The following is a 72,089-nucleotide window of genomic DNA, read 5'->3' on the forward strand; positions in this document are numbered from 1 at the left end:
GTAAAAAGCATTTAATATGCTTTGTTTGTTTCAATATACTAGAGAAATGGCTGAGACACTGTATTTGACTTCTTACCAACCTAATGCATAAGCTCTGAATAATACATAGAGCCCATAAAATACAATAATTAACTTCTTTACACATGACAGTTTTATAAAATGCTTATTTATATTATAAAAATTGTATAACCAGTCTAGCAGGGACTGTCATAAATGTGCTCACCAAAACGTAAAATAGGCAATCCAAGAGAAAGGCAGTAAAGAATGAACCTACTGAGACAGGAGAAGATGGATTTGACAGTCAAAAGATGCATAGTTACATGAAGTGAGTGACATACCGTTGCCATTTTTGATAGCAGACATCATAATTAAATCATATGCCCCAGGAAGAAAAATGAAAAAAGTTAAAAGCAAGATATTAGCAAGAAAAGAGGTGGTGTAAGATTACCAATTCATTAGACAGATATTAAACGCAGGGAAAAAGTTTGAAAACCTACAAAATAAATACAAGATTTCTGAAAAACATAACTCAGGCATGTGAAAAATTAAGGAGACAAAAAACTGAAAAAATGGAATCTCTGAGTATAGAAAGAGCAGCTATGATAGTGAGGGGAAATGAAGTCACCAAATTAATGAAGCAAATGATGCAGCCTAAAAAGTTAATATTAAAAGTAACAGAAACATCAAAACCTTCATAGATGGCAAAGCAAATTATCATTGTCATCAAAAGGAATAGGACAATTATGTTTACACTAGTGATTAATGCATAAAATGGGTATTTTTTTCAAGAGATTCTGAAAAGATCAGGATAATCTTCCCATTGCTTCCCAAATCTGTTTATCTGCAAAGAATGATGTGTTACAAGGGGAACTGAAAATTCTACTTAGAAGTTGAATTAACCTCCTATCAATAATTACAACAAACTTTTAAAGATGACAAAAATATGACTGTCTACACCATTTCTGAAACAATGTTTGAAAGGAAGAGAAAGTGGGAATTACAGTGGTTTAAAATGTCTAACTGCTGAAGCAAAATACTTGCCAAACTGCAACTGATGTCACAGCAGAGCTTTGCTGACAGGTTGTCTACACTGGAAGAACCCAAAGATAAGAAATAAAAATTAAAAGTAGGAAGTTTCAAAAGAGGAAGATTATGTATTTTGAATCATATAGAAAGCTTGGGATTAAATTGCTAGTCATCATTAACTGTACTTATTTTGATGCTTTGGTGCTGCTCACCAGAACATTTTATGGCAGGATAATGGGCAACGAGAGAAGACAGTACAGATTTTTTTTATTAATATAAACAAAAGCTGAGTGCTCACATGTTTTATTTGTTATTCCATGAATGGCATACAAGGGTTTTCCAAATAAATTGTACCCTGGCTTGAAACAGCAATAGAAGATGAGTAGTAATGACAAGTGCACTCTTGCTGCTGAGACCAGTGTTAGACTGACTCACAGAAGCAGAGAATCTATGGGATTTGGAGTGACAATAAAAGGCCAAAGATTTGTGGACAATGTATCTCCTCCCTTAGTTGCTATGTGCATTATATACCCAAAATCCTAAAAAGAAAGAAGCCTGGCTGTCTCCAATGACCAAGCATGAAAGGTTTCAAATTAAAAACAAAAATAAACAAACAGACAAAACCCAAATAGGCCTATTAGAAAAGCTAAACCAAAACAGATGCTGAAGCTAAGTTTGCAGGAAGAAGTATCAGATGGTATGAATGACAGTTACTGATAAACCTGAAATAAAGTTAACAAGCTATTTGCAAATAAATCTTCGTTCAGGTCAGTTTAATTGTATAGATTATCTCTACCTGGAGAAAAGGACTCTCGGGGGAGACCTTATCACTGTCTTCTACTACCCAGTTGAAGGTTGTTTGAAGTGAAGGAGGTTGTAGTGAGGTTATGTGTAGTGATTCTCCCACATAACAAGTGACAGGGTGAGAGGAAATGGCTTCAAGTTGCACTGGGGGAGGTTTCAATTAAATATTAGGAAATATTTCTTCACCACATGGGTGACCAAGCACTGGAACAGCCTGCCCAGAGAAGTGGTTGAGTCTTGGTCCCTGGAAGTGTTCAAAAAATGTGTTGATTTGGCACTTAGGAACACAGTTAAATGGTGAACATGGTGATAGATGCTGGGTTGACAGTTGGACTTGATGACCTTAAAGGTGTTTTCCAACCTTAGCAGTTCTATGGCTCTGTGTGGCGCCTGGGGTCATGGTTTAGTGGTAGATGTGGCAGTGATAGGTAAACTGTTGAACTCACTCATCTTACAGGCCTTTGCCAAACAAAATTATTCTATGATGTCTTTATTTCATAAAATTAACAAGTTTATTTTGATGTCATCTATGGATTTTTTATATTTGTCTTTCATTAACAAAGCCAAACCCAGCTGTAATTAAGACCCAATGTATACTAGGCATTCAGACATATTTCAGTGGAAGCTGAATCAAGCTCTCTATTGAATTTCCTGTGATATCAGTCCAGCCCTTCAGACTGAATTTGTATGGATCTAAAGGAGATGTCTTCTTTGGAGTGTTTCAACTCTCATAACTCAAGTGTTAAGCTTATAAGAGGAATCTTTTCAATCTCCGTGTGCTTTAACAAATAAATTTGTGCTTGCAATATATATTCATGACAAGTCAGGAGCCATGTGGAACTCTTGATTCTGTTTCTATGTACATTTGTGACAAGGAACAGTCAAAGACATTATTCACTTCCTTTCTGAATTTTAAGGACTGTTATGGGAGTGATGACTGTATAAAATGGATAACCAACATTTTCCCTCCCTCCCATCAGCCAACATGCTCTTTTCCAGAATGAGTTTTACCAGCCATTGAATATATTTTCTCAAATGGAGCAATTTGTCTATTTCTTGCATGCTGATTAAAGAAAATTAGAAACATTTTACAAGCAACACTAATAATCCCCTTCAGATTTGTTTCAGATGTATTTGAGTAATTTAGTCTTAGTTTAATAACTATGCAATCATTAGTATACTGCAAAGGTCACCAATGTGTCATTCATGCACTGAGTGATTTAAACAATTTCTCTCTCTTTTACATTATGGCATAGATGTAAACTTTTTGACTTGAGAAACTGCTTCTGAATACAGCAGTTGCTCATTCATAATTTTTTTCATTTTCATTCTACCATGCTTTGTGTTGCAAGAGGGAAAAATAGCTAAAAAGGATTACAGGCTAAACTCAGGCTATATAAATAATTGATCTATGTAGAATTTAAACTAGTTTCATTTGGAAAAATGTTCTTTTTTTATCCTTTGTATAAAACCACAGGCATACTTCCAAGATATGCAAAGAAATCTATGTAGTTCATTAGAAGTTTTTTTTCCTTAGCTAGCAAGAGAATTTAAATTATTAAAGTTATTTGGTTTTAATCCTTCAGTTCTAGATATTTAAATACTATACAGAATATTTTTCACGAAAGGATGGTGAGGCATATTGGAATTAATCAATTTTACAAGTATAACAAAAGAACATATAGTTTATAGCTGGAAATATACTGTCAAAAACTCAATAGGGAATAATGTTGCGCTGCTCTGGGGAGGCAACATGATGTTTAATGGCTTTTTCAGTGTTTCATTTCTTGGATATAAGAATAGTAAAACAAACTGAGCTATTTAATTTTTCTATCTACAAAACAAAACTGTGGGCAGATATATTTAAGAAGATATATTTAAGCTGTGCAATAGTGACTACTGCAAAACCTCACTAATTCACAGAAACTCTAAGGGGAGAGTCATCTAAGAACAGAGACACTTTCCAGCACTGAAAATAGGGAATGATTTCAATGGGATTCAAGAGGTTTAGCAGCTTCAGTACTAGGATTTAGGCACCTTCTCTAATGTTGCAAGAGGAAACAGGGATCCATTTTCTTTCAGAAGCATGAGATGGGGATTTCAGTCCCAGTAGACTCAAGACAGGAATGAAGCAGGACCTTTGACATTCTTTTAATCACTGAGTATATTAAACAATATACATCACCGTCATTCCAGTCGTGTGTAGATACTCTTAGGTCTGGAAGCTCTAAGAACCTTTCTTCACTGAGTCTCTCAGCAGATTTGGGCAGAAAATACACCAATGTTTGGAATTTTGAAGAGGTAGGCATGAAGCTGATGCACACCATCAAGAGAAAAGTGTTTACATAACTTCTATGTAATATTCTGGTAACTGGAGACCTTCTGGTGCCTCTGGAACTGAATGGTAGCTGGAAATTATTTGTGAATCTAAATTATGGATACAGGGACATCAAATGGCAGCTGAAAAATTCAAGAAAACATTATGAATCTAGTTTCCCAAAGACTAATTTGATGGTGACCCCTAACTATATTGAATTCCATTATTTTTATACATTTCAAGATACCAAAACCAAATGGATGCAGTCTGACCAGAAGACTTTCTATTAAGTCCTGTCAGAAGAACTAACTGCACTAAACTAAATTTAGATATTTCAATTTTGAACTGAATTCTGCCATTAACGTCTGACACTGAACTTAAGTTACTATTCATTTATCACCTTGGAGATGAAATATTTTCTTTTTAAGAACAGTGTTGCTATAACCCTTTGAGTTTTTTTCCCTAGGCCTCTGAAGACTGTACTTATCCAGTGGAAGCCACAGCAGATGTATCAGACATAAATATTAAGCATGAAATTCAGAAGATACATCTATGAAAAGAAGAAAATCACATTTAAAAGGCCTGTGTTCATTTATATCTGATGTAAGAATAAAAAGGAATACTGAATGATGATTCAGCTAAATTTAGTTAATATTTTTTACACCAGCATAAATTCTAAAAAGCGTTCATTGACCTAAATGCATGTGAGCATATCAATTATTTACTGGAGATTGCACTGAAGTCTTTTTTCTCTCTCAATCCTGAAGCACTGCATAAATTAAAAAAAGAAGTGCTGAAGGATTTTTGAATTAAGACTCTCTTAAAAACAAGTTGATTGATTTTCCAGACTTGCAAGATAAAATAAGACTGCCTTTCCATCGTAACCAAAGTTTTCTGTTATTGCATAATTAGTGTGTAAGGAAAAGAGAGCTTCAAGAGGATGTACAGCAGTCATGAGAAGACTGTTTTGATATATGGCAGTCATTTGTGCTGCTATCTTCTGCTTGACTGTCTAAATTCATACATTATTCCACCCTTTCATGTTAAAATTATGCAGTCACAGTCTTGCATTTTTATTGTACTTCATCAGACTAACGAAAAATTTTAGAAGGAGCATGAAAAATTTTATTTTTTTAAGTTTTTGAAGCAATTAATTTTTATTCTATCATTCTATCTGTCTCGATACAAAGGAGATACAAAAATTTTACAGACAGATGCATTTAATGTTCATTTTAATTATAAAAGAAGTTATTCATATAAGAGATTGTATTGATAAATGAAAGTAACAAGAATTGAAATTGAAAATGCATTTTTAAAATTGTTATTTCTGAAGATTTTGAAGAAACCACGAATGAAAGTAGTGATTATCAGAATACCTTTCTACACTGACAAACACTTTCATAAGGACAAGATTCTCAAAATGTCTTCAACATTGAAAGAGATAGAGTTCTTGGAAAATTATACATGAAAAGTAAAAAGAATGCTCCTCATGTGAATAACAGCTTGTTTTTCCCTCTGATACAACATATATATTTTACACTTAAATGTATTTGTGTGATGACAGATGAGACCACCTGCACTTATTAGGTTATGTTTAAAAAGATAAACACAGTGGAAACAAAGACTCAGCAAGCATCCCAGGAACTATGGAAGACCAAGGCACCCAGCAAGTAACCTGATCAGTGAATAAAGAGCACACCAAACCAGATGTTTTAAGATTATCAAAGAAGAACAATTAGACCATTATCCCTTGTCCCACCTGCCAAGACAACTCAAGGAAAGTTTGAAGTTTTCTTCCTGGAATACCATACAAACCAAGGGGGATGATTTTCCAAAGGGGTACAGTACTTATTTTGAGATGCAGGCAGAAGAGGATTTTGAGGGGGAGCAGAGAGAATTTGAAAATGCTGTAAAACTATGGGGTGTCTTCAAGGGGAAGAACACGTGAAACATTTAGAGGAAGGAACAAAAGTAGGGGAAGAGAGTGATCAAGCTGGGTCAGCAAGAAAAAAGTGGAATAAAAAGGAAAAGTAGGAAAAAGCCTGGCAAATCAGATTATTTAGTACCACAGCCTCTCATAACTTCTTATTAAATACATTCTAATTATTTTCTGTTTGGGTCACTCCCTAAGCCTCTGAGTGAAAATTGCTCATGAACTTCAGATTAGACCAGTGTTAGGTAGGAAGAGATCCATATAGAGAAATACCCAAGGTCACAGTCTATGTGTGGGAATGGGCCAAGGATGGATTTAAAAAGTGTTTTAGGATTCAAGAAACACCCAGATGTGTTTTTGTGAATCCAGAGTGAGGGTGTGTATGTACCCTGACTTCAATCCCAGCCATCTGGAAGGAGGAACAGGACAAGGCCATCTTTGACCTTCATGTCAGTGTGAGTGCTGTGGGTGTTTATGTGGGTGCTGAAGCCTCTCTCTGTGCTGCTTTGTGTGTTTGGCCATGTGTGCCAAACACTCACTGTGTGTGAGTGTGTGCAGATGTATCAGATGGGAATGCATGCTCAGCCGCACTGTGGCAGAGAGAACACAGATCCACAGCAGCTTCCTTTCTCTCTCACTGGGATGAGAGGGATCATGGAAGCATTCATAGAACCATATAATTACAAAGTATGACTAAATTCCATGTATTGCTAGTCTGCTTCCCCAAGGTGCTGTGCAGATGCAGCTCCACAAGCTCATTCTTAAGTACAGCATTTAAATCCTCCTAGTAAGGAAACGGAGGCATTAACTGAAAGCTTGCTTGCTTAAAAATGAAGGCATTATTCCTTTCCATTTTTGAGAAAAGTATGATAAAAAACTTGGTGAATTGGTACATTTCATTGTCAAAAGTGTTGACAATGAGCAGGAATTGAAGCAATGAAAAGTTGCTCATGTGGGTGTCATAATCATCCAGGGTGCCACTGTGTTGGTTACTAAGATGAGTAGCACAATCAGCTGCAGAGCAAAGGACTTGAGAGGCAGCTTGTGTAAGAGAATGTGTTCCCCTGCAAATATTTCTAGTGATGGCTCTCCATTTTATTTTTTAAATCATGGTCCTTTTTCATGCTGCAAAGAGGTTGGGGATTAAAATAATGAGGGTGTTTCCATCATTGTATCTCTGAAACAAGATTGCAGAGGGATATTTTATGCACAGATTGACCAGGCAGAATAAACTCTGCTATTTCATTGCACATCTGTTACTGCCTCCAAAAAAAGAATATTTAAGCAGCTCACACCACTGAGTTGAAGGCTCTAAATTCTTTATAAAAAGTCTGTCATTAAAGCACTGTCTTATACCATCCCTGCTTAACTGGGGGGACCAGATGGGATGATGACATGTTTCAGATATTCCCAGCACGTGCAGTGCTGCCAGAATTGACAAGTGTGTGTCATTCCTGCAGTTACACTGTTGACAGAACACTGACACTCTTGCTAGTGACATAGCAGAAAGTGCTCTTGGAATTAACTTATTGACAGAAATCTATCAATTAAAAACAGTAACAGCAATATGTCAGAAAATGATGTGATGCTAACAGTCTACTAGTTGAGCTTTAATTGAGAGAAGAACTCCATAAAGCTCTGTAGTGTACACACTTAGCATGTTAGAAGGAGCCATAGAAAGCAATCCTATTCCTTTGATCTATTTATCTATTTGTGTGCCTTTCTGTTGTCTGGGAGGAGCTGCTGAGTTTAGTGTGAATTTCTTCTACTTCATCCCTCAAAAGTAAAGACCACATTTTATTTATTTTCTCTCCTCAGAATTCATCTTCTCTACCTGACTTTTAATATAGCTCCTGCAAACCTGGAAATAAACTGTTGGTCATTCTGAGTAAATAGGTTTTAGGATCGGCTATTAAACATCTACCGGGGTTTTTTTCCTCTCAGACTTCAACAGTCCATCAGATTCTTTTATCTATATTTCCCACTTCGTGAAATTATGATTTTGAAACTCTTCAAAATTATGTTATCAGGCCTCTAATAATCCACCCTGATTTGTCCATTTATCTGCTTGCTTTCCTAATTTGTCTTGATTTTCAGGTTTCTTCTCTGGTTTCAATACCAGTGCAGCTATTGCTGTAGCAAAATTATGGAGGCTAATTCTAAGGACACAGTTATATATTCTCTAGGATCACATTAGCATCAAGAAAACTTCAGTAGTTCACATGGTCCTTAGGGTAATGCTTTAGGACAGGACTGAGCAAGGTGGGAGGAAAATCATACGTGTGTTATAGATAATCAGGGATTTTGTTCACATGCAGAAAATACCAGTGGTAGACTACACCTTTGTTTTCTGAGTACAGTCACAGAATAAAAAGGCCATAAAAACTGAGGGAGTAAGTAGGGGCACAGTTCCTTCAGGATCCTAATCCCTGTTCATGGAGCACAAAACAGCTGCAAGGCTGTGCTGGAAATATAAAGCAGGTCCATCACTATACTAAGAACTGAGACAGGGTTTCTTTTTCTTTCATTCCCATGCATGCCTTGGCTATTTGGGTCACCAAGACAAATATCTATGAGCCCAGTTTCAGATATCCATGAAGTCCTATGAAATGCAGTTGCTGAACAAAACCTTCTGTAAGCAAGACAGAAGTCGCTATTGAGAATGCCACACAGCACCAGAGCAGAAGAATGAAGGATAGAAAGGAAAAATTCCAAAGAATGCTCACTTACATTCAAGACACTTGGAAATAAATTAATATTAAAAGCTGCGCAGTAATTCACCATGCACAGATGAAAGATTTACATTTAAAAAGAAAGTTGGTAATGCTCTCTGCAATAACTCTGTGCCTCAGCATTTAATCTTGGAAACATACCCACTCTCCCAGATAGCAGCAACGTAAATAATATCCTACTGTTGGTAGCAGCAAAGTGACTCTTTATTCTCTCAGGTCAGTGGGAGTCTCAATACTTTTGCATAAACCTAAATCAGAATCTTGAAAGTTCTAGAATAAATTTGGTGCCTCAGCAAAATCAGGGACCATTTATTAGTTTTTATAAAGAAAAAGCTTTGAATAAAATAAAAGAAATTAAGTTAACCAAAAATAACTATTTCTGTTGCTAAAAACATGAATCCTGGTAGAATTTTGCATCATCATGAATAGCAAATTGCCAGGTTTAGGTGAAAAGCCCTATTCACCTGGAGTTTAAAATGTAGAATATTAGACTTAATGTAACTGAAAAAACATATGCTCTTAATTCTTTACTAATACAAAAACCTTTCAAGTGTCTGATTTTGAAGATAGACATAGAATATCACTCCATCAAATATCCTTTATCTTCCCCATGACTCCCACATGCAAATGAGTAATATCAGGGTAACATTTATCTATCATTAATACATGCATGAGAAACTTAAATTTAGAATCTGAGATACACTGTGGATACACTAGATGTTGAAAACCTACATCACGTTCTATAAAAATATTCTGTGTATTCCACTACCCAAGTTTTACTGGCATGATAGTGAGCTTGACTAATCTAGAACAGATCGAACTTATCGAACTGGGCATGTATATGTCAAATTAGATTTTGATCAAGAAGGTGGATGGGGAACAATCAAGTATCAATAGCTCTTAAAAGACTCCACCCACAAAACAAGTAGTCAAGGAGTTTGGTGAATCATTGTGTTGATATGCAAGAGTCTTGGTGACCAAATCATGACTTGCACAGTCCTTCTCATCTCCCACATAGATCTGGGTTTTCAAGCAATTTTCATTACAAGAAGAGACAGTCAGAGAAAAAGTAAAAAAAGTCAGAGAAAAGTAAGTCAGATCTCTCTAGAGGGAAGAAAACTGAAACAGATCAAGAAAAATGTAACATTTTTCCCCTGAGCTCACTCTGAGGATATGGAAGACAGCTAAAACCTTTATCAACCTGCATTGACATTGCCAACTCCACAGTAGGATTTATAGCAGGTAATAATTCTGAAAGCCACAATGTGCATCCAAATTAAGCACCCAGCACAGGGAAAAATGTCATCCTCCTCTGATGAAAAGTTCAATTTTCTAGAATAAGGCACACTTTCATACACATTTCCTTGGTCTAGAGAGCATAAAAGAGAAAAATAGATGGCAAACAGTTGTTAGGCTTCTTAAAGAACGACTGGCAGGAATTTAGATGCTGGTAGTGAGAGTAGAACTAGAGGCAATACAGACATGCCAAAAAAACTAATCCTCATTACATGGCCTATCCGTGACAGGAAAGGGGAAAAAGGGTACTGTGAAAATTAATTTCATGATTAATGGGATTCAGTATCCATTTTGCTTTTGTTCTGTGTTGATTAATGCTACCGAATCTTTCTCTTCAAACACCGTGCCTGGATTCTCCCTGTGCACAGTTCAATCACAGAAGGGCCCATGCTCACTTTAGCTCTGTATCTTGCAGCGTGGTACAAACAATAGTGAAAATGGTGCTATAGGTTGCTCCATTGGTCTTTTAATTGCACTAGTATACTTCTACTGTCATAAAATTTTAGATACAATTTAAATTCAGTGGAGCCGTGAGACATAAACTAGATAAAGGGGGAGATTTATTAGTAAATTCAGCGCTGAACTGGAGGATTAATGAAAAATGAAGCATTCTGGTTGCAACATTAGTCTCTGGAATGGCATTAATAATGTTATAGAGGAAAAAAATGTATTTTATATTATAATCAAAATTTCATTAGCATTTCAATAAACTGAAAGTCAGTGCTTAGAACGCCAGCAAAACTAATCATTTTTAAAGTCCACAGTAGGTCTGCAGGCAGCTTGGTTCATTTATTCTAAATGTGCATTTTAATGGTCCATTTTGCCTTTGGAAAAACAAAAACTTTGACAATTTCAAGATTAATCTTTGCAATTGAGGGTGCTGTAAATATGGAAGGAAATAAAACAGCATAAAATGTCCATCTCCCTCTTCTTCTCCCTCCTTAATCCCCCTGCCAGGAACTACACTTGAAAACAGGACCCCATTTTATTTCTAAGGTAAAGTGCCTGTACATATTTGAGAAAAAGGAGTAAAAGAGAGAGTCCTGATTGATAAATCACTCAAACAAGTGGTCCAGCATTATTGGGTTACTTTTATTGTGTGTGATGGACTAACCCTGGTTGGATGGCAGCTGCCCACCAAAGCTGCCCTGTCACTGCCCTTGTCAGCTGGACAGGGGAGAGAAAATATAACCAAAAGCTCATAGTTCGAGATAAGGACAGGGAGAAATTACTCTGTCATGGGCAAAACAGACTTGACTTTACAATGTTTAAAAACCAAATGACATGTTTAACTCTGCTTTAGTTATACTTTTCATTCTTCAAATCACCAGCCAACACATAAATCAATCAAGGTCTTAGCAACAAAAAAACATCGGCTATTGAATATCGAAGTCCAAACAGATTTACCTTTAAATTCAGTAGAGAGAAACAGACATTTCTGTTGATGATTCATCTAGTCTAACAGATGTCTCAAATGAGAACCACATTCCTAGACTCATACCATGTAATTTAAGACACCACAGTATTGATGACCACATGGCGAAAGTCCTGTTTAAAAGGTGGTTCCTGACTCTGAGATAATCAGCTTTCCTCTCTCACCTGGCTGAAGACATCCACACTAAGAGCATTCATTAGATATTTGCCCTCCCCCATGACTCCCTGCAAATCCTCTTGCATAAATATCCCTGTGAGTTCCTATGTGCTTCCCTTCCATCCCTTGTTAATGCAGGGGATCCTTAAGCAGACATGAGAGATTTCCAACAGCTGAACAGCCCAAAGGAATGTACTGATGGGAAAAAAGGGGGGAAAATTGTGGGAAAAAGGCTGCATGCCATGAGAAAGAAATAAGCTCACCAAGACTCATTCAGGTAATATCCCCAATCAGGAAACTGTTGAAGGATGTGATTTGAGTCAGAGGCCTGATTACATACTGAAGTTCATCAAATTAAGGCCAGCATGTTTCAGATTGGTTTTTTCCTAGATTAAGCATTCTTTATAGAAAATATGAAAGCGGTGTGGATGGGGAAATTATTTACAGAACAAAATGCATTTAGGATACGTCTGGTCTCCAGCATGATCAGAGTGAGAGGATTACACTGAAAGACACCTCTATCAATCAGCTGTGTAAGGAATCCTCCTCTCCCCACTGCTTTCTTCCAAATTTTTCTTGTCACTACTATATCTCATAACACATATTACTAAATTAAAAATAAAATGAAGGGCATTTATTCTATCTGTTTTTTTCATGCTTCTCCCTTTTCCTATAGTACATAAAGTCTGTTAATCTATGTTTCTCCTCTTTTTCCTATGTTTTAATCATTTGTAGTTTCCTCCAAGCCAGAAAAGCCAGAAGGTGGTAGGGATTAAATGAGTCCTGGTTTATTTATGTGCAAGAAATAAAAAATGCACTTCCATAACTGCAATTTTTCTCTTTCAGCTCTATGAACCCCTGAAGAGTCACATCACTCAAGTTACTAGTTTTCAGTAAACAAGCAGCTGGATTTTGTTGTACTTATTCCTTCCTGATAATTCAGTCTCATCTACTGTAATGATGTAGAAGAAAAATAAAATCTTGAGTAGTATATTTTTAACAGAAAATCTCATGTAAGAGACCTCTGAGACCATGCTTAGTGTCAACCTTTTAGTATTTTCCAGGATTTAGTTATGGAAACATCCACATTATCTATAGAGAATGATCCTGGCTTACAAAAGCAGAGCTGCTGGGTGTTGATTGTTTTCACACAGGTAATTTGCAATGAACAAATATTTTTTTCTGGAAATTTCTAGGACAAAACCAAGCTATTTCTTAACTTTCTTACCCCTGTTAAAAAAAGAAAAAAGAAAAAAAAAAAAGGACAGAGGAAAATAAAAGCTGTCTTGTACTTGCATGTCTGAACCTTGCTTCAGAGAGGAGACTTCAGCCTTTGCGGTGTGAGGCCAAGTGATTGCCTTCTAGGGGAAGATCCCAGTTAGTCCCAGCAGCTTGACAAGTTACTGCCTTCACCCAGACCCTGTGGAAATCACCTCCCTCTCCTATGAATTGTTCCTCCATTGCTGCAGCCAAAATAAGCTGAGCTAGCAAAGACCTGTTTATTTTTCCAACCTCTTCAAATGGCAGCACTTGCTCAGGTCAGCAGAGGTGGCAACAGAAGGCACTGAGGGCACTGAGGAGGAGCAGAGGGCAACAGCAATTAGCAAGGGAAGCCTACAGGTTGCAGCTCTGATGGTGACATATTTGCAACCCGAGGAGTTTTCTCTTTAGAGGAGTAGCCACCTCTAAACCCCTGCTCCCTGTATAATCAATAGTCTTGCACTATGCAGTTTCCTGCAGCTGAGTAAAGCTGTGTGAATTAACCAGTTACCGTCTATTTTCTGCTCAAGAGGCATATAAAGCTAGATTCTCTTCTCATTAAATTAAAGCCCAAAACTATGTCCTCTGCCTCTAGATGTATAAAATTCCTTTCTTCCCTCCAAACTAAATGTGGCAACTAAAAACACCTTTAATTATCTCTCCCACTGACCTCTAATTGCTATCTCCATGAATTTATGATCAAGAAAACATTTAATTTAATTTAATGGAGAGGTGCACGCTTACTTCAGAAATCTGAATATATTATAGATTACCAGATGATAAATTTGATAATGCAGCTGCTGTGTTCTGCTCAAACGAGAGAAGAAAACCACCATGAGGGTTTTCACTCACTGATTTCTCCTGGTATCAGATAGCTTTGTGGAAACAATTTTCATTTCAGTCACACAAAGAGTTTATTTGATCTGGCTTATTATTAAAAATTGAAAGTCTTGTTTTTTTCTGAGTTCAGTCAGGCTTCATTTCGCTCTATTGGCAGATTTAAATTTTCCCTAATCTTTGTTTTCTAATGGTCCATGGTATTCCTAAAACTTTTAACCTACTGCGCTTTTCAGATTTTTCTGTTTTACACTTGGAAGGTATCTGAAGGGATCTGTTTTATCTTAAAATTGGGTATAGGTTCACAAAGAAGCAACACAGCCTGCGGGATGACACTTCAAGTTGTTAAGAGGCTTTTTCTAAAACTGCATCTTATTTTTAGAAGGGATTGGCTTTCAGCTACTTTCTCCACATTTTACACCAACCCCTAACTCTTGTAAACCTTTGTAAGGCCTTTTCACAGCTCTCCACAGGAGCTTACCACTCCAGGTGACAAGACATGGGATTTCAGTATTTCTCACTCTTTGGAACAGGCTGTTCTGATTTCTGTGTGCAGACCCGGCTGGGACAGGGTGATGTGATCACACTCAGGAGCTCAGTCGGTGTTGAAAAAAGAGCAGCATGCCAAGAGCAGATTGAACGTATGTCAACAAGGCAGCACCAGTGCCACGCGCGTTGCAGCAATCACTCAGAGGGTGACAGGAAGCAGAAACAGGGGAGGGATAGAAAAGCGTTTGTTTGCTACTGCAACACTTCAGTAAAGCCACCACATCCCTGTGGCTACGCTGTGCGTGGTAGGGATCACACAAAGTCAGAGCCATCAGTGCAGCCTGGGGCCGGGAGCCAGGGCCCAGCCCAGCCCGGGGGGAGACACAACCCCTGCATGAGCTGGTATTTTTCCAGTTTTGAGTTAAAAATTCTGAAAATTCTTTGGTTTTGGGTAGGTTTGCATTGCTTTAATTAGAGAAAAACAGAACTTAATGGTCAGGGAGTGCAGATTGTATTGAAGTCACTACGGAATTGCTTATTATGAAATTATGAAATTATTTTGGGGTAATTTAGGATAAATTGTACTTTGTTCAGAGACTGTAGAACTACTTCTGATCAATTTTCTTTCTCTTTTTTTTCTTGACTAGAGCTCTAACTTTCTTGGATGTTTAAAATACATTTCTCTTTTTAGCAATAGTTTCTGCAAGGGTTGCCTCTTGAAGACAATTGCTCAAATGCTAATGGAAAAGTCTGTTTGGAAAGACTGTGACACGAAATTTATAGCTTCTAAACTAAATACATGGTTATAATTTTTTTCCTAAGTTTTGTGTAAATATCCCAGTTTTTGAGAACTCAGCCTAAGCAGTCTGAGAACCCTTTATCGTTTCAGTACATTTATTCTAAGTCAAAATAATACATGGGACAGAAAGACTTCTTTGGAAACTCTGAATACAGATAAAGCTGGTGTGTTGTCTTTAATTGCACCTTGAGCTCAAAATACTTCCTCCAGGAATCACAGGTAACTGTTCTCAAACCCTCAGCTCTTAATTTGGTATTAAGTTCAATTTTTCTTACTTCTACTGCAGAATTGCTTAGTATGGAAATACTTAATTGCACTAAGATATTAAGATATTAAGATATTAATTGCAGTAAGATACTGTAAGAGATAGTCTGAAGATCCCTCATCTGCCTCACGATCATCGCCAAGGACAGAGACTGAACACAGGAGTCCTGGCCTGGCTGAGGTGGGATGTCTGCCCACTGTTGCCTGCAGGTGAGCCCGCTGGGAACTGGTACCCAGTTCCTGAGGAAATTAGTGCGGGTCACGGTGGACTGCGCCGTTCTTGCTGCCCAGGCAGGAAGGACTGTGCTGAAGCGGAAAGGAATGACCTGTCCTGTACACCTGTCCTGTACCTGTTTCCCAAAGCAACGGGCCTCATAACACTGGCTGTAGATTTCCCCACCTCTTGTACAGTTGCCCCTCGCTTCTGAAAAGGACTATAAAGGGACTTTCTAAATTAACCAAGATGAGATCTCCCCACAGAAAGAAGACTAATCTATTGGCAGAAGACCACGAGGACTTCGACTCATCTGTTGGCAGCTATTACCCCCCTTTTCTTCCTCTCTACTCTTTTACTTTGTTTTCTTTATGTCTCTCACTCTCTCTCCTCTATCACATTGCTGTGTTGTGGGCACTTAATAAAGGTGCACTCTTTTGATTAAGACTGAAATCCCTTGTGTCCTTTTGCACTCTGAGATCTATAAATGAACCATCACGACCTTCGCTTGTATTAGCAGATCGTGACAGATACTAAGAAATACTAAATACTTAACTAATACTTAATTAATATTTAGTACTTCCCATAAGTAATACTTATGGAAACTCCAGTTCCATAGGAAACAACTGAGGCTTTTATTCCCTGAAAGGCCTCAGTAATATTTAGTGATATTATGTAAAATGTTACTGATACCCATTAGATGGATGAGGACTCTGATATCAAGGATTTTGGTACTTGGAAAAGAAAGATACTTTATCAAAGCACTGAATCGAAAAACTGAGAAAACCCCACAATCTTTATTGTGAACCCCTAGTTTTTTGGCTATGACAATTACTTTTTCTAGTGCCTCCTCCTGAATACATGATTCTGGAGTTTCTTCCTACAGTCCTTTAAGCTGAGACAATGCTAGTTCTGGCCAAACACACTCAGAACATAGAAAATCAAAATTTTGACAAATTTTTAAAACTTTCTTCTTTTAATCTTTCTTCTTTCTACTTTTCTTTCTCATCTACTGCAAATTAACGTACATAGTTAAATGATTATTACTGTTACTGTTCTAGTCAGCACAGCAGTCCCCAAAATGAGGACAGACTGGTGTCCTGAGGAAAGTTACTGGATTGCATAACTCTCTGTTCCTCTGAACAATTTCTCTGCCTGATCCAGGTGTTCTCACATCACAAGTGGGAGGGAGAAGGGGATTACTGGAGAGATGGCACACACTGAAGCTATTACAGAATCATAGGGTTTCAGGCTTGTAAGGTTTGTCCTGAAGTACAGTTATGTAACTGTAAAAATAATTGGCAATCATGAAGAAAGTTGAAAGGATATGTAGCAACACTGTGCAGTGTCATGTTCTGATTATTTGTTGTTTAGCAGCATTAAAGATGAAAATATTTTCCGTAGAAACTATTCACATCTAAGCAACATTAAAACATTATTGTTCGCACTTAGGAGAAAATCTCAGGGGTTAAAAAACTGGCCCTGCTTTCTCCTGGGCTACAGAACTTATTCAAATGTTCATCTAGAGACACCTCTAGGGACCTGGCTAAACAATATGACTCTGCAAGGGCTTTGACCTTGATGAGACATACCTCTAGATGAAAAATAATAATAAAAGCTGTAAATTGCTAGTAATTGGAGAAGAGCTGGCTTTGCGGAACTCTAATGAATGCAAACATAATTAAACCTCTTAAGATAGCATCACTGGCTGCAAATTTCTAATAAGTATAAACATAATAAAGTCTCTTTAGATGGTGTCATTCCTAAGTGCTAGGCACTGGCTCATGTGAATAGCATGGATATGAGGAACATTTGTGCAGACGAGATGGCTCTCGTAGCCTCTTAAAAAGTCTGCTGGGATCCCGAAACATGGTTGGGGTAATGGTCTATTTATCAAAACTGAACAGGGACTTGAAGCTTATTAAATGAGAACTCATGTGTGATTTAAAGCTGGAAATCACAAACTCTGAATTCTGTTAGGCAGCCCGACAATAAGTCCTCCATATATTATTTTATTAATATTGGGGGGGGGGGGGTAATACTAATGTATCTTATGCATCCTATAGCACTACAAAATTAGAATGTGTGGATCAGTGTTAATTGAATTTCTTAAAAACCTTAATGGAAGAAACTGAGGTCACTATAGCGACAATGCTCAAGGTTATTTTTGCTTTATGAGTAGGAACTTACATACATTCTTAGAGGAGAACAGCAAGTTAGGATGCAGGTTCACAAAAAAATTTATTTTTGTATTATATTCTCACATGAAAAGTTAGAATGAAGACAACCTCTGTTTATTAGAATTTTGAAACATAATTCAATAAAGTTCAGAGAGAGGGGAATATTATCACTGTATTTGTTGCTGTGCATCTGCACTGTGAAAGAAGTGTTCCTGTTAACCATAAGCTTTGAGCTGGCAACTCTCCCTTTATTTTATTTTTCTAAAATGAAATAATGCATCCCTCCTGATCTTTAAGAGATACAAAATAGAAAAGATTAAGAAAAATCCCCTTCCTATAAACTTTCAATTCTTAATGAGACATAGGGAATTATTTTTACTTTATGATTGAATGAAGATGGACAGTTTATACCACTAGAATTTAACTAGATCTGAGCATTTAAATGAGCTAGATGCTGGCATCTAAATGATCATTCATTTGGTGCAGTATTTCTTTACCAAAGTAGAGTCCTGCCAGATTTCAAATGGGAATGTGTTTTAATGGAAATGTTTATTTCAGCATTTGACAAGAAAAGTAAAAAATTTCCATCTCTTGTTTATCTTTGAAACTCATTTGTGAGGGGGTTTTAGATGAAAAATTATACATTTTTAAATTATGTATATATAGCAGTAATGTAAATTTTTATTCAAAATTATAAAGTCAAAATACGTCATCCAAATTAAACATTTCAGATCAGTGGGAGCAGAATTCCTTTTCTAATGGAGATCTTAGTCTTCCTTTACTGTGTGATCCACCTCATCTGTTGGGTTTGCCAAGTGCAGGACACGGTTGCCCACTCCATTTGTAGCACAGGAATATGTAGCCAGGCATTCTAGCATCTCTGTGTGAAAGCACTTGGAGGCTGGCAGAATAGCTACAAATTGTGCTCTGGCTATTCTAGAGCTTCAAAGACTGTCAATCATATGTAGTTTGTCTAGGAGATAAAATGCATATCGTGTTTTTCACATCAAAGCAAGTCTTAATTGTTTCCCTTACTTTCCAAACTAAGTATTTGTTTATACACATATTTGCATATTGCATATTTTTCATTAAAAATAAACCATTTTCATCAAGTTAGTCTCAGTTTTGACCTCTGTGAAGTCAAAAATCATATATATTCCTTAGAATGTATTTGTGTGCATATTTTATGAAAGCATTGTGTCCTTATGGAATTGATAAATTGAGTATACACAAACTGCTTTGAAATATATTTAGTAAGGAACTATCTGTTTATTACTGCATAGATTACTTGCTGACAGTAAACAATTTTTTAGATAAAAGAACTTCCAGTGAGGGTTAAAACTAATTGATTTTTGTTTGTTTGTTTTTTCATTGTAAAGCCTTAGGAAGCTTGAAAAGATTGCTTTAGTCAATTTGCTGAAGCAGGCTTTCATTAGAGATATACTGAGAAGTGCTTTAATCAGTACATAAATCCACCAGTTTCAGATAATTGGTGCTAATCATAATTTCTCAACATAAAAGGACCTGAGCAAGGACTTTTGTCAACAGCAAAGTTGAATGATACACAAAGGCACAAGGCCTTTCAGTCACCTTTCAAGATCATCCTCACTCATAGAACAGAGCTGTTCACTGTGCTGAACTTGTGCTAGACATACCAAAGGCCACAGACTAACAAAAATTACATTCCTGGAATTATGAATCTTGGCCATCTTGCAAGAAATCAGCTGTCCAGTGTAGACACCCACCTGCATTTCCATAACAGGAAAACAGGACAGGTGGCAAGTCTATCCATCTAAGGCACTGAGTGGCTTGTGTTCAGGCAACTGTACTTACTCCCTCCTTACCAAAGCAGAGTAATTGCATCCAGTCTACTTTCTTTTGGATGCTCCTGGGTCCCTCCTCACCCCTCAGCAGTGACCAAACATTGTTTGGGAAGCACATGAGTTTAGACTGCCTACAGTTTTGCCATGAAGTCCGGCAGCAATTCAGCGCCATGTTTTGTGTTCTATTACAGATGTGGTTCATTTTTGCAAAGGTTGAGGTGCCTGACAAATACTGTTCAAGATACTCCAGCCATTCAAAAAAAACATGGGAACTGGGAAAAAACTGGAATCTGTTCTCTTCTATCAGGTAGTAATGGAGCATAAGGATGAGAAAATCCTTGCTTTTTTTAAGAAGTGTTGGCTATCATGTTTGAATATATACTAATTATTTCTTAGATCATTTGCTTGAAAAGAAAATTGGTGAGTCCAATATCTTTTTTTAGCCCTGAAAAACTCAAAGGCCCAACTCTCTGTCTATTAAAGACTAGACTTCCCTCAGGTCATTCTGGAATGAAAAAAAAACAGAGAGGATTATCTTGCCTTGCTCTCACTAAAAATGGTCAGTTGTACAGCAAAAAGAATTACTCATATGTGACAGAGAAGAAAAAATTGTGTTACTTCACAGTGGGACATCAGATTGCAATAGGACAGCTGTGAAGTAACCAACTGTTCTGGAATGCAGCCTCGCCGCCCACTTACATTGAGAGCCAGAACAGGAAGCTCCAAGCACACCTTGTACCTTGTTGCAGACCTTGATCATAAGATTTGGGCTATAATTGTCTAAATGGTTCTCCTGACCCAAACAATAGGCTTTTGGTTAGGATTGTTACCAGCCATGGAAGTGTTCTAGGTTTGAATCCTTTCAAGGTCAAAAAGGGAATTCAACTGGTCTCTTTTCTTCAGGATAAGTGCTTTAAATCATAGTTTATGATATAAAAGTTGGGAACAGTATATCTATGTTGTTTTAAAGGTAGAACCCTGCAGTGAATTTTTCAGCCAACTAAATCAAATGTGAGTTTTCTAGGACAGGTAGAAGAGGTCTCAGCAGACTTGGGTAAATGAATGCCGTGTTACTAGACACATCTAGTCCATGAAGTTGGGTTGTTGAATCAGGTTTTTGAAAACAAGTATTGTTGGGGAGGATGAAAGTTTGGTAAGAAAGTTTCACAGGTATGTAGGCTTGGCAGAAAGATCTCTGAATGTAGAAACTGGGGATGAGATAGAAATGAAAGCAAGTTTTGATATAGAGTAAAAGATGTTTTGCTGAAACACTGATCGATGAGTAACTGAGAAGGCAAAGGTTGGAGATGAGTTGGAAGGAGATTTTTAGGAGTAGGACAAAGGTATGTGACTACAAACAAAGACATGTTTTTTCACCAAGTAAATAAGTCTCAAGAGCATAAGTAAATAGAAAACATGTCTTTACCAAATAGAGAGATATGGCAGGCAAACAAGAAATGTCGAAGTAGGAAGAAAAAGAGAAATCTGAGCATTTTCCATTGTAAGCTTAAATTGTAACTTACTTACTCTTGTGATTGGATAATAATGACTATAATATGGTGATGGTAGTAGCTATGATAGGCTATAGGCAAATGTAAAGGTATTGTGTATGGTGCTTATTGGTTGTTATGTATTAAGATACTCTGCAAAGAAAAGTATAAAATGCTTTGTAACTTGAACAGAAAACGGCTTCAGGTATGCCTACAGCTGGAGCTGGCAGCTGTAGGGCTGGCTCTGGATCCCCACTCCCTGAAATGCTGTAACTTCACCCATGCAAGAAACAGCTTTCAAGAGAGCCGCCTGAAGTCCAGACATCCTTCGTGAAACTTTCTCCTATAAAGTATGTTAGATTTAAAAATACAAGTAATTTTTTACACATTTGAGATTTAAATTATTTAAATCTGGCTTTATACCTCTCAGATGGCTTCCATGAGAAACAGATGGCATAAGTCTAACAATAATGTACAGGACATGGTCTCCCTTGTAAAGTAATTTTAAAAATTTCAGTCACAGATTTCAAAGATTGGCAAATGTTGCACCAACATGTTTCTAGAAATTGTTCCACAGGACAGGAAGCATTCTTCATCCAAATGTCTGATTTTAACGCATTTTTTAATGTTAAGAACATAAGAACCACCTTCTTGGAACAGAGCCATATTCCATGCTGTCTGCCAGGGACCAGTGTTAGAGGCATAGTGTCATAATGTTGCATCTGACAAATCAATGCATAATCGTTACCAATGCAAAATCTTGCTGATTTTGGCTATACAGTAATCTGTTTAAAATCATATTCCTCTTATGTATCATCTTATACAGGCTTCATTTTTAATTATCCACTTTGTAAAATATAAATCAAGTTTTTGAACAAAATACCATCTTCCCCAGAATCAGCTATTCTTCTGCAAGATGAAGTAATCATCTCTCCACTGCAAATATGTCTGAAATGCTGTGGTCAGGAAAAAGATAGGTCAGAATAGATGGCCATTGTGGTGTTTTCTGGTGTAAAATCTTTGCTACATAATACTGTAATCATGCATTGTATGATCTTAAACTACCTGAAATCCATGTGAGCTTAGCTAAATTAATGCACTGGCTTTACAGCCCATGTTGTCTTCCATGTTGCAAAGTTCAGCTGGCAAACTATAACAGGATGAATTTAGGGCTTTGTTAGGCGTTTCTGAATGGAGAGAACATAATGTTTTCAAAGTAGAAGGTAGAGCTTTAGCCACCTGTCTCCAGTTAGACTCAGAGTGACTGCAAGATTAAAATGCCATCTAGCTCACTGTGAAAATACGTCCCATAGCATCTCCTTTTAGCTCAGGAGCATTAATGCTAACAGACCAACAGAGAATCAATTTTATTTTTATACTCTCAGTGATTAAATATTTTATACAGAGCTCTGGCAGCACTTTCAAAAACTCTCAAACACAAAATTGGAGTTGAAAACATGTACTGGCACTGAGAAAAACTGCATGTGAAACAGTTTTTGCTAATTGAATGACTAGCACAAATGGTAGCCAAGAGAAGTACATTCACCAGAAATATTCATATGAAGCAGAATATGAAATCAAAAAGGCTGTGAAATAACTATGCTGACAAGTAATGATTTCAAGTTAAATTATCAGACTGGAATGATATTATTATTGTTATTATTATTTTGAGTGCATGGCTACTTTGCCCTTTAAAAAGTCTATGCAAAACTGGCCAGCACTTTGGTTACTACTATGCACAAAATTCAGTAACTGGTATTGATGCCAAATTTACTTTCTAGACTTACTCTATTCTTATTCTGAGTTCCAAGGCTCCAAGGCTGTAACACCCTTAAGAAATCAAGTGCAAGTCATAACCCGTAATGCACAGTCTTTCCACTTGATAGTTAAATATTATTTCTGCCAAACTCACACCTTGAAGGTAAAAAGATTAGCAAATCTGGGCCATCCGGATAGAAATGTTAACTATGGAGATACTGCTGAAGGTATCATTATTATATTTAGAGTCTTCAAATGTGAATTTCCTTTTTAAATTTTGGGTGTTTCATTTCAATGTACAAACAGGTCCATTTACATTAATGATAGCCAAGATTTTCTGTGTTGATTAACAAGTGCTCCTGTTTAAATTCCTTTCTAGAAAAACAGGCTGAAATAGACTGAAAGAGAGTAGCCATTGAATCAGACCCAGAGATTTCTACCTCACATTTTTCATGCAAGATTCTGAGCCTAAACAGAACAGTTAGGACTGTCTTTACTACCTCATACAGTAATATACTTTAGAGATGCTAATTCCAGAGAAAGTTAACAAGCCAAGTACTAGACTTTTTCACAGCAAGGGTCTTTGAATTATCTTTACATCAATGCACATTTTTTTCAGATAACAATAATTCATAATCATTATATGGGAGAAAATCTAACAGTCTGCATTTGGTATACAAAACACTAGAGATGCTAATTTTATAGAAGCATTTATATTAGAAAAAAAAGTTGTTTCCCTTTCTGCTCCTTAGTGCTGAAGCATTTAATCTCTTACTGCCTTTGGAAAAGTAACACCTCCCATTTTCAAATGGAGCAGATCAGACATGCAGAACTGAATCCCTGAGTGTCTATAAAGTACAAATTCAGCTTCAGATCTTGTGATGCCCTGCTCCAGCTCTGGAAACAGCAAAGACTATAAATTACATTACCATGTTGAGAATTATAATATGTAACCTCCCCAGGTGGTGCAGAAACACTGTGGCAGAGATGGACACAGACCTCACATCTTTTCTATACGTTTACATCGTATTTGATCCTTCAGCACTGTACTCTACATAAAAGAATAAATTTCAAAAGGAAAGGACATAAATGGTCTATTTGTATTACCATTATTTTGAACAACATAACTCCAATGCTATTCCCTGTTAAAAAGAAAGTCTATCATATAAGCCAGGACAGTATTTGAACAAATGGATCCAAATGACCAAGTGCATGAAATATAATTCAGTGTTGCACAATTTAAGTCATTGAAAACACCAAAGAATAGAGGACCCTGTACAGATGACTAGCACAACTGTGTTTCGGCCCTGATGAATAAAGGAGCTTTCCATATCTTCTAAATGCCAGTGGGGCTGTAGAATTGCTCTTAATGAACTCCTTGGCATTTCCTTTCAATATGCCTTTGTGTTTGTTGGATTTCTTGTCATGCCAGCCCACTGCCATCTCCTCTGCTCACTCAGGCAGCTTTACTCTTATCACTCATCACCTGAATTTTGTGCAGAATCATCAGTACTGGAGAGTTTCTGATACTGCTAGAGGCACAGCAAAGGAACTTTTTATTCTTGTGCACCTGCTGCACATTTATTTGCCTTTCTTTACAGAAGATTTATACTAACTCTGGAGAATACCAACACACTCCAATTAAACTGCATAGGGTCATAAAATATCCTGAGCTGGAAAGGACACAGAAGCATCATTGAAGTTTGACCCACTAGGATCATGAAGTTCAAACTATGGTCCTGCACAGGACACACCAAGAGTCACACCATGTGACTGAGAGCATTGTCCAAACACTTCTTGAGCTCTTTTGGCCTGGTGCTGTGACCACTTCCCTGAGGAGCCTGTTGCAGTGCCCAACCACCCTCTGGGTGAAGAACTTCTTCCTGACATCCAACCTAAACCTCTCCTGACTCAGCTTCATGCTGTTTCTTTTGGTCCTGTCCCTGGTCACCACAGAGCAGAGATCAGTCCCTGCCCCTCCTCTTCCCCTCACAAGGAAGTTGTAACTGCAGTGAGGTATCCCCTCAGTCTCCTCTTCTCCAGGCTGAACCGCCTCATATGGCTTCCTCTCCAGATGCTTCCCCACCCTCGTTGCCCTCCTTTGGATGCTCTCCTATAGTTTAATATTATTAATATTCAATAATATTGCTTTGACCACTTGCCTGGGGCTGATAAGGTTTGCCTCGTGCTTTACCTCACAGTCATTGGCACGTTTACATGCAACATCTTTGGGCATCCAGATGTTTAGGAAGTAGCTGGCTCACATACTTCTGGAAAAATGTGTCCTTTGCAATGATATGCCACCACACCCAGGCAGAAGAGCTGTACAAGTTTCTTTGCTGAATGGCCTTCAAAAGAAAGAATGAGCTATGTAGACAGGCTGAACAAAAGCAGCCTGCAAGGGCAATGACTGGGTGTATAAACTCATGTCTGGCAGCACTGACCTGTTAGAGAAGAACACATGGTAATTTTTCAGTTGGAGGTTCTTTTACTAGAATACCTCAATGTGAGGTATAATATATGTGTCTAGCTTGACAAAAAGTGACAAAAGCATAAATATTTATTTAACATTTTGCCTTTCACTTTTTTCTGGACTTTTGCTTCAAATTTAAATCAGTTTTTGCACTTACCTGGAAATATCTTGAAAAGCACTTATATTTAATATTTTAGATGTTCCAGTTTTTAAAGAGGGAACCAACCAACCAATCCTAAAACCCGTGTGGCAGGCTTTTACTGTTATCTTCAAACTTCAGCAGTCTCTGCTTGTGGAGTCTCAGCTGCAGACATCGCAGAAATGTGTGCAGTCCAGAGATTTCAAGAGAGTTACAGCACAGCTGGTTCTGGGAAAAGGAAAAAAAGACTTGTAATATCATGGTGGTACATCCAAGGAAAATTTGTAAAAACTATTTCTAGCACCATGGCCCTGTGTGGATGTCAGAGTGTGGTTGCTTTCATCTTGTCGGAGCAACACTCCTTTGTGCACTATAGACATATTTCATTCTAAAAGAGCAGTCTGACCATTTTTTACTTTAAATTAGAGGAAATTGCAATAATATAGAGAAAAAGTTGATATTATGCACTTTCACAGCCCTCCTAATATTTCCCCATTGCTGTCTAGCAGTTACAACCAGTCATTCCATGTATTTTCACACAAGGAAAACAGGTAAAAAATTAGTAACCTTTCCAGTAACAGAGATGGCACTCTGACACAGGTTCCTTTTGATAATGCCATAACCCTAACTGATTTGTCTCAGTTAGAGATAAATATAAAACCAAATAGAAGATAATTTAATGTCTGGAAAATGTATCAACTGCCCAGTGGATATTTATAAAATAGGCAGGCAATGAAAATTTTGGGTGTTTTTTTCTGACTTTCTGGGCTTTTAGCCATTTGCTTCTTTCTGCTTTCCTTGCATCTTGCTGTGAAGTTATGTGTGCCTCAAAGTCAGGAAGGAGTGCACTTAAAAGTGCAGTGGAAGATGCACTTAAAAGAGCTGTGTCTGCTGGTTTTGAACCTGAAGCTAAAATAACAAATTTTTTCTTCCTCAGCAAGTAAAAGGCTAGTAATGATACAGTTGTTTTCTCAAATCTAAAAGTAAGAAAGAAAAATGGCAAAGCCTACTGTTGTAAGTTTTGGTGACAATAAACCCCCATCCAGTTAAAGAGGAGCCCTCACTGCTGCAGGGGTCAGCATTTATAGATGTCAGGTAAATTCACATATGAAAGGAAACCATCAGGTCAGAGTTGGCCACAGTGTGGAGAACCACTAGACATGCTGACAATAGAACAGCAACAGTTCCTTTTTTTATCCTTAATTCAACCTGACGTACATCAATTGTACTGTTCAGTTGTACTGTAAAGACTTAGTGTCCCATTGCTTCAAAATGAAATAAATATTGTGCTTCATGAAAGATGTCTGTATAATATTATATTTAGAGATTTACTTTACTTTTTTCCTAGGCTCAGGAACCGACCCAGGACAGACATGCAAAATGGATTATATCTTCTGTATGTCAAGGGATCAGGAACAACAAAACCCAGTTTTGTCATTTATTTTTCTCTGAAACTGAGAGATATAAAACATACAAAATTTATAGACAAAACAAGTGAAAATACCCTCCATAAGAAAATATATATCATAATAAAATACACAAAGCAAGATGAGTTAAATACAGAGGTAGATGACTTGAATCCCTGATAATTGGAGAGTCACTCCATCCCCTGTTGGAAGTTGTTCCTGGTCTGACCCTTGCATCAGAATAAAGAATCAACAACTCCTTTAATTTTATCTAGACATTTTCCGATTTTAAATTAAACTGTTCTTCTGTCGTTAGTGGGTGATCTGCGCTGGTACCTTGGCAAGTAAAGTCTTGCTATTTTCCCACTTTTTATATTCTTTTATCATGAATCATTTATGATTTGTAAGATGTTTTTGAAAATACAATGTAATTGAGTAATCAAGGATTTTCAGCCTCTTCAAAAAAAAATAGTCAGCTTTTGCTGCACTGCATTTTCAAGTTCTATAGTTTGTAAACATGAAGGGGACCTTTATATAAGGGATTGAAAATTATTGCTATTGAGTGAACCAGGTGACATAGCATCTCAAGAAAGGGAGATTTATAATAATGGTTAATACTCCAACGGAAAAAGCTGTAATCAAGCCTAATGTTTGAAAAATGAAGCTGCAGGGATTCAGATTCATATTGAAACATAAAAGTTTAATCAAAGACAATTAATTGCACAAACTAGCCCTAAACCTTTTGTTGTAGTTTTAAATCAAAACTGAGCATCTTTCAAAAGTCTATGATGTAGATACAATATTGCAATTATGTGCTTGAGGCAGATATTCATCAGTTCTTCTGTCTTCAGAAATCTGAGAAACAACCACTAGTACTTACAGTTTTACGATTTATGTAATTAAAATTGTCATTGATATCGTGATTGATGAGGATTTAAAAATTCCATTAATGAAGTAGCACTGTTAAATGTTTGAGTGCTCAAAGTTGCAAAATGTCCAAACCCAGTTTGCCAATGTAGAGATTTATAAATTGGGCAAATCCAGCTATATTTTTGTGTCAGCAGTGAATGACATACCTAAGGCAAACCAACACAATGTAATATTATATAGCTTTTCCTAAAGAAGGCAATAGGGATTTATTAAATTCATCTTGACTGACATATATATATATATATATATATGAAGAATAGAATATAATTTTGTAAATTTAATTTTAAACATGTCAATTGCTTCTTGGTTGAAATTTCAAAAATATTCATGGGAATATAATCAGCTTACATCATTAAGGTGGACTAAGAAGAAAATCTTGATCAGTCTTATCTTTAGATAAACTCAGCTGCAAGGTTTTGCTAGCTGACATCTACAGAAGTTTCTTAATTCATACTGAAAAAGGCTATGTATTTTAGCCCTCCATATTTGCTTCTTAACAAGCCATTCATAAGGAATATTTGGCAGATCACAACCCAGTCCTCCAACATATGTTTATGTGAATACATTCTAATTCATCCAAATGCTGATGTACATGAGCATTTGCAATGGGGCTGTTCCTTCCATAGTGGAATGACAGTGGTGGGTGGCAGATCCAGGACTGTAGCACCAACCTGTCCTCACCTATCCTCTCAGACCCAACAGCAAGTCCTCTGACAGAGATCAGTGTCTTCTTATATAAAAACTTTAGATTTTATGTGCATACTTCTCTATGAACTAAAGTGGTGATACAGCACTGGGCCTACAGCAAATCCAACAAGAATGACCAGCATCAGTTTCACAGTGGACTGTTGGTTTGCTGGTAGCCTATTGAGCCAGATGCCCTTCTAAAGTCAAAGTAATTAATCTACAGTGTTTTCAATCGACCTATGTTTCTTATCCTGCAATTTTTCTGATAAAATAAATATTTGTGTTCCCTAATTAGATTGGAAAAATAATTAATGGAGTCCTTCATTATTGTATTGGCTGCTGCATATACAAATGTGCATTTGTGGAAGTTGTCCTCCAAACTTTTCATGGCCCTAATAGAAACTAATTGTCATCTAAATTCCCCATTGGCAGCCACTTTATAGTGCCAATTCACCTGTTAGTATTCTCAATTATGCATGAACAGAATAAGAGGTGGAACACTGCAAATGTTAATTTAGGAAATATCTAAAATGCTTTGTAAATGGAAAATACTTCTATGATTTAAGCCATTCACTGATTAGATTATGAAGGAGAGGCATGTTAACCTTGGTACCTCAAAAGTATTATTTCCCTTACTGAAGGTGAGTCCAAAATATCCATAAAATCCTATCCCCACTGAAAACAATGGTAAACATGTCATATTCTAAAGGGAAAAGGAATTCACTTTGTTTGTATCAAATATCTCTCAGTAAAAATTATAATTCAAATCAATCAGCAAAGTACAAAAAAATAAAGGAGTAAGGTGCAATTTTTGCAATAAGTTTCAATCAGGAATTACCACACTGAAATTTAACCAACTACAAATTTAAGATTTTAGTCATCTAGTATTTCTTTCTAATCAATGTATGGAAATACTCATTTACAAAGAACAAGTCACCTAACTTAATAGTAGGGAAGAGAAACTTGTCTCCCTGTGTTGACTTAGAAGAGTGTAACAAACTGAATACCTGACTTTGACATGGCTGCTTCATTTCCTCAGCACCAGGAGATATTTCTGCTGATGAGACAGGATCTTTCAACCATGTGTAATATACAGTCTGAACTTCTCATTACCCTCTTGTTTTTAGATCTTGCCATAACTACCTGTTGGGGTTTTAGGAGCTCTCCGGTTTTGGTTTTTTTTCTGTTAAAGGAATTTTCCCCATATGGGTTGCTAGGGGGACAAATTGCTGGATATTTAAGAAAAACAAAAGACCTACCCATTGAAGGTGGGGCGCATCTGGCTACCCTTTTGTTTCACCTGGGTGTGCAGACAGTTGGTCCCCGGCTGTTTGGGTGGAGAGGGAGGCTGCTTCCTTCGGCTGCTTTTCCTTCTGCCAGAGAAACCCCGGGATCCCAAGCCCGCCTTCCCTGCCCTGCTGGGAGCTGGGCCGTAGCTGCCCTGCCCCTGCCATTGATTCAAGCCTTCGCTACGTTGTAGCCATGTTTGCCCTGCCTGCCCAGACCTCCGGGGGGTTCCCACTGCATCTCTGTAGTTTGGATACATCTCATCTGCCACACAGGATTTGTGCTCATCCCTGCCGTTCCAGTCTGCCGTTCCAGCCTGCCGTTCCAGCCTGCTGTTCCCTCCTGCTGTTCCCGAGGGTCCGGCCGGACACTGGGATCAGCTGCCCAGGAGTTTGTGAAGCCTTTGTTCCATCCCTCCCGGGATCCCAGGGCACCGGTGCCGCGTGCTCCCCGAGCTCGCTCCGGAGCGCCCCCTGCAGCCGCGGGGGAACCATCGCACCTGCCCTGCTCACCGGGAGCCGCCAGCGCCCCTGCCGGCTGCGAGCGGAACTGCACCCGAGGGGAAAGGGCCCGACAGCCGAGAAGGCTGGGACTGGGTTTGTGCTTCTGTCTGCTGTTACTGCCATAGTTATTGCTGTTTGTTTGACTGGTTATACACATATAGATATATAATAGTAAAGAACTGTTATTCCTATTTCCCATATCTTTGCCTAAAAGCCCCTTAATTGCAAAATTATAATAACTCGGAGGGAAGGGAGGTCGCATCTGCCATTCCAAGGGAGGCTCCTGCCTTCCTTAGCAGACACCTGTCTTTCAAACCAAGACACTACCAGAGTTTTATGTGCCTTGAGGGATATGGCTAACTCCTGGTCAGGGTCACTGCTCTGCAGCTGCATTCAGTCCAGCCTGATGTGCAGAGAAGGTGTTTACCATGGGTCACCCACTGGAAATTTGGCAATGATAGGCAGTCTCAGGGCCTGCGACACCACAATAAACAACAGAGTAAGACAATTACATCTCCTTCCCTCCAAACTGTTTTTTCTCCATGTTAAATGTCAGATAAGCTTGAGATATCTCAGGAGGTAATGGGAATAACTGGGGAGGTGTTGCTTTGATTTCCTGGTCAGTATTCAATACAGTATCTACTGATATTCTTAGAAGCTCTGAAAATGAAGTATGACTACTTTTTCTCTCCTCTGCTAGCATATTTTTGGTAGCTACTAAATTAACCTTTCTTTTTTTTTTCTTAAATCTTTTCTTTAAAGTTTAATTTTACTCTATAACTGTATTTTTCTGTCATAAATCTCAAGTCTGAGAATCCACCCACCTCAGACAGATGCCCAGAAGGTGATAAAACCTCAAAGTATGTGATGTCCTACAACATCAGCTGAAAATAAAAACTATCATCCATGATCATTCCTGGCCCCTGGTCAAAAGTGACTGCTTCACTTTTTTGACATTCCCCCAGGGAACATCAAAGAATATGTTATTCTCTTTTCATTCATGTTAAGCTTAGCAAAAAGCATTTACACTTCAAATGCATCTGCAGTTCCTGTAGGTATATACAGTGTGCCTGTACCCAAACAGGTTTTTTTTCCTGAGGATAATTGTTGACATTTATTTTCTAAAAAAAATTATTTCCCCTGTATGACATGAGGAGAGATGATGCATGAGTGATCACACAGAGGGAGATACTGAGATGTGAAGTCGCAAGTATGTATTGGCAAAAAAATAATTCAGAATTAAAAAATATTTACTTTATCCTGTGTTGTTGTGAGTGAGGGACTTACAGAAACAGATTCAGGGATGGAAAAGTAAGGAAGTGAGTAATTTATATTTATTTAGTGGGGATGATAAAGGGATGATGTGTATTACCTTGATGAACTGGCAGTCGCCTTAGCAGATCTGTTGAGTCATCTGTGTGGTACCGTGTTGAGTCATAATGTATTGTTAGCTGCCACTGCAATCACAGAAAGACTTACTGAGTAGATCATGTAAGAAAAGTAACTAAATCCCCATTAGAATTCTGCCTGAGACAGAGTAAATTCAGCTTATGTGCTCATTGTTTGGAAGAGTCTTGAGTGACTGACAGCTTCAGTGGGTAATGCAATATTTGGGGTGCCTCAGGGCTCACCTGTTGGGGATAACACCATTGTAGGGAGCTCAGCTGCTCCGTGTCACACAGCCTGAAGTGTGAGTTGGCTGGAGCAGTGAAAGCTGCCCTCCTGGAAAACCCTCTGCTCCACACACGGCACAGCAGAGACACAAGCAGGAGCAATGTTCACTTGTGAGTGAACAAAATACAGCAACAGCACAATTTATGGTATGCGTTTTAATCCAGTTTAATGCACTACTTCTTTGTCTACTGGAGAAGAACAAGCACAGTTTTTCTTTTGTTTGTTATGAAATGTGGCTTATGGGTTAACTGAGATGGTGCCATGAAGGCCAGTGGCTGAATTTGGACTAATTTCTAGTGGGAACGGAAGCACAGAAGAAAACAAGCTATATGAAAACTAGGCATACCTGCAGCTTTTTACCCCAGGAAATCAATGATTCCTGTCGAATTCAAATGTTTTTATTATTCTCCTTCGAGCAAGGATTTTGTAGACATTTGAGTGTATATGTAGGCACTGCCTCAACTTCTTTGATGGTAAATTTGAATTCTGACACTACAGTTAATATAGTCAAGATAATTTATCTAGTCTAAGGACAAGACCCCCAGCCAATACTAAATACAAGGCCTTTTGTCTGGATAAAGTAATAAATTATTTCAGTGGAGGCAGCACCTGATTCTTTAACAAAACAGGCCAACAGTATCAGGCTATTCTGTTCTTTGGTTCCAAAATAACTTTGCACAGGGTCTCAGAATAAAGTCTTTAAAATCTTATCCTTGATTCAGTGAGATCAGAAATCAAAGAGTTTTGTCTGAATTAGATTTCAGGCTTTAGCATATATGTTTATTCCCTATACTATATTACTTTCATTCTTTTTTATGTTTGGATTCACTGTTACTTGACTGCTGAACAAAACTACCCTAAACATTTTGCACGTTGAGAAAAAAATAATTAGCTTTTTCTGGCTTCTTTACTCACTGAGCTCAGTTGCTATGACAACCAAAAATTTTACCACTTTCTTAACATCAGTCCTTTTGATTTCTGCAGTATAAAAAAACCCAAAAAACAAACAAAAACCCCCACATTTGAACTGTGTAAAAACTTCTATAATTTCAAATATTTAGAACAACATAATTCACCTTCATTAATAGTGGCCATGCTTAATAACTTTCTTAGTGTCTTCTAGGAGTCAAAGAGGTCTTCTAAATTTCAAAGAAGTCTTCCAAGGGCTGCTGATGGCTCAGTGAAACAAGTATTTGTAACTCACCACTGACCACTACAAGCTCTCTTATCAAGGGACAATACAGACATTACAGCTGAAATAAATAATTGATGGAGTTCTGATCTCAGAAGATGGCAGGCAGCACATCCCAGTTTGGCAAGCATGGAGCTTTTATTATTATTTTGATTGCACTTGGGAAATTCAGGTAATGAGGCATTTTTGTGATGGGGTGATGTGATGTTCATTTTTTTAGATATAGTTTTTCCTGGCTGGGAAACTTTCAATTTGCTTCCAGCTGTTCTTCACACTCTTGTAAAAACAAGTTTCGTTTCCTATTTGAAAAAAAAACTCCTTTTAGAAATAATATACCATACGATCTTTCATTGAAAGAGGATAAAACATTTATGTGTCAAAGGCTAGGAAACAGAGGACAATATTGCTAATCACTGGAGATTTGTGTAAGATCTTGTAGATCTGTGAGATAAAGAAAAAGAAAAAAATTTAGAATGGGCATCAATCTACTCCACTCTATTAGTCACATGGAGAGTAAACCAAAGGTTGATGACTCCACACCTGCATTCCCTGAACATGGTCCGGACAAAATTAGGTACTTCAAAGTACAGCTGCGTTGAAGGACATAGAATCATAAAATAATTTAAGTTGGAAAAGACGTTTAAGGTCATCAAGTCCAAGCGTTAACCCAGGAGGGCCAAGTCCTCCATTACACCATGTCACTAAGTGCCACATCTACCCATTTCCCTGGGCAGGCAGTTCCAGTGCTTGACAACATCTTCCATGAAGAATTTTTTTCCTAATATCCAGTCTAGCTCACCCTGGCACAACTGGCAGCCATCTGCTTTCATCCTGTCATCGGGCCAACCCCCACCTCACTACAGCCTCCTTTGAGGGAGTTGTAAAGAGTGGGGAGGTACCCCCTGGACTAAACACCCCCAGCTCCCACAGCTGTTCCTTTCATACGTGTGCTCCAGACGCTTCGCCAGCTCTGTTGCCCTTCTCTGGACGTGCTCCAGCCCCTCATTGTGTTTCTTGTCATGAGGGGCCCAAAATTGAACACAGGATTCAAGGTGCAGCCTCCCCAGTGCCGAGTACACGGGCACTGGCGATCACTGGTCAGCCCTGGTCCTGCTGACCACACTATTCCTGATGCATGGAACGAGATTATAAAAGTGATAAACAAAAAGGTAGTTCTGCAAATCAATTCCCTATGTACTTTTATACATAAAACGAATGGGAAACTAAGGAAGTTATCTGCCCACAGGGGTTGAAATCCCTCTGCTAGGTAAATATCCATGAGACATGTCTTTTAAAAAACAAATAAGTTTGATTCTTGTTTTGAAATGTGGTAACCCAAAAAGGTGGAGATTTGGCAGAACTGGAAATGTTGCTCCATCACTTACAGTTCTCTTTCCAGAGGAGATGGAACCATTTCAGAAGGCATTTCAGGCAAACCAGCTCTTTGTAACTTTTTAACTGTATTGCACTAAATTGGGTTCAAGTCTAGAGCTACACTACATGAAGCAGGGGCACACTCAAACACAAGCATGATTGTCAACATTGCTTAATTTGCACCCAGTTCCTGTCACAGTTTTGGCCTTTGAATGGTTTCCTCTATTGTGTTTTAATCACAGCAGTAATGGAGAACAGTTGCTTCTCTTCACTCATTCCTGTTATCTTCTTTCTGCCTCCTATACATGCTTTCTCAAGCTGAAGGCTATGATATTTGGAGTACAGACTCATTGCTTTGCTGACAGAGCGATCAGACTCACTGCAACCTTTCCAAATGCACTGCTTCTTCATTTGTATGCACCACAGCCACCTCTTTCCCTGCAGACTAGATCAATCTCAGTATTAAGGAGATTATACTGCTGTCAGTAAGCCCTCAGCTTTTGCCTCACATTGCTCTAGCATGAGGTTACACATTGAAGCTAGATGGGCTTGTCATTTCATTTCACCCCTTCAATATACCAAAAAGGAATTTTGCTTGAGGAAAAAGTGATTCCGATAGAACATTATGTGGTTTGTAGGAAACAGTTCCTCTTTGTGATCTAGTTAAAGACAAAGGTCCTCCTTAAGTACAGGTGACCAAGAACTCATTTAATGTTTAGCCAAAAGCAACCTGGAAATGTTATAAAGTCCTGTAGGCAACATTTGGTAGAGCAATGGAAAAAATGGGGAAATACAGTCAAGATTTCCGAGTTCTGATCCTATCTCTGACTCAGTCTATGATGTGGTTTAACCTGTCACAAAATAATTCTTTCTCTTTCCTTCTAAAACTTTTGAGAAACTTGAGAGACTTTTATTGACTTTTGGAGAAAACTTGCCAAATATTTTGGTATCAATGATGTTTTAAAAAATAGAAAACTTCATAAACTTGCCAAATTTTTCTCCCCAGCAAAACTGCATTAACGCTTCCAGCTTTGACATTTCTGGTGCCTATGGTTTAGAATGGATGATACAAACAACAAATTTCAAAAGAATCTTCAGATTTGAAAAAGTACTTTTTTTCAGAATAAATCACACATTTATTCAAGAACTGCATACTAGATAGTACTATAGCTCTGTTTTAATAATGGCTTCATGGTTGCTGGATTTTTTTTTTTTTTTTTTTTTTTTTTTTTTTTTTTTTTTCTTTTCTAATGTAAATCTTTCACTCCTGAGGGAAAAAAAAATTGTAAACGTTAATAATCTCAGCTATGTATTCAGGGGGAAAAAAAAAGTAAAAAAATAGAGCAATGAGAAGATTTGCCCAAGGTAATAAATGGACTGGATCATTTCCAATGTGATTAAAAGAGAATTTAGGATGTAATTAGAAGGGAAAACAACACTTAATTTAGAGATATTTATTCTGTAAGGCAAGATTCTTCTATCTTTCACTGTCTCACAGCATTCCTAATGCCTTAATTTTCACACTTGGCTTTATCGTGTTGTTTTTGTTTGAAAAGTAGACATTAGAAAGAAAAAGTGACATGCCTGCAGCTTCTCAGAGGATTTTTTGGCTGCATCTCCTGAAATCATGTGTTGATGCCATGATGATTTTTTGCCTTTTCTTTTATATACCTTTTATATATACCTTTTATATAGCTTTTATGTATCCTCAGTGCTCTTAGCATGCATACTTGTAATTCCTTAAGTCTGATAACTCAGCATAGCCCTAGCATTCTGTTAATCCAGGAGACCAAACATCCTGGAGGCCTTGCAGTTGGAGGCCGGAAAGCCCCACGCTATCCTGAGAAACCAAGGTCCTCTCTAGAACACATCCTGTAAACTCAGATAAGGCCCATCCAGGGGGGAATTCCTCAGGATGGGGGAGATATCATGCTATCCATTCAAGCCTCTCATTGGGGAATCTTTGTAGATATGCTAATTTGCAAGGTCTATAAATTGTGTACACTGTTGCAGTGGGGATCCTGCAACACGCATATATCAAACCAGGAGTCCCGTGGAAAGGAAATATATATGGACGGATTCTTGCTAGATGTTTCAGAGATGTTTATTTCTCCAGCCGCATGGCTGGGGCTCTGCCGAGGAACTGTTCCAGTCACGGGACCAAGGGTCCTTCTGCCCGCGCAGGGGAACACAAACCAACCAATGGGAACGAGGCTGAGCAGGGGCAGGGAAACCCCGTGTCTGTGCCCTCAGGGCCCCTCTCCCAGGGCTCCACGGCAGGGGAGGGACCCCAACAGTACATGGTCTATCGTGTGTGTGCATTTCAGCGCATTCCACCTTGGTGAAGCGGTGCACCATAAGGATCCTTATTAAATACCAAGGTAAAAAACCCTTTTTCCCTTAACTTTGTCTGGCTCTTAATTTTTAAGACCAGGAAAAGGCATCAGTGTAATCTTTGTTTATATGAGTGGCTCAATTGCTGCTTTTAATGTGTCCATTTGGATGTGTAAGAATTGCAAAAGGGGATTGCAGTTACCAGACCTGGCAGTAAATTTTGCATTCTTGGTTATTTTGGGTGACTGCATGGATGTGAAATAAACCCAGAAATCTGGGGCAAGTCAGGGTGGCCTATGGACTGGGGAACAAAAATGTACAGTTAAAATTGTCCTAGAGTCAGAGGAAGACAGCAGGATGTTCATGAAAGGTTGTGATGGGCAGAGTCCCTGCCTTATGTAACTGATGGTGCTGTTAGATGAGTTGTTTTGTTATAATGAGATTAATATTATTAAATGTCTTTACATTTATTACCAGAAGGGTTGCTAGAAAGAGGGAGCATATATTAAAGTGGGGATACTGCAACACACGTATCAATCAACAAGGCCCGTGGAAAGAATATATAAGGACCGATTCTTGACAGATGTTTCAGAGAGATGTTTATTTCTCCAGCCGCATGGCCGGGGCTCTGCCCAGGAACTGTTACAGTCACGGGACCCGAGGGTCCTTGCCCGCGCAGGGGAACACAAACCAACCAATGGGAACGAGGCTGAGCAGGGGCAGGGAAACCCCGTGCCTCCCCCCCAGGGCCCCTCTCCCAGGACCACATGGCAGGGGGAAGGGACCCCGACAAGCATATATCTACAGTCAGATTTATGGTGAGGAGTACTGTCTTTTGTTTATTGTCTTTTGTGGTGTGAGATGGTTTTTTCCCCCTTCTTCCTTTTATGTTTTCTGTTTCACAGCTTCTGTTACTCCTGTCTCACCCCAGCACTTCCTTCTCTAGAATAATTCTTCATTGTTTTAGATGCTCCTCCTGCATCTTCTGGTTTGTGTAAGGGCAGCATTTTAGTAATGGTTGCTAATGAAATTCATTGCTAAAGACTAAATGAGGCCAGAGAAATATGTTGGCCAGATGTCTGACCTCCTCCAGAGCACCTATCATGTGAAGGGGTTTGGGATTTATTTCTTTGTTTTGCTGCATTAGAAAGGTTTTCATTTGTGAGGAAAGTGCTGAAAGAAATTGGAAAATTTAATCTTATCTTCTCCAGCGTTATTTCTGGCAAATATGAATTGGAGCAGGGCCCTGTGATAACAAGGATATTACCATTTCTGTCACTTTGTCCAGATCTGAGCATGAAATAAGCAATGGAGCAGAGCAGCAAGACCACAGAGGTTCAGACACTACCCTGGAAGGCTGGTTTAGCACAGGAAGACAAAATGTGGGCTGTTCTTTTGTCACAGGCCAAAGTGGGCACAGCAGCAAACCCCGAGCCCCGTGTACAAGCACAAAGCAAGAAGCATGTTTAGGTGGAGACTGGGTTGAGTTGCCAGAGGGGTGAACTCCCTTCCCATGCACTTGGTCTTACCTGAAAGGCACATCACTTCTTTGTCCTCGCCTTTCCATTGACTGCATGTGATGAGTTTATTTTTAGTTTTATTTAGAAATATCTGCAGAATTATGTGATTTTCAATTATTGAAAGCTGCACATGTGTTATCATTTATGAAATTACATGGAAATAACTGTTCATTTCTCCACAATTTTTTCCTAAGTTTTTTATGAAATACAAATAGATTAAATACTCCTGTGAGCTAATGAAAGAGAAAAAAAGTGGAAAACTGAAACTTTAGACATTAGGAAACACAGTTTGTCAGGAAATTTTGGAATGGTTTGGTTTCTGTGCCAGCCTGTGCTTTTATCCTGCTTTTATAGATTAGAATTTCATCTAAGAACAGCTGACTGGGCACTGGATATTTATTTTTTCATTGTACACACCTATTGCCTTGAAAATAGAGCTGTTCATTGAACAGCTTACACTTGCCTTTTCTCCTTTCTACCTGCAAGATATTCACAAAAGCATTTAATGCCATTATATTTCTTCCAAATCTGCAGCACTTTGCAGGAGCCTGGCTTCACCATCAGGAATTTCAGAGGAATTCACAATTCACATCCCTGAACTGGAATGTCAGAAGTTCTAAACTAGGATTTTTTCTTTAGATTGATTACATGAGGCAGGAGGCAGCTGGGGAAATCTGACCAGTCATTGTCTGAATTGAATTACTTCCATGTGGACTGAACTCTGTCAGTTAAGAGATGTTTTTTATTGCAGATTTTTTTATATTGACATTATGACCCATGATAATAAGGTTACTGATAACAGATAGAAAAAGATGACAGAACGAAAGCAAAAAAAAAAATTTAAAGAAATAATATCAAGTCAAGAAGACCTCTGAGTTAAATGTGTTGCATAGGTTTGACTTTCAGAAAAATGGGGGAGCACTGGTTGTTTTCCACAGTGCACAGCTGCAACAGTGATGTGAAATTGAGAACAGTCAGTCTGTTGAACTCTTACTCACGTTGGTGACTTCTTATTTTTATGAGAGTTCTCATCCAAATGAACAGAACACACCTGAAGTTACCTGTTACCAGTATTTAATAATAGTACTTGATATTTGACCTGAGCTTTGGTTTTCCTTCTTTCTACAAGCGTTCAGCTCTTAACCCAGATTTCGTGCAGTGCATGATCCTTTGAAAGCAGTGATGCCAAACGCCTTCTCCTGTCCCCCTTTTAAACCATGGCTACTGAGTATGTGAGCATTTGCAAAAGCTATTACACAAATACAACTAGGACATTTTCAATTTAAGTGTACATAATACATTTGGCTTATATGAGCCATTTCAATAAACCAGAAGAATTGATGGAGTTGCAGCTGTCAATAAAGCCATTAGCTTCAGGGAAATTACTCATTGAAGCAGGATGTGTTTTGGATTCCACAGAGGAAGGGAAGATATGAGCAGCTTCTTTTTCACTGAAACAGCCCTCCTGATACTCACTACTCCCTGAGCTGCTCATATTAAGCTTGTGTTTTGAAGCACGTCAAAGCTGCGTGGCTACTTTGAGAAAAGCACATGCTGGGGATCAATAAGTTTTACTACAGTTAATAATGTGGTTTAAGTTTTGAAATATATACCAGAGATATGAAATCATACAAAGTCTTTTTTTTTTTCTAATGACAGACTGTGCTCCCACAACTATGCGGTAACGCTCTTGCCTTTAGTCTAAACATATTTTTTTGCCTGATTTCTTTAGCATAATTAAGTGCTAGTCAGTTTAAGAAAAATTCATAGATTTGAGTCTGCTAGTTTTGGAGAGGAGCACAAAATTGCTTGTTTTACTTGAAAATGAAAGAATATTTATATCCAGAGGCCCATGCTATTCTCTTCTCAGCTTTGATTAACTTATTTACATATTAACTTACAGGTTATCCCTGAGTGGGTCGCTAACATCACTAGCTGTTGCCAATACTGATCCTCTATTGCACTCTACCCTGTGCAATATGGATGGCTCTGACTGCCACACACGACATTGTGACCTGAATTCTTTTCCATAAAAGTCTGGGCATAGGATGTGGCTCATCTCAGACCTCCATGTGGAACAGGATTGATGCTGAGCAGCCCTAGTTATGCTGTGCAGGAGCCAGACTGAGGGCACTGCTGTCACAGTTTGAGTTTTATCAGGTAGCATTTTGGAGATAGCTGTAAAGCTGCACAGTCTCATTAAACTTCTTCCTGTGATACAACATGGGACAACAATGCTCCTTCCTTACCAGAGGGGGAAAAGGAAACTGGAACATTAATTAATGCCTGGGAGTATGTTTGCATTGTGGGAGATTCATAAGCAGCGAACTTTACCATGTCACCACATAAGATCATTGCAATATAGTGACAAACTCTCTATATGTATGAATATTAAAACAATATTTGTTGTAACACAGCTCCTCCTAGGCAGAAGTAGAGCAATTGTATGTTTGGAGATAGATACATTACTATTTCCAGAAACTCCCAGTATTGTGAAGGGAATAAGGAGTTTTGTAAAGATGAAATAAAAAATTAATAAAACCACCCCAACTTATTACTGTTGTTGCTATGGAAACTGAACAAAGAACAATAACTACTTGCCAATTTCTTCTGGCTCCTACAGTGAATAAGCCTAAAATACTGAGATTTCAAGGACAAGGCTTGCTGTCAATAACTAAATATCTTGCTATTCTGGGATTTACCAGCACATTGTCTTGGATGTGTTTAGTTTCTAAACCTTTGTGAAATTCTTTCTGAAGTACAAGACATTATAAATACATGAAGCATGTTGTTATGGAAAGACAAATACATTTTACATGGAGAAGTCAATCCGGTCCTGAAATTAGGAATGTATTCACTGCCTTTTATTTACATTTATAAAGGACAATGCTTTTATAAAAAGAAGAAACATTAAATTTATGGGTGTACCTAGCTCTGCACAGCACCTGGGAGCTTATAAGGAATGAAACATCCTTGTTTATATGTTTATTGCCACTCAATTATAGTATGCTCAGTGCAGCTGTATCTGTATAAGAAGCTACTGCTGAGACTCCCTTCTTCTGACTCACAGGTGGGTTTTTTCTATTCAGAAGAAGCAGCCAAAGCATTTCTGCCCAGTAATAACTTAAGGTTTACAATATATTTCTAATAGCTTGTACTTTGGACTTCATCTGGAAATGAAGGTGTAGTTATTTTAGGGCACAGAATAAGACTTTCAGTATGCTTTCATCATGTTTTCCCACTTTCAAAACAATAACTGAATCCTAAATTACGGGAATGAAATGGCAGAATTCATAGCTTGCCTTGGCAAAAATTTTTACTTGTTAAAATTTAGAATAGCATAGGCAAAATTAACCATGGGAAAGTTTGTATCTGTGGGGGGAAATGTATCTAGACTCTTCTGGCAAGTAAAAGGTGAGAGAACTTCTGTTCTCCTTTGCCTAGATTTACAGTGGGTGTTTTTGCTGAAAAATGTCTCTTCAGTAAGAGATGGACATTCTCTTATTCAAGTTTCCCAAAATATTCTCCATCTTCATCTTTCTCAGCCTGTGTTTAAGGCATAAGGTATTTTTCCAAGTAATTCTCTCTGCCAGAGAATAATTTGAGTACCCTCCTATGTGCAACAAAAAGATATAATTGAAATATGTCTCAACTATAATTTATTCTACAACATCTCAGTGACATGAATATTCTTGATGTGGGTTGGAGAGGAAAAGTGATGGGACATAATGGGTCCTGAAAGTCTTTCAAATCTGAAGGACCCCTTAATTAAGAACTCTAAGAAATATTAAACAATTGTCCAGTAACATATTTTAAGGATCTTTACAAGCAGAATATATTAAAAAAAAAAAAAAGTCTGAATCCTGAACAAATTAAATAAAAAGTAGTCATGGAAATCGCAGCTGATAAAGAAGGCCACTTACCATCAGCAACATTCTCTAGAAAGAGTCGGTGATTCTCCTATAGTATAATTTCTAAATGGTTTTGCAAGTGCACTTCAGCCATAATGGGTGTGATAATCTGGAGGAGGAGATGCTATCTTTCAGAATACTAGCAGCTATAAATACCAAAACCCTCAAAGTTAACACCTAAATTCCCAAGCATTTCCAATTCAATTAGGCTCTTTCCTACAGCAGAGTTTCATAAATTCATTTCAGCCATTTACAGGAGCATCTGGAATTTCTAATATGTCTTTTAATGCAAAACTTTCCTGAATATAATATAAGCACAATACAGCATTGCCAGTTGTTACTTTGTGCTTTTATTACATACTTCATTCTAAGATAGACAACTTTAAACCATTTTCCTGTCAAGAGTGCATAATTCTGGAAATCCCTTGCTGTTACAGCACATAGCGTCTGAAGATTCTGCCTTGAATTAGAAGGAGTTTCCAGTTGTATTTTTCTTCATCATTTTCCCAGTATAGCAGTGAATGCAAATGACATTTCTGCCTGGGGCTTTTCAGCATGCAATCCACTTATGACACAAACCTGCCTCTCGTTTGTCACTCTGTGTCCATAGACAGCAGTCAGCCCACCAAATGTGGAAATTTAAATTATCTATAAAATCTTAGAATTATAGTATTGCAGAACCACTACAGTAGGTGGGAAAAACAATGAACTTAAAATTAAACTACAGAATAATTTTCTTATTGTTTTAATATAACTGCAAAGTATCTATCATACATAAAGTTATATTTTAAACAAATTTGCTTGTATAGCTTGTCTTTGTCTTGTATTTATTAGTAATTTTAATTCAATCATTTCAACAGGATGCAAGTAATAGTGGATATAGTACACTAAATAAAGATTCTTTCTTGGCTCGGCTCCAATAAATAGGGCTACTTTTAAAATTCCTGATAATTTATTTAGAAGTTAAATAGAGGGAGAGCGAAAAGATATTTGCAACCTAAATCACCTGAGTTTTGCCATACCATGAGTGGAAGGGAACACGTAAACTCTGCAATCCTAAATATAGGTCCATTAAATTTGTCTACTATTATATCGAGACTAATCAGGATTTTGCCTACTACAAAACTTGTTCATCGCATGGTAGCAGCTCACTCCAACACTCACAAAGTGGACTTTTGGCTGTATGAAGCTGAAGGGTAAAATGCTTGTTATTTATAGAGAAGCCAAGATTACACACTGCATTTTTAGATGTTTGCAGAATAAAGACATCAGGAATGTTAATCTGCGGGAAGTGATTTTCCTTAGACCAGATTTCCTTTAAAAACATGTCATAGCTTGAAGTGAAGTCACAGCTTACACTGGTAAAGTCATGTTACTGAAGGAATCATTAGTACCAGACTTCCTGGTCTGTAAAATGGGTTCAAGACTATGTCAATATATTTCACAAGTTGGTGTCAACAATTTTGAATGCATTTGAAATTTGATGCATATCCTACATACACACACCAGAAAAAGGATTCCTACACTATAATATCCTAGAATGGTCATTCCTTGCCCCCAGACAAGAAGTAATATGAAATGAAGCTGTAATGACACTTTCAGTTAGAAATGTTCAATAGTTTAAATGTCACTCCCATTTGCTGGATGACCCCTCCTTCCCTCTGGAGCAGATATCGTGGAACCATGGAAGAAACACTGAAATAGAGGTCTTAAAAGGGTTAATAAAAACTTATCAAATAACTTTACAGTTAAAAACTGGGATCTTCTGCATAAATGTTTCTATTTATTCATACAGAGAATGGGCAATACAGATAATTCTAGGATTTTTTCTGACAAAAAATATAGTTGATCTCGTTGCTTCTGCACTCGTAAACTGAGCAGAGAATGGACCTGAGCTCTGTGACTCTGTCATGTGACCATTCCAGCTCTTAAATTAGTAGGATGCGTGGCAAGGGTCTGGCTCCAGCTCACTAATGCTCCCTCAGACAATGCCTGGATGCACTGCAAGGTCAGCACCTGCCAGGACCATGAGCAACAGAAAGTTTGGGTTTGAATCCTCTGTTTTGTGGGAATGAGGAAGATCAGCTGTAAGGACACAGACTGCATCATGATCATGAATGTGCCTGATCTATTTTATTTGCACAGATATAGCAAATGAGAAGAGACAGAAAACCTACTCCTGGAAATGTTTTTGTAGACGAATAATATTCACTAGGTGAAAATTATACTTCTGCAAGAAGACTTGCAAATATTTCACTAACAGCAATCAGGTTTTGTATAAGATTAAACTGAATATCACTAGAGCAGCTTCTGCTTTCATGCCACATTCCCTCGCTGGGGCCTGAAAGAAATGAGGAATATTTGAGCTACTTACTAGTGGGATCAGAAAAAGGCACTTGGTCTTCTTTTTGTATGTGAAGCCATAAAAGCAGAAAGGTAGTATGGGTATGTGCGCTACTCGAGGATTGATTTGTCACATCAAATAAGTAAGAAAAAAAGGGGGCTCAAATACAAAAGCACATTGTTGTGTTTTAAGTAATTATCTATTTATGTCTTGTGTTTAGTTTTGCTTGCTTCCTTGGTTTTTTATTAGTTCTTCCTATGTACTAATCTTTCAGCTCTACTTATTTTTATCTTTTTTTTTTCCTCCAACCTGTTGATTTTGCCTTTATCTTTTGGAGCTATGAAATTGTTCATTTCTTATTGGCAAGCATGAAACCTTGGTATTTTATCATCAGTCTTCACTGCACTATTCAGATAAGAATTCACTCTTAATATAACCCTGTGTGAGGAGATTTACTGCAAATTACTGCTCTCTGTCCAAGGTTACAAATGCCAATAAGATACTGGTGGCTCAGAGATAACGCTCAGCCAACATGTAAGGGTCAGCTAGATAAGTAAAAGGCAGATTGCTTTCCATCACACTGATAATTTCTATTTCATTTGGCATTTTGTCCCTGCTTAATTATATACTTTATCTAAATCAAGTAGAATCCAAGCAACGTTTTCATTAAGATTTTTGCATCTAAATAAAAAATAATTAAAATCATTTCTATGCAAAAGAGTGGAAAATTTTGAGTTTGTATTGAACAGATCATGCTAATGCAAGCAGCCACATGAAAAGATCTCTCTAAATTGTCTTTTCTTTCTCTCAAAGTGCAAGAAGTCACAGTGTCAGCACATTTCACTTGCAGATTCCTCACTTGGATCTTAGTGTTTTTCATCTCCAAAAAGGATCAAAGTGGGGCATAACCATCCATTTCCTTTCTCGAAGCTCCTAAATATTGCTGTTGTATTAGATCTGCTTCCAGCAACTCCCCTTTTCCCAAGTATATCAAATCCTGCATATGTCAAACATCAACACAAATAACAGAGAGTAAATATATTTGGATACTACAGCACTTAAATCACAGATATTTGCAATTTTCTTACTGACATGCCTTCACTGGGCTATGGTGGAGATGGCGCAGTGGGGAAGAGAAGCCAATTGAGTTAACATAAGTACACAACCTCTTTGTTCCATGCGAGAGATGTGGTCCTGCTGGGAGGCTTGGTAATGAGCACACGTTCCTGCTGGGAGGCTTTTATGGGCTCTCCCCTGCTCCATGAGTCCCCCAGATGGAGAGGTGATCCCCAGTCCTGGAGCACAGTTGGGGGACTTTCCTCCCTAGATCTGGTTTTCAGCCACTTTTGGTTATCGCAATACTCCAGACACTTGAGAGACCTTATCTTTAGTACTGGCTAAAGAACACCTTGCTGATGATCAAATAGTTTCAGTTTTGATTTGCTTTTGGTTTCTGATTTGCTTCACTATTGCTGGTGCTCATGATCTGCTTGTTCTGGGCACTATGAGTGGGACTTCTTGAAGATCTACAAGTTGTTTTGCCAATTTGGCTACTTCTTTGGTCACAGCAAAACTATCCTGCTGCCTGAGACAGGGGGATGATCATGTTTTCATCAGGGTTCTATGACCATAGAATCATAGAATGCTTTGTGTTGGAAGGGACATTAAAAACCATCCAGTTCCAGCCCCCCCCTGCCATGGAAAGGGACACTTTCCCCTAAATCACATTGCTTGGACCCCCATCAAACCTGATCTTGAATGCTTCCAGGGATGAGGCATCCACAACGCCTCTGGTCAACCTCACAGTAAAGAATTTCTCCCTAATATCTAATCTAAATCCACCTTCCTTCTGCTTAAAGCCATTATGTTTTCAGCTACTTCTGCTACCAAAAAACTTGATTAAAGTGCACATTGGAACAGCTGTATTAGAAGTGGGACCCATTGGAAACAGTGGTGAATCCTAGAGCTCAAGGAGCAAACGTCTGAAAAACAGACAAATAATCGAGAGGCAGAAAGCCTTGGCAGCTTCATTTCTATATTCTTGACCCTAATCTCAAGTATTAGACCCCCAATTTGTGAGAAATCTGACTGGGATTCAGCACATAAATATATTTTATCCTGTTCTAGAAGGAGATCCAGAAATTCAGTCTGGACTGTTTTAATCTGTAGTCTTTTACTCTGCACTTGACCTTCAAATTCTAATGCCTTAAGTAGAGAAATTTGTAACCAAGGAAACATGAGCTATTTCCCTTATTATTCAGTAAATTTGACACAAGCTACAGAAAGCATCCATCCATTAGCAATCTAAAGCTAGAATGTTGTCCTACATCTTTTCCTATAATTTCTTTCTGTCTTTGATGAATGACTTATAGCTTCAATGTCAGATATCATGGATATACAGACCATGGCAGAAGAAATAAAAAGAAAAAAAGCAATTATTCTCCTTGACATATATGAAGAAAGATTTATTTCTCTTTCCTCTGTAGATGAAATGTTTCTTGCAGAGCTATAGTACATTACCCAGCAGTTCCCTCTGAAAAGGGTTGTAATGGGAGGAGGGGCAGTTGTGTCAAAGATTCCAGATTGTTATGATTATCTCTGGTTTTAATTAACAGTTTTGACACCTTTCAGGCAGAGCTAATTCTGAGAAAGTGCTGATAAGAATAGTGATAATGTTATGATTAATGCACATAATCAGGACTAAAAAGACCAAAGTTAATCCTGTAGGTTGGCTACACAATTCTCTGCTCTCTTTAAAAAAATGTTCAATATTTCCTAAGCTTAGTTAGACCTCAGCCAGGCTGAGTATTGGAGAAAATATGAATGTAGCTTTTTAGTGAAAGAGAGAAGGTGATTAGAAATAACAAATTAATGCCAAATGAACTCTTTGGCTTGCACTGCAGAAGTAAAAATAACATCCTGCATGACTTTTAAAAATAATACTGAATTTTCTATTCTTTGGGGTTATATCTTCTTGTGTTTCTTCTTTCTCTGTCTTCAGCCATCTGAAGTGTAAACAAATATGTGCACAAGCCAGAAGAGTTTCCCATGTTGCTGTGTATGAAGATCTGTTATAGGCAGGAGTCATTCAACTGAAAACTTGCAAGGGAACCTTTCTGTGAAATTTCTTACCAATTTGAGTTGAAAATCAAGGTGTCAGATTGTGAAGGTGCAAACAGCAATCAAATTGTTCAGAGCCTTTTACTATAAGTACACGATTTATTATTACCTGTCATAGTACCAAAACAATTGGTGATCGGGGGAAGAGAAAGACTTGGTGTGCATAGAAATTGAGATTAGTTCAAAGCCTTCCAGTGTAACTATATCAGATTGTCAAAATGATATGATTTATGGACTGTTAATTAAATTTCCCTTCTCTGTGTCATTATAAACATCTTTATCCAGAGAACCAACCCATAACTTATCTGAAGACTGTACATGGCATGCTGATGAAAAACTAGATTCAAACAACTCCAAACTTGGCAAATATGACAATAAAAGACAACAACAAGCAGAATACTTTCCAACTATCCACAAATAAAATTGGGCATACAATCAATAAATAGTCTTTGCATTTTCTGTAATCATGTAATGAAAATACTTTTATAAATATATTGAGGGCAAGTTTGCTGATGACACCAGGCTGTGTGGTGTGCTCGACACACTGGAGGGAAGGGATGCCATCCAGAGGGGCCCTGACAGGTTTGAGAGCTAGGCCTGTGCAGACCTCATGAAGCTGAATCAACAAGGCCAAGTGAAAGGTCTTGCACTTTGTTTGGAGCAATCCCAAGCACAAATACAGCCTGGGTGGAGAATGGATTTAGAGCAGGCTTGGGGAAAAGGACTCGGGAGTGTTTGCGGATGAAAACATGGACATGTACGCCTGCATCCTAGAAAGCCAACCATTTCCTGGGCTGTATCAACAGATTATGTGGTTCAGATTAGACCAGGGAAAAAAAATCACTACGAGAGGGATTAGACACTGGAATCAATTGCCCAGGGAGATAGATGGTGGAGTCACCATCTCTGGAAGTGTTCAAGAGGTGTCTGGATGTGACATTTGGGGATATGGTTTAAGGGTGATTATGGTGGTACTGGGTTGACAGTGGGACTAGATTACCTTGAATATCTCTTCCAGCCTTGATGAGTCTGTCATGGGCAGTGTGACCAGTGGGCCAAGGTTCTCATGAGACCTCACCTGGAGTACTGTATCCTACTCAGGAGTCCTCAGCATAACAAGAACATGGATCTGTTGCAGCAAGTCCAGAGGATGTCACAAACATGCTCAGAAGCCTGGAGCACATGTCCTATGAAGGCAGGCTCAGAGAGTTCAGGTTTTTCAGACTGGAGAAGAGAAGGCTTCTGAAAGATCTTTTGTGGCCTATTAGTACTTAAAGAGGCTTGTAAAGAGCTGGAGAGGGACTTATTAAGAGGATGTGGAGTGATAGAAAGAGGACAGGTTTATATCAGATATAAGGAAGAAATTCTTCATTATGGGGTTGATCAGACACTGGAACTGATTGCCCAGAGAAGGTGTGAATTCGCCATCCCTGGTAGTGTTCAAGGCCAGGTTGGATGGGGCTTTGAGCGACCTGGTCTGGTGAAAGGTGTCCCTGGCCATGGCGGGGGATGGAACTAGATGGTCTTTACTGTCCCTTTCAAGCAAATCTATTCTACCGTTTTATGATTCTACATTCAAAGCACTTTATTAAGGTAGAACCACCTATGGTAGTTGCTATAATAATATGAATTCCTTGATTCTATCTGCCTGAGAGAGTTACCAAAGGTAGGGTTTTTAATTTGAGAACAACTTTAAAACTAAAAAATAGCTAATTATTGTTACTGTATTATGATCGATCTAATGACAATTACATGGGAATGAATTACTTTTGCCCAGCAAATAAAAGCTATATCTGTGGCATTCAATTCTATATATTACAATGTAAGCAATCTCTTTCATAAAATGAGTTGTGCTGGGATGCATCTCTCATCACTTGATTCATAAAATAAAATAAAAATACTTTCATTAAATATCTTTGAGCTCTAGCAGCTCCAGATAAGAATTCAGTACTTTTACAACAAAGTTGGGGTTTTTTCTATCTGGTCTTATCATCAGGTCCACAACTTCTAGTATACATAACACTATGGGACTCATTACAAGAAGCATTAAAATGGAGCAATAGAATATTTTAACAGTTAACATGTAGAAGAATATTATAAAAAGTTAGATTTTCGTGCCTCTTTAAATGTTCACTAAATCTTGATTTTCTTATTTGCTTGAATAATTAAATTTTAATTGTTACGAGAGTTCAGACATCTTTGTGCTGTAGTATTCCATATTTGCATGGCACCTCTCCTCTAAAAGGGTGACTACATGTGACAGGTAAGTATTGTTTATATTTCTGTCCTTCCTTTATGCTTCAGCCACACCATCTTGGCCTCTATTTCTTGTTGTCTATTTACATTACACCCTATTCAGCATCATGGAAGGCCTAATGTTGATGGCATTGCAATTGTACTATTTGTCAACAGAGGGTAATACTGAAATGGGAAAGGATAATCTCTGAATGTCAGAAAAGGGGACAGGTGAAAGCATTCTATAGTTCTGATATTACTGACTTTACATTTCTGTGAAAAAAATGAAGAAAACTCAAATTATTATTCTTCACAATATTTGCTGGTTCCAGTGCTATCACAATTTCTTCTGTAATAAAAGACAAGTAATCACTTTAAAGTAATCAGATAATTAATTCTGGAAAAATTATATGGGATAGAAGGGAGAGTTTTTGCCTATGGTACAAAACTTTTATCACATCTGCACAACACTGCCATCCATCACACCAATTTCACTTGATTCTGTGTGCGTTTAATTGGATTTATTTTTCCTGATTAGTATCTTTTGCTGTGGCAGTTTGGATGCCCACCAAAGACACTCTGTCACTGCCCTCCACAGCTGGGGAGGGGAGAGAAAAGATAACAAAAGGCTCATAGTTGAGATAAGGGCAGGGAGAAATCACTCCCCAGTGACTGTCATGGGCAAAACAGACAGCTTGGGGAAATTAGTTTAACTTATTAACAATCAGAAGTAGAGCAGGATAATAGGAAGTAAAACAAATCTTAGAAACACCTTCCCCTTACCCCTCTCTCCTTCCCTCGCTTAACTTTATTCACAGTTCTTTACCTCCTCCCCTCCCAGTGGCTCAGGGAAATGTGGAATGGGGTTTATGGTCAGTTCATCACATGTTGTTTCTCCTGTTGCTTCCTCCTCAGGGAGAGGAGTCCTTCTGCTGCTCCAGCATGGGGTCCACCCCACAGGAGACAGTCTTTCAAGAACTTCTCCAGTATGAATCCTTCCCATGGGCTGCAGCTCCTCATGTGTGGATGTCTAGAGTGGGTCCCTCTCATGGGGTGCAGTCCTTCAGGAACTGCCCGCTCCAGTGTGCGTCCCCCACAGGGTCACAGGGGCTGCCAGCAAAACTGCTCCAGTGTAGGCTCCTCTCTCCACAGGGCTACAGGTCCTGCCAGGAGCCTGCTCCAGCAGGGGCTTCCCACAGGGTCACAGCCTCCTTCAGGCACCAACCTGCTCTGGGTGGGTGTCCACCATGGGCTGCATGACGCTCCCCTGTGTACCTCCCTGGGCTGCAGGGGCACAGCTGCCTCACTGTGGGCTGCACCAGGGGCTGCAGGAGAATCTCTGCCTGGAGCATCTCCTGCCCCTCCTTCTCCACTGACCTTGGGATCTGTAGGATTGTTGCTCTCACACATTCTCACCCCACTCTTCTCTGTCCACAATTACTTCTGCCCAATAACTTTATTTTTCCTTCTTAAATTTGTTATCACAGAGCTGTTACCACCATTGCTTATTGGCTTGGCCTTGGCCAGCAGTGAGTCCATCTTAGAGCCAGCTGACCTTGGCTCTTTTGGATGTGAGGAAGCTTCTGGCAACTTCTTAGAGAAGCCCTCCTTATTGCACTCTCTGCTATGAGGATGTTGCCATGCAAGTCCAAAACACTTGCTCTCTATCCAAAACAGAGACAACAGGCAGTTCAATTGTCTGAACATGAGCATTCTTGTCTATTTGAGTTACCCTAGAGATGCCTCCAGCTGCTGCTACAGAAGGGTGCAAGACTTGCCAAGACACGTGTTGCATTTGTCAACCCCATGCAAGCGTTTGGACAGAGTAGGACATCCCAAATCACGTCTTTAGGGGTCTGAATTGAGACCACACATATTTCAGAATATAACTCATAATCTTTGTTTGAACTATGTGATTCGCAATGATGAAGTGTGTTAAGAGGAGGTACCTACCCTTTCTCTGCATTTAAGAGAGAGATTTCAGGGATTTCATTTAGTTCTCTTCTGTGGCTATGCTTGCCACTAAATATGTGTTCATCATAACTGACAAAAATGGAAAAATATATTCAAACAGTAATATTTCGTAACATCAGCTTTAAAAATTGAACCCAAATTAGAAGCAGCGCCACCATCCAGTCTCCCCAAAAGTGTCAGTAGAGGTTAAGGTTATCCTCCCATTGTAAAACTTAATCTTCTACTAGGAAAAAGCCATTGGAGATAAGCTAGCAACAAAGACCTATGGGAAAGTCTTTAAAAAAAGGACTGGAATACTTTTTGTGTTGCTATTGCTATTGTCAGATATGTTAACACAGAAGATAATAAACTTTTGGGGAAGACACTTCAATTGGATATTTTTGCAAATATGTTAATAAACTAAGCAAAATCATATCTTCCATGAAAAATTGTAGCACTAAAGTCCCAGCAAATAAGTAACTCAAAAGTTAGTTAAATAAGTTTAATTTCTTCCTCCAGTTTAAGACTTTTTTTTTTTTAAATTTGCAATAATATCTTGGCCACTAGTGTACAATATCCTTCTAATTGTTCCTGACTGATCTTTTCGGGTTTGTACAAACATACCTTAATAGTCTTTGGAACATGGATTAGAAAGCAGGTGTTTGACTTCTCAGGGGCCTGTCCTAACCCCCCACCCTGCAGAGTTGGTCAGGTGCCCCATCACACAGTGTGGCTTCTTCCACAGAAGCTCCAGAGTCAGGAAAGGCTCCAGTACAGTAACTGGAGGTAAATCCTATAATTATTTTTTTAGGTATGAAAAACTGCTAAATATTTTCAAAAATTTATCGTTATGCTGAATCCAAAGCAATTACTTAAACAGCTAATAATGCAGTGCTTATTAGTACAACATGTTTTTTTCAAGCATCTGGATGTGAGTGCTAAATCCCTAACAGATGTTAGTGATTCCCTGCTGTATTCCTGTATTTTTATTATTGTAATCCATGTATCTCTTGAATATTAGAAGCATTTTAACACATAGAGTTACCAAGCAACTGCTCAAGACAGCTTTATTATACGCATGTCTCGCATGTTTCATGAGGCTTCTCTGTGAACAGAATTATCAAAGCACAAGAACAGAAGACTAAGCTGCAGAAAGAGACCAGCTGAAGGAGACAGCAATTTTAGAGGACTAATTCTATGAAACTCACTCTAATAAACTTCAAAGACTCAAAGAGCAGAGAGGCTGTTAACGTTCTACAGCTTCAGGCTTCACACTCTAACATGTGAGGCTGGCTGCAAGCTTCTTGCCACAAACAGGATTTTAAGGAATTAAGTCTTTCTATCTTGGCCCTAGAATTATACTTGTGTAGAGCGTATTCTCAAACATTCAGCCTTAAGTACAAACCTAATGACCCCAACATAAATGAGCAGCTTAATATGACAGTGTTTGTATGTAGCAGTCCTACAATGCAATGTCGGTATTCCTCATTTTATTTAGTCTAGTTTTTTCAACCTTTATTTGCACTTCATCATATTTTTAGGCCTTTTCTCCAATAACGAGAGAGCTCAGACCTTACATCTTTTCTAAAAGTCAGATATTTCCTGTACTCATGTGATTTCACAAAGCTGCAGCTCTTGGAAGCAAGCAACTACATATTTATTTTATATATATTGGTCAGCATGCTTTGATTATGGTTAGATTCTAAAAAACTGTCATTCCATGGTGTTTTTAGAAAACTGTAATTTATATACACATTAATGCTTAAACTGTAACAAATATACAGTTTATTTAGAGATATGAGAAGAAGATGGTAATAATATTCCCTTCTGGAAGATGAAGTGTTTCTGAGAATGATGATACCAAACAGGACTAGACCATAAAAGAAAGTGAATATATGAGATGTGAAATGTTGTTCATTGAAAGGATTTTGGGTTTAAGGCTAAGTACTTTATAAGAAAATATTATTTTTTCAGTCTGAAAAATAGAAACTGTTTTTCTTTCCTTCTGTACTTCTAACTCCAAGTGTGCTATGGCACTGGAGAATGAATTTTCTGTATTTTTTTTTCTAGCAATAACACCCTCAATAGGATCTGCAGGAGTTAGCACATCTCCTGCAGAGCTTGTGTTCAGGCAAAATTAAGAAATCTTTCTGGATAGCAGCTGACATAGAATAGAGCTGTTTGTCTTTTCCCCGTAACCTTGAGAACTCTAGCTTCCAGGAGCACAGCTTAGTGCTATGCTAACATGTCTGTTACTGACAGGCAGTTGTCTTAGGCTTTGCTGATTCCATTGGGAGCAAAATAAATGCATTTACTGGCTACTATGCTTGGACTCATATTGATAGTTCAAGCAGAACAAGCAGCAGTGTCTGATCTACAAGTAGGATAAACTATTTCTATATAGAGTTTTCATTTATAAATGAAGTATGCTTTCACATAGCTAATCAAATGGGATGAAAACATGCTGAAAAGCTGTAGCATCCATATATCCCATAAAAGGATGCTCACTTTAAAGAAAGTGAAAAGCTCTACAGTATAACTTGAAAAAAAAATAGTTGTATGTTATTAGCAGGGCAAATGTGATAGTTTTTCCAAATCAAAAGCTGTGGCAATCCTTTCTAGAGCAAGTCACATACACATACTGCCATAGTGGTTGCCATAAATTGCCACCAGGGAGGGGGAGCACTGAAGAAATGATGGGATGACTTTCCATCCCACACCTAAAACCATAGTGGGAACCATAGCAACAGCTGGGCAGGAGACTACAGCATGTTTCACATGGCATAAGAACATGATAAATCAGGTGGACTCACACTGGTAGCTTTTAATTTTTAAGTGGTTTATCACAACATGCAAAGCCTAGTTTTATGTTCAAGGACACAAAGAAGATTTGCTTATGGTTCAGTAGTAACTGGCCACACAATTTCAGACATTAACATCCTGTTTCTCTTTCCCCCAGCAGCTCCAAAGTTAAACCTGCAGTTATGGGTCATAAAGCATTAATCTCTCAAGCACTATCTGAAAGACTCAGCTTTGTTAGTAAGTAGGTCCACTGATTTTTGAAGATAGACTAGCAAAAGTCAGCACTAGAATGGCACAAAGCATTATAATGGTCATGCTGTTGCAGGCATCTTCTCTGGAAATATTCACCAGCCTTTCCCCACTCACCTGAGGAATTGTGCAGGGTAATAAAGATGATTTAAACTTCATTTCTTCGGGCTCCTCCATTTTAGCTGCAGAAGGAACATGGCATTGTAGATAGAATATGCTTCTACTAAACTGCTTTTTTTGTGTAATATCTGGAAAAAGAAGCCAGCTTTGTGTTTCCTTTTGCATAATACATTAACACCCTGTCACCTATAAATACTCAGACTCAACCTCCTGTCAGATTCAATTTGTATTTCTATTTAATATTTTCTTCCCCTTCTTTCAGCACACTCTTTGATACTCTTTGCTTTTTTACTGGCTTCTTGGGAGCTTGTCTGCACATGAAATTAATTTAGCAACTCCTTTTGAGTATTCCTGTTTTGAAATCTTACTCAGTTTTAGGTTGATTTAATTTCTGAAGTAATCTAAATAGGTGATAAAATATCATAATGAAGATTTCTAAATACATTGGTATTCAAGAAAAAAATACAGATTACAATCATTTTCTACCTTAATCCAAAATAACATTTTATTTCTGCTCTTAAAATAAAGTCTATTGCTACTAAGACTCTCCCTAGTGAAGTGAGACTATGATTGATGTTGAAAATATAATTAAATGAATAATATAATATAATGTAATTTGTAATTTTAAAGTAGCTCTACCATAGCAATCTTTTTTTAATTCTACTTTAATCATATTTAATATAGTTCCCAGAAGCTATGAATCATTCTGGGAACAGAAGACTTTTCTTCTGATGGACTTCCTACTTTCTGCATGACCATTGCAACACAGAAGTGTCCAAAGATTTTCTACAGAAAATACTTTTAATTTGATTAAGAAGGTCCCTTTAAATAATTTTGTTTCATATTTTCTTTGTACCTCTCATCACTCCAAGCCACTAACATGGGGGTCCCCACATCAATCCATTGACTATGGATGGAATCTGGAGGGTTTGAATAAGGAAAAATTTTCTCTCAAATTCTGACTTCTTTTATCATACAGGCTGCCTCATCTGGGCACCTTTGACCTCATTATTGGGATCTTGAATCCACAACTGCCTCCTCTTCATTCTCATCCTCCTCTTCCTCCTCCTCCTCCTCTGTGGTGTCTTCATATGTCTGCACTGCAGAGCGAGACATGTCCCGGGAGGGACGCTCAGCACTGAGACCCTTTTCCTACACTCAGCACTGTTTTTTCCCTACCTCCTTCTGGAAATCTACAACAATATTTCTCCAAGAAAAATCCTAGGGCAATCCTGGGGGGCAGTTTACCTGCTTGGAGGCAATATCATTAAATCTACCCATTTCCCAGATGCAAGCATCCTTAACTCTCACTCATGCTGAGGGGCGGGCAGGTTGCGCCATAACTGCAGAAAAACTACAAAAATGTTGTTTCCAGACCACAAGGTCATCAAATGTGGACACATAGTGCTGTTCTGTGCTGTATGGTCACATACAGTCTGTCACAGAGGGAGCTAGATCAGGACTGTGGGGTGTTTTAAATGTTGAGTTTAATTTACTCATTATTCTTACTCCTTCACCATCATCTCCCCCAGAACAAAGAAAAATTTTATTACTATCCACTTCTTCCAGTGAAATGTTTCTTAGAATTGGCCTTAAAGAGACAGAAAATTACCTCAGTGCAATTACATAAATTGTTGATGCCAGTCCAGGAAATCTTAATATTTCTTTTTGTTTGAAAAGTGCATATGTGCTTGTATACATATACTGCAACTCAGAAAAGCTACTGCTTAGCAAATAAAAGCATATTGTCAATGGAAAATTTTTTGAAATCCCAATTTCTAAAGGCTCTTATTTTTCTAGCAGCTTTTATATGTCACCAGTGCCATTGCTGAGAGTAGACTGATTTTGGGGGTTTACACAGGTTAAATTACCTTATGACATTGTATGATTGCTTTGGAACACAGCAATATATCTACTAGATCCAGTGCTTAGGTTCTAGGCACTAGCAACATTACTTAAAGCAAGGAGCTGTCATGAAGATTCTGCACTCACTTTCTGCCCCCACACAATTCATAAGGAGGATACAGGTGCTTCATGCTTCCAAAGATTTTAGCAAAAGAAATCACATTTTTTGTTCCACACATTTTATTCTGCTTCTGCTATTTACATAGTTAGGATATAGACGAAATTAAAGATTTCTTGCATATTAAATGTAGTGAGAGCTCAGATCTGAAGGGAGAGGGTTCAGGAGCTGTAGTTTTATTATCAGTAACTTTGGGCATCTGTCCCTGATCTTTCCCTGGGCCTGGGATTATAACAGTTATTTTCTGCATTAATGGAGGAGGAAAAGAAAAAGAGGAACAAATGTCAACACAGTGATGTGTTTAAAAGGTCAAAATTAAACATGAAGTTAGATCCGCCATGGGACAGGACAGCAGTGCACTAAAAAAGGAATGACCATCCCTGAGGAAGTGTCCTGGCAGTTCTGCACCAGGGCAACAGCCAGGAGTTTTCACTGTATTTGCCAGCAAGGACACAACTCCTGCCACAGTGGCATCAGGGACAGTGAAAAGCCAGTCTCTGTCCTCTGCATGGACTCCACCACTCTGCCCAGCTGCCGGTGGCTCTGCACTGCCCCTTAGGCATGGAGATGTCACAGGTCCAGCCACCTGAAAATCTGCTGGGCGGTTTCCAAGCCATTGTCAGATCCCACTGACAACAGACCTCAAGGCTCTTCTTCCCTGTATGAAAACAAAACAAATATCTGATTTATCCCTGGTTTTAATTTATAATATCTAATATGACTGGAAACAAGTAATATGTAAATATGGACAATATTTGACTTATTTTTAATTTTTATTTTAATCAATATCCCAAGGCATATCCCCAAGGATTTTTGTTAATACTGACTTTAAGCAATTAACAGATGTGATTCTTCTGCCAAATGTTAATTAAGGTAGTATAGTGAACAACCTGTACTAAGACTAGATCTTGAAAGGATGTGCAGAAATTCTTCTTAAAAATCTGGTGCTTTTCCACAGCAATTAACAATCCTTTCCACTCATGTTACGATGAATCTATAGGAATTTACAAGAATCTCAAAGCATTCTGGATCCCAGAGGATGCCAGGGGGTGATGCCAAAGCTAATCAATGCTCTCTCTCTCAGCTATCCACCCCCTAAAACTCATTATGAACAATTGTCAATGACATTATAGTATTTGCTGCAGGATGAGAAATAAATTAAAAAAGAAAAAAAAATCAAAAGAAAAAAGAAAAAAAAAAAAAAAGCTCCCAGACAAATACATTTTGAAACAAACAAAAACCCCAAAACCACCAAAAAAAACCTCAGAAAACCCACCGAAGTAGCTGTTGGTTAGAGGGAAATGTAAACGTCAACGAGATGCTTTCCCTACCTCTTCTCTTTTTTTTTTTTGGTAATATATTTCATTTTGTTTGTTCTGAGCACCACCTGCTGGATGTCGCCAGCTTGCACGAATATCCATCCCTGCAGTGAGGTTATTTTAACACACAAGCTGAGTGAGGTGGATCCTGCTCCCACATACAAAGACCTTGTATATAAATATCGCCCCAATCCTCATAAAGCAGAGGCAAGTGATATATGTTTTACCATTTATTTCTAAACACATGAGAAGCACTTAGTAGGTCATGGATTGCATCAGTGTTGGAGGTGCTGAAATGAATCAGTGGTCAGTGGTACAGCTGAGTGCTCCTGCATTAGGCACTAATCTGCTCTGACCTCCAGACAAGCACTGGCCAGAACGTGCCTGGGGAAGGACAAGCTCTAGTCCTAATTATCAGACTCATGTTTACTTGGTGTTAGAAGGTGTAAAAAGAGGGGTTTAACCTTCCACTTCTGTTTTAGGCTTACTATCCTGCCTTGTAATGTAGCGGCCATATTCTGACGTGTTTGCTCCTTGGAAAATCCCATCTGAATTTCCCCAAAAGGTCTGGTTACACTGACTCTCGTACTTCCCCATTAGAGCTTACTAGACTTGTATGAGGAAAACACAATCTTATCTCATCTTGTGATCCCCAAGACACCTACTTTAGAAGCCTTTCAAACTATGTGCATGTAAGCTGTGACATTAAAGTGTCCAAACTGGTCTTTATTAGCTGCTGCTTAATTTTTTTTACATTAATTTTGCAAAATTTAGGGGGTTTTGACAGGTATTTCATGCAAATCTTGGGGGAAAAAAATAGCAATATTATAAATTGTTATCTGCTGAATTGCTAACATACAATTATTATCTGTGTGGAGCTGATACAGTTATGAAGAGAACTGTACCAATCGCTTTTGAGCAGAAAAGTATCCCTGACTGAGCTATACCTTGAAGAGAGAATGAGATAAAGAAGGAACCATCTCTTCCAGAATTGTCTTTCATTTTTTGCCACAAATCCCCTGACTTCTCCCTGAAAACTGAGGCAAAATGCAGATGTTGCTAAGGGCAAGGCAAAGCTAACTAGTGCAGAGAGAAGGAGCAAAATAGAACATACCTAGAACCCCGTTTGAGAAGGATTCTATCCATGTGCCCCAAAATTCAAGCTATTTACTCCATAAAGGACACATGTTAAACAGAAACCACTTCAGGACAATTTCCACTTGTTACTTTTCCTTTGGTAGCACAGGATATATAGACCAAATTGAATATACAGTCTACAGTGTTTACAAAAATAAATTTGTTCTACTTTGGATTTTATTGTGAATATATGAAGAATATAGGAGTCCAGATAATAGTATGTGTCTGCAAAGGGTAGATCAAGAACCATCACTGCGAATTTTAAAACACCCTCATAATTCCTTAGAGAATTCTTTCCTTAGAGACTTTCTTTTCTGAAATAGAAAAATTATTAAAAAGTTGGGGTTTTTTATTCCTTAGTCCCACTGTGATTGCTCTAGCATTCCAAAAGATAATATCCAGGGTTCATAAGCAAAGAAATAGATTGCTGGGTGACAGAACAAAAGAGTGAGAAATCATATGCCATCATCAAAAGATGAAATCAGATGCACTATTGTTAATAATTTACTCCAGATGACACAGCACTATTGCCACTGTGATCCAACTGAAGTAGAAACAAAAATATTTAAGATTTATGGAAAGATGGAGGAAGCTGATGTTCTTATTGCCTGAGAATGTTCTTGCAATATCTGATAACATTAAAATATGTTTACTGAGGTAAAATCAGAGTGTTGTGCCATAACATAGGTTGAAATGGATCTTTGGAAGTCACGTGTCCAACTCCCCACCCAAAGTAGAGCTGGTTACAAAGTTGAATCCAAATTTGAAACCATAAGGTTTGTCAAGCCAAATTTTGTATCTAAGGATCAAGATCCCACAGCCTCTCTTGGCAACCCCTTCCAGTGATTTATCACCCTCATCAGAGTAATTGGCTTTGTCTTACCTCTTAATTGGGATTTTAACTGTCTGTGGCTTGTGCCCATTTCCCCCAGCACTGGAGGCTGTGCACCTCTAAGGGGAATCTGGCTCCATCATCACTATAAACACTCACTCATCCGTTGGAGAAAAAGCAGTTTGTTTGCTCTTCTGTGGGCTGGACAAACGCACCTCCCCACAACATCTCCATGTCACATGTACCAGTCCCCCAATCATGGTGGTGGCCCTCTGCCACTCTCAGCTCAGCTAATCAGTGTCTTATTTGTACTGAGAAGCACAAAATTGGACGTAGTACTTTTAAGGCAGTCTTAGGACTGTTACACTGAATAGACAGCAGCAATCACATCCCTCTTCCTGTACCTGTGGTCTTACTAGTACAGTTATTGATGTTCTTAGGCTTCACTGAAATACACACAAACCAGCTGCATATAAACCAAACACTGCTGTGTACTGTGTTGCTCTAATATAATTGTAATGTTGCTGTGTTGGACTGTAACTGAATTTCCAGACACAATGTGTTGTTAACTGCTGGTGTTATTTAATTAATAAACATGCAATGTAAGCCGTATTATCTATTTTTAAGATAATATCTTAATGAAGGTCTGTAAGCTGGAGAATCTCTCCTATGAGCTATACAACAAAATACCATGTGGAAAAACGCAGCAAATGCAACTGCAGTAGAGACACACACCACTTTGCACTGCTGCAGTCAGTTTTATCCAACACTAATGAAGCTTTGTAGAACTCCTACAGAGCAGATAATTGTTATATTATACAGAGGGGAGGAACTGAAGCATAAATAAGCAACTGAACTAATTTTGAAGTCCGCAGTTATGGCCTAAATGACCTCTTACTGAGTGGGAGTTTTAGGAATGATTTAATTAGAGAAGAACTGGGTCAAGGCTAAATGCTTTCTAAAATCTCAAGCTACCTTTTCTAACTCAAGGTCGAGCAGAGAACAGAAATCAAAGAAGGCTCCCCTCCTAATCCTACAATTTATTTATGCATATCATACTCATAAACAGTAAATCAGATTCCTCCTATCCATGTTCTACCATTCCCAGTGGGAGCAACACAGAGTAAAAAATGTGATAGTATATGGATTTTTTGGAACCATTTAATAATTCAGATATTTAGTTTTTATGTACAATACATTGGTATCCAGAACACTTTTCACACATTGCAAATAAATGATATCCCATGAACACCATGTTAGCAGGGCACCATGTCAAGCTACCTTCTTAAGAACATGTTTTCATAGCATGATAAGACACTTTGCTTACCTTCAAATCCTGAAATATCTTTTAGAAGATGTAAGGACTTTTTATTTAACAGAATGAAAATTTTTGTTAGAAGTGAGATAAAAGATCTCAAAAATGTTTCTGGGTGAACAGTGAGATTTTCTTTAATTGTTTTCTTGGAAAAACATTTCACGACTCATATTAAAGACCTTAAAATCAGGGGTGCTTATTGTATCACAAAGAAATTTACACTCTTGAAAATGTCAACTTTATAAAGTAATATAACAGAAAAATCAGGAAATAGCCACACAAGTTATGAGTGCCACAAGATGGCACTGCTTCGTGCCATCGGCTCTATTCTAAGTGTCCTAAAACTACAAACAGGTTAACAGAGATGGTAAAATAAAACCCATAAAGGATACATGTATAGGTTTATATATATAAAATTAATAGTAATAAATTAACACAAAATATGAAATATTAGCTAAATAGCAGATTCCATAGAAATAGGATAGAACTCATTCAGCAATGACATATTTGCCTCAATGTTATCCAGAGGTGGAGAAGGCCTGGAGGTAAAGAACTCATCATTAAGATGGTCTAGTATTAAAGCTTGCATTGTAAGACTTAAGGTTCAGGAAATATTTGTCCCCACAGCATTCCTCAACCTTTTTCTTTTCCTTGAAAGATAAAATTCATCTACACTGGTTTCTATGGTCAGAACAAGTATTTTGCAGAAGAAAGGAATTCTGTAGCATGGGCACTTACACATTTGTGCAGAATGTGTGTATTAACATTATTGACAGGCCTAAGAAGAATTGTACCCAAGCTTCCCAGAACAGCAGCGTGACACAAAGCTCCATGTTTTGATCCTGGAGAACAGGAATTTGTTTCAAGTTGGGAGAAAGGTGGATCAAAATAACTTATTGGGCACACCCAATACAGTCAGTTTGGTATTGTCGGTGGAAACTTAAGACAGCTGATGCTTATTCAGACCTAAAAAGTTGTGTCTCTTCTATTAGTGGGTTGCTCCATAAAGCTCAGGTAGCTTTATTCCCCACATTCCTGCATGAATGTCAAGATCAATTTTACCTGGAAGGTCTTGTCCTGCACCTTCTTTGCATTTCTCAAGGAACATTTTGTTCCCAAAGGCCTATGGAAGAAGGCATTCATTCCCACTGACATCACTGGGAAAATGTAGGCCGTTAAATCTTTGTCTGGTTAGCAGTCTTAAGTTCTACATACAAGTCCTGCTGGGGAGTGCGTCACAAAATTAATGTGCAGCCTGTCTGTATGTCTGTTTTTGTGTCAACACAGGTGAGGGCAACTTTCTCTCTTGAGGGAAAATGTTAATTTACAATATTTTTCAGGTGTATCTTAGAAAAACAGGCCTGGGACATTTGACTGTGTTTTGAGTTGCAACTCATCACAAGTAGATCTGTGTCTTAAAACAAAGCCAACAATAGAAGGAAAATCTCTGCTGAATTTAAAGAGATGTCTGAAATTCTTTCCTTTTTGGATTATTTAAATATTGCCCTTATTTTTTCTACCTCTGTATTTGGAATATGCAAGAAAAGAAAATATTTAGCTACAAAATGTGCATGTCTGTGTACAATATTACCTCAAGTAAGAAACATCAAATTTGATAAGCATTGCTAGAAGCCTTTCTAAAAAGTATTAATTTGCTATTCTAAAACATTTTCCAACCCTTTCTTAATAGTAGAATCAATTAGGTTGGAAAAGACCTTAAGACTGAGTTCAACCATCAACCCATCCCTGCCAAGCCCAGCACTAAACCATGTCCCTGAGCACCACATCCACATGCCTGCAGGGATGATGACTCACTTCCCCATCCCAACGCTTGACAACTCTTCTGGCAAACAGATTTTTCCTAATACCCAATCTAAACCTACCCTGGTGCAACCTGAGGCCATTTCCTGTCATCCTGTTGCTTGTTACTTGGGAAAAGAGATTGACACCCACACCACTACCCAACATGGTGAAGTGCACTGCAATAGACTGTCTTGAAAAGCTACGACTTCATTGATTAAAGGTCCGTTCAGCTCTACTATTGGAAAAAATATTGTTTTGCAGGCATTATTTTAGCAGCCTTCATGGAGAAGGAAAGCAGCAAAAAAAAAAAAAAGGGGGAGTAGGATGAGGGATTTGGGATATTTTAATATATTCAAGACAGGAAACGAATAATAACTGTGAATCTTGGCAAAGGGTTTCTCAGCTCAGATCTTTATGTGTTTGCTGGGAAGGGAGGAGAGATAGGAGCAGGGAAAAACAGACATAGTGTTTGGAAGGTTGGCTCAGGACCCTGAAAAATGTGTTTGTAGAGAGTTCCTATTCTGCAGATAGTCCAGCCTTGTCATGTCTCTAAGCAACAAGATCTATAATATGCACTTGCACTGAGAGAGAGTAAATTGCCTCAAATGTGCATAAATTTTAAGCCAGACCTGAATCTTTATTTAGTGATTGCTTTCTTATCACAGTAAGTAGGGGAATAAATATTGTCATGGCTTCAAGACCTTCATAAAGCTTATTATTTTGCAGTATTCATGTAATATCTAGAAATTATTTATATTCAGAGTTCTGAGTAATGCTCAAAATTACTGTGTGGGCAAGGCCCTTCACCTGCAAAATTCACCTCTTAATATTTTTCAGAGGATAGTGATGACAGAATGTAGAAATCTCTGGATTATGGAATATTCATTTGTGTTATACCTTTATGTAAAATACACATTTTTATCAGTGCTTGTGATCTATATGACACTAAAGGTTTACATAAATAGTAATAAATGAATGCTCTAAATCTAGGAATAAATTGAGTTGAATTATGAATAAAAGATTTCATAATTCCATTAGAAGTAGACTTCTAAATTGCCACATGTAAATATGAAGTATACTACCTCTATTCCAGGTATATTTATATATTTACATAATTATATTTAATTTTTTTATTAAAAATGTCACAAATTAGATTTAAATCTTTCTGTTTATTTACAACACTCATTAAAAACTGTACAAGAGCTGAAATAATATTTTTAAATGGAAAACCAATGTTTTGAAGATTAGAAAAAACCCCAGTATTTATGGGACTTGAAAATTGGACTTTTTTTTCTTTTTTATACCTGCATTAAGGTAGCTAGAAACATTTCAATATGACTGAATAAGTCTACTATAAATGATTGAATTTTACCACACAGAAACAACATTCTACAGCTCAAAGAACAAAGAGAAGATAGTAACAGCTCAAATGACATATTAAAAATGTGAATTTGGCCATCATGATAAAGTTGGTGCTATTGAAGATATGGGAGATTTATTTATTCATTAAATATGCCAAGGTAGGTGTATAGCAGCAACACTCTGACTGGTAACATTGGAGGTCAATGTGTAATCAATACAAATTGCTATATAACTATATACAGGACAATACAAACTAGCTAGGTTGGACAAGAACTTGGGGGAGAATTTGGTATCTGTACTTCCCTTGATAAAGTCTCTTTCATTGGTAATGTCCTCTGAACTGGATCATCTTGTCAAATAATAATAAACACCAAGCACACATACAGACTCCTACAGTTAGAAACATAAGCATAGGTGCCTCCATCTCAAGTTTAATTCCATCCTAGATGTATTTCTAGAAGACCATTAGAGAGCTGACGTGATGGTCCATGCCTTGATGTCTAGGATTGTCAGATACGTGTTAGTGTTGACTTGGTCCCTACCTGCCACTGCAGAATGGCCTGGATCACCTTTGCATTTGACACATCTCTTCAAGGCTTCCAAATATGCAAGGCATGTCAAAAAGCAGTGGGTACTTATGTGTGAGCAGGTGAACAGAGGATATTTTGAGTTTATGTATGCCTTCACAGCAAAAATGGCTCAGCAAGCACTCATCATCTATAATTTTCCTGGTACCAACTAGCTTTAGTATCCTTTTTTTTCCTCTTTCTTTTGTGGAATCTCTTACATAGTCAGGTCTCTGTTTTCAGATAGTTTAAATGGTATTCATCTGTCCTATTTTTGATACTTTTATATGATCAGATCTCTTAGAATAATTTTCTAGTCAAGGTGGCTATGACACAATTTTAGACTGTAATTAAACTCATCCTAAGGTACGTGGTTAAAATAGGTCAGATGAATCACATGCCCATTTCTCCTCATTGTCTGTACAGTATGGCTAATTCAGGTGTACACCTCTAAAGTCAGGTCAAATGAATCATGCAATGTGGTATCTCCTCAAGGACAGATTTGGAGGGAGGAGTTGCATTCCTTCCAAAATGACTTGTTACCACAGTGTTGTCAGAAGTCAGAAAGATTAATTCTACTTGCATATTTGTGTGTGATTGTCATTTTGCATGTTATTGCTTATAAGTCTGAATAAGTAAAAAGTTTCACCTTGGGAAAATAGGTATATCATTAATATTTGACTGAGCATTTTAAAATGGTTTGGTTTAAAAAGAAGCACATAATCATGCTTTCACAGCATTAGCCTCAAACATATGGCACAAAATTTGTTGGCTTTATGTCTTTCTGCCATGCTGAACACAGGAGAACAGCAAGCATTTTATGCAGCACAAGGGGGACCAGATAGATAATGACTTAACAATGCATAAAACCTAGCAGCGCAAGGTCCATGCCTCACATAAATTAATCATTAAAAGAGACTTGGATTTACACAGCTGGTTTATACCAGAATAATTATTATTATCACGTGCTTATTTTGTTCTGGTGCTAGGAGTCCTAGACCTAAATTTGCTCTGTCCTCTAAACAAAGACTGAGAGTTGAATGAGGCCTTTCTGGGATGAATATTCTACCAAAAGCTTTTTTCGGCATAGAATAATCCTCTTCGCTTTTGATCCAATTCATCAAATATTCCTTCATGCAAATACAGTTCCTACTGAAACTGGATTGTACACAGATCAGTGAAATTATGGAAGCTATAAATAACTGGCAGCATCTAAAAGTTCAGCAAACAGGAGCAGAAGAAAGAGCAGAAAGCAGGAACGAGGAGGATGAGGGAGCTTCACTGTCAAGCTGGCTTCGGTGTCAAGAAAATGCCACATGTTTACTGCTAGGCAATAAATAACTGCATATGGTCATGACATATGCATATGCAAGTTGCTAAAGCTCAAGGCGCTGAACAACTATGAAATGACAAGAAAGTTGAAATACCTTCCTGATGGAACTGAGGACCAAGAAATCCTTAAAGAAGGAAAAGACGTGGAGGACTAAACCTGAATATCCTTGAAGGGAAGTTCTGAAGAGCTGCGTGAGTTCACATGTGAACCAGCTCTAGTGCAGCCTGGAGATTTAATACTGGAGGAGGTACATGCATATGTGACTGTGAAGCATCTATAAGTTAGTCAGACGAAGGATGAGAGAAACCTTTAGAATCCAAATATTACATAAAAACATACGTTACTAGTATTTACATTAAAACTGTTTTCTAAGCCTTTATGACAGTATTGTTTACCTTTACACGTATGCCTTCTTAGTGAGAAGGCTGCTCTCTTTAGCAACTCCCAGTTGGATGACCTGGTTCCACAGCCCCAAAGCCTGGAACTTGCAAGAGCTGGACACCATAGTAATGGATCAAAGTTATGTTTAACACCTTGCTATTTCACAGGAATTGAAAACAGAGAGACACAGAAAAAGAGGCTTTATAGAAAGGGAAAAGAGATAGCAAAAATTACCTGTAGTTTGCTGTAGTCAGGTAGATGTGAATCTTCGTTAAAAGGGATGTTATGTGCCTCAGAAATTTTTTGCGTCTACTTTTGAAGCGCATTAATGATTATTATAACATGGCATTTTTTGTTGTAGCTCCATGCATTATATATTATCTATAACTATTTTGTCTCTGGGAAAGTTATGAATATTGAAGTTATTTTACTGTCTTGAATTTTGCATCCTAGCTTTCTCACAAAAAAAAAAAAAAGGAACAAAGAGCATTAAACATGTATTCAAATGAAAGATAGTGTCTATAAAAAAGATCATCTTGAAATAAGCCAGTAGACCTCCCAGGAATGTTCTATTACAAATATTGTCACAGTTGGAATGAATACCTCCTGCAGCCTAAGCCTGCTACCATAACTGGTCTGACTCTGTTACAAGGCGTCCCAACAGGAAAAAAAAAAAAAAAAAGAAAAAAGTAGAGACATTTTAACGACGTGCGATGACTCTTAAGGGCTGTCCTCATTGACTATGACACAAACATCTAATGTTCCTAGTGTCACTTTCTACAATCAGCACTTTAATATGTGCAGCAATTTTTTTTTTTTTTTAAAGGAGATTCCATTTCACTAGATCTTTTGTAAGGGCTTTTTAGAACTGGTTGCACAGAAGCTGCCAAGACCCATATTTGCCAGTTCTTTGAACAGTTAAGCCTTCTCTCAAGTGACCTCTCTGGTCGCAGTTGGGCCACCAGCCCTACACTTTGTTCCTTTTCTTTTAGCATGCTTATAAACAAAAGTAGCTGGAAGTGTGTATCTATAAAGAAGAAAAGCCATACAAGGTTTGATCAAGAGCCAACCTGTACCTTTACAACTGCCTACAAACATTTGGCTTGTGACAGACTCCACATTACCTCCAAATGTCTGTATGGATCTCTGAGACAAAAATGACATGCTCCTGCAGGCATTTGCAGGTCTGACAGAAATGCTGGCCTCTGATGAAGATTCAGAATAGACATGTACAAAAATGGGCCACTGGATTTTTAAATAACTGTTAAGAAAAATAATTACTCATTTCTGACATAACCAGTGGGAAGACAGGAGTTAGGAGCTTTGCTTTTCTAGAACACTTTTTGCTTGAGCCTAAGATACACTAACTTCCATTAAAATTCCTGTCTCTTACAGAAATACACTGTTAAGTAATTATAACAGGACTGCATTTTGCTGGCCTTGGCCACATGGCACCGTGGCAGGGGCCATGACTGACCCTATTCCCCCATCCTGGGCTTTGGCACTGGGAAGCGGTGCTGGCGGGGCGAAGGCACCCTTGGTGCTCCCCAAACCGACCCCTGGCCCACACCCCACTGCCCCATGACACCTCATTTGAAACAGAGACCCCCAGCCCTTCCCAAGGTGCCTTCTGCAGAAAATGAATGGGAGCAGCTCAATATGCCATGTCCTTTGCAGGGGACCTCCAAGGGCAGCTTTGACCCCAAGGAGAGGCTGGGCTGGCAGGCAGAGCTCTCCTCCTACCCTTACTGGGCTCCAGGAATGTGTTGACAGTTTGTGCTCATCACCTGGCTGAAGCACAGGGCCTATTCCTGGTTCCTAGAATGGGCTTGATTTGTGAAAGGAGGGTGTAGATGCTTGCTCTAAAATGACAGTAATTTTAAGTAAAGGCTTAAATCAAAGCTGTGGGAAACACAACTGATGAAATATTGAGATATCTGTGAAATAAAGTAGGGATTTTGAGAACTGCTTTCCAGATTAAGATGCCTCAGCCACAAATATCACAACTTGCACTCATCGCTAGGCACCACCTATGTTTTGAGGTGACAGCTGCTGCAGGAAAAAAAAGATTTCTATAATCACAATACATTTTTGTGAAATACATTTTGAGATGTCTTCTTTTTCTTTCCTTCATAGGGTGTATCACTGCTATGTCAATTATCCCAGCCCTTTATTGCTGTTCTTAGCAACTTATCCAGGCCATGATAGCCATTATGACTTGCTGAGATGCACATAGCACAGCACAGTACTAATGCTCCAGCTGTGAATGGGAAATCAGGGATGGAGTCACATTTTTCCCTACTGCATGCAGGTAGTAATTAAAGCTACCAGAGATTTTCTTCATTGGATTCTCCCCTGGCTCCCTGAAGTTCCACTCACAAACTTTATTAAAATACAATCTGTGCAATGTTTTTCTGTGCAAGGTATAAAGTCCCCTTGAGAACAATTGTTTGTGAAGTGATGGGCTTTTGTTGTGCTTTAAAGTAGTTCTGATATTTCTGTATATACAGGAATACACGTCACTGTACACATCCAAGTACTTTGTTTGAAGTTTGAGTTTTATCAGTCTACACTAACATAAACATGCCCTTGACAGTTATGGGACTATGTAGATACAGTGTCATAACATTTTAAGACTTCAAAGATGAATTCTCACTATTAGAGGGTTTTGGGTGTTCTATTACATGCACAGAAATGGTTACAGACAGAAGAGAAGGGAATCAGAATGCTCAGGTTTATTTAAGAAAGTCTGATAAATATTGCTGCTCATTTTCAGCTCTTACTTTACAACTTCATGCTTCACATTTTATACATAAAACTCCTCTTGGTATATTTGTGACTTTTCCAAACTGCAAACTAAAAGTTCAGTGCCAGCTAACTTTGTCTTCTATCAATTTTTTCAATGATAAGAACGTGTGCACATGTGCTTCCTGCTCGAGGTGAGATTCATATTTACAGGATATGGAAAGTTAGCATGACAAAAGTAATGACTGTGTAGAAGGAAACTCACTTTCGTTAGCAGGCATCCTATTTACTCTACTGTCACCTCCCATGATACGCTACATACCATTTGAGACACCAAAGTTCTTTCAGTGAAAACTTCCTGCAGAGAAAATGGAAACTTTGACAGAAAAACAACAATAACATTAAAAAAAAAAAAAAAAAAAAAAAAAAAAAAAGGCTGCGTTTACCCTGGGAAAAAATGTATCAGTGAGATCCTTTCCTCAGATATACCCACCCAGCTTCTACTGAGTCCTCTGATCACATATGAACTTGATCACAGAAGATTATTGAGAATTATTTGGTTTAATAAATAAAAAACCCACTTTTTTTTTTTTTATGCCCACTGCATTCTACTCACTGAGAGGCCTGGCTGTCTTCAAAATAGTTTTTCCAAAACCTTTTAATTATAACCAAAGCTTAATTTTTCTGTCAATGGCAGAACTGCAGGTCTCACTGTTACTACCCATCTGCCTACATCTTTCCGCAAGAACTGGAAATTTAAGGGAAATCATTTTCCATGCACTTTACTCTCCTACAAGTCCTCTGCACTTAAAAACTGGGCTCCATGTGATTGCAACTCAAAGCACTGAAATTAACATGAAACCAGGAGAAATTCTTGTGAACTAGTGCAAAGACTAATTTTGTTTAAATTTTTTTAGGATTTCCAAAACATAATAAGAAAATAACTATTAATTTGAGTGTTTCAAGAAATGGCAAGCTTTGCATTTTTGCTTTTAAAATGAAAGTTTAGGATGCCGATTTCACCCCAGATTATAATCACCTGCAACCATTTTTTGCAAAGGCTATAACACTAAAATTTAAAAGAATGTCATTTACCCACATGATAAATTATATTCTGTGGAGCAAGATTTGACTATAAGTCAGCTCATATGAATGACTGAATTTAGAATCATGGAATAATATTCTTCTGTGCTCTGTGATGCATGAATTTAATTTTGCACAGTGATACGGATCACTGAAAATGACCATTTGCAGGGTTATGGAAGAGCTTGTCACTGATTAGAAACCATTGAGTGCAGCTGAATTTAGGAACAAAAAGGCTGAGAATGAGTATAAAGATCTGAAGTTTTAGCTTCTGAGAAAAAAAATGTGTGAATGGTTCACTAGTTACTAAAATAGATCGAGTGTTACAACAGCAAGAGCTTGTAGACGTTTCTTGTGTAATAAAAATATGGGTGGTTGCAAATTATATTGCTGTGAAGAGCAGATGAGGAGAGACGCCTACTGAAACCTGATGCTGCCTTTGAACTTTAAAATTTTGACTTAATAAGCTTTGCAGTGGCGCTGCTTAGCAAAGAGCTGTCACGAAGGGCAGATTTGTTTCACAGCAGAGTTGCTTTATTAAAAATCCTCAGCATTTCCATGAAGTCCTGATTCAGAAACAGAAGGAGGAGTTACACTGAACTTGACTGCTGACCTGACAGTGAGAATGGAGCTATTGTGCCCAGGACTGAATATGCATATCTGTGCTTCTCGCCGAGCTTCACGGGGCAGTTCCCCTCCAAGAGAGATGAACCCTTTAGAGATCTGAAAGCTTCTACTGCCAGATACTGAAACCCCAAAACAGACCCTAAAGTCTGTAGGTTTCATAGCCATTAAGAGGTTAAAATACAGCTTTTAACCTTCTCCCTTTTTTTCCTCTGCTGTAGGGTAATCAATGGACTGCAAGCCATGTGCAGCAGCGTGGCCCATGGCGTCATCTTTGTGCTATTCAGCAAACTGCAAGCTAGATGTGCTCAATTAATAGTAAAGATTGTCAGGAAAGCAGAGCTGGAAATGCTTATTTGGTACTGCATGAATTGAACCTGCTTGTTTGAATAAAATACTAATTACCTCACTGACTCTTTTGCATTAAGCCTTCTCTTTATACTGTGCTTTACTTGGTGGGAAGGAGTTAGTACAATTCAGCACAAAATGTGATACAAACT

The 72,089-nt window shown here is 38.1% G+C and overlaps 1 long non-coding RNA gene across 2 annotated transcripts; it reads right to left on the bottom strand.

Moving 5' to 3' along the window:
* Positions 1-24,788: 24,788 nt before the first annotated feature.
* LOC121666913 lies at positions 24,789-55,152 on the bottom strand. Of its 2 annotated transcripts, XR_006016835.1 has the most exons (5): positions 55,064-55,152; positions 42,256-42,352; positions 31,611-31,695; positions 25,444-25,653; positions 24,789-25,257 (listed from the first exon to the last, which is right to left on the bottom strand). It is a non-coding gene; the product is annotated as an uncharacterized LOC121666913 (long non-coding RNA). The 2 variants fall into 2 exon arrangements; XR_006016836.1 differs by lacking the exon at positions 42,256-42,352.
* Positions 55,153-72,089: the final 16,937 nt, after the last annotated feature.

The sequence above is a fragment of the Corvus kubaryi genome, unplaced genomic scaffold (genome assembly GCF_017639235.1).
Source record: "Corvus kubaryi isolate FWS band 111438036 unplaced genomic scaffold, C.kubaryi_AGA036_p1.0 37354, whole genome shotgun sequence".
Lineage (NCBI taxonomy): Eukaryota > Metazoa > Chordata > Aves > Passeriformes > Corvidae > Corvus > Corvus kubaryi.